General features: G+C 38.7%; 1 protein-coding gene and 2 long non-coding RNA genes across 3 annotated transcripts in view; 1 reads left to right on the top strand and 2 right to left on the bottom strand.

Annotated features, from left to right (window-relative positions):
- Positions 1-15,767: 15,767 nt before the first annotated feature.
- LOC111573529 (hormonally up-regulated neu tumor-associated kinase homolog) lies at positions 15,768-35,085 on the bottom strand. Its single transcript, XM_023277744.3, has 11 exons — positions 34,837-35,085; positions 32,048-32,170; positions 31,435-31,604; positions 28,993-29,048; positions 28,750-28,888; positions 28,527-28,654; positions 25,000-25,135; positions 23,424-23,601; positions 22,039-22,122; positions 17,907-18,198; positions 15,768-17,546 (listed from the first exon to the last, which is right to left on the bottom strand). The coding sequence occupies exons 1-11, from the start codon at positions 35,083-35,085 to the stop codon at positions 16,786-16,788; spliced, it is 2,316 nt and encodes a 771-aa protein (XP_023133512.1). The 3' UTR covers positions 15,768-16,785.
- LOC129350128 (uncharacterized) lies at positions 27,284-34,914 on the top strand. Its single transcript, XR_008603396.1, has 3 exons — positions 27,284-27,427; positions 34,141-34,242; positions 34,778-34,914. It is a non-coding gene; the product is annotated as an uncharacterized LOC129350128 (long non-coding RNA).
- A 25,189-nt stretch (positions 35,086-60,274) lies between the features above and the next one.
- LOC129350261 (uncharacterized) overlaps positions 60,275-70,026 on the bottom strand; it is a 10,265-nt gene continuing 513 nt past the window's right edge. The window contains exons 2-3 of the long non-coding RNA XR_008603605.1: positions 61,596-61,744; positions 60,275-61,279 (exon numbers count right to left, since the gene is read on the bottom strand). This is a non-coding gene — a long non-coding RNA (uncharacterized LOC129350261). The remainder of the gene's footprint in view (positions 61,280-61,595; positions 61,745-70,026) is intronic.

Here is a 70,026-nt window from a genome sequence, read left to right as displayed (position 1 = left end):
CAGACTTTAGAGCAGCAGAAACATTTGTCAGTAGTTTGAGCAGGAGAAGGTGAGCTTCAGAGTAGAAATGAGGAGAAGGAAACCTTCTTGACCCGTGTGGTGAGGTCCTGTACCAAGAGTCTGAGCAGGTTGTGAAGAGTCTGTAGTTCTTTGGTCTGAAAGCACAAGAAGAGTCGACTCATTAAAGGAGAAAACAGGAGATATTGTTGGTTCTTCTGTTGCTCTGCAGTTTCCAGTTTCCTTAGACTGAATGTCAAGTTTATATTTTAAATGATTTCCCATGTGAGCCCAAGAAGACTTCAATAAACTCCCTCCATCCCCTGGACACAACATATTTCATTACCATGTTAAATCTTTTTTTTAATGTTTTTGAGTTTTAATCATAGTTTTAGTGTAGTTTTTTTCCCTTTGCTTGTTTAGTTTTGTCATCTGTGTAAAAGGTGCTAAACAAATAAAGTTGAATTGATAAAGTGAATAATTGACTAACTCATGATTGTGACAACAGAAGTATTTTCTTTGTGATTTAAGGGTTTATTTTATTTTTAAGGTTGGGATTAAAATCTTGACAAAAAAAGATTAAAGAAATAAATTGCATTTAAAAAAGCAATTAAATCAAAGGAAAAAACATTTAATACAATAAAACTTTTAACAAGAAAATTAAACATTAAATACAATTAAATTATATTAAAGAGAAAATATTTAATTACATAATTAAATGGAAGATACAAAACATGCAATTATGAAATTAAATGTTTTTAAACAAAAATATTAAACATTAAAGATGAAATATTTCAGATCATTAAACATTTAAAAAAATACAATTAAACAAGACGAATATTAAACATTTTTTTTAAAAATACAAAACATTTAATTAATTATTAAACCTTTAAAAAGACAAAACATTTAATTAAAAAATTAAATGTTTAATTCGAAAATTAAAGACAATAAAACTTTAAATAGGAATTAAACAGAAAATACAATGAAGCATTTAAAAAGAAAATGAAACATTAAAAGGTGGTAAAACATTTAAAAAGAAAAACCTTAAAGATTTAATCAAAAAATTAAACATTGGGAAAGAAAAAGGAATTTTTCAAACAAGCCAATAAAACATTTGAAAAAACAACAATTAAACATTAAAAAGACAAAACATTTCAAAATCAAATCAGACATTAGAAAAGAATGAAAGGTGAGAAAAGAGCAAAACTAAACATTTAAGAAGAATCAAACTAAAGACAAAACATTTGAAAAGACACCAGTTAAACTTTAGAAGATCAAATTAAACAGAAGAGACAATAAAAGGATGAAAAAGCAACAACAGATAAAGGTCTTATAGCTTTTTCTAGTCTGAAATGAAAACATCAAGTTTTTTCTTCAAACATTTCCTCTTTCTATGTTCTTGGTTTAATTGTGGACAGATTTACTAAGAACTCATTTCAGAAAACTGCTTTCCAGATAAAGTCTACTAGTAGTTGAAGGCATTGATCAAACTAATGTTACCTTCTGATCTCCACAAACTTTACTGTTCAGTGAAGAAAATCAAAGTTTGTTGAGGATTTCTAAAAAACCCACAGGTGAAGGTCTGAGAAGAACTCAGATGGATGATCTAAATGTGAAATCAAGACTCATGGTCACAAGTTTTAAGGCTTCTGTTAACCAGAAGGTTCAAACTAACAGAGAAGTAGTGAGAAACTTTTAAAACTTCAGTCCTCAGAGTGTCTGAAGGTTCAAACTAACAGAGAAGTACTGAGAAACTTTTAAGATTTCAGTCCTTGGACTGTCTAAAGGTTCAAACTAACAGAGAACTACTCAGGAACTTAGAGGATTTCAGTCCTTGGACTGTCTGAAGGTTCAAACTAACAGAGAACTACTCAGGAACTTAGAGGATTTCAGTCCTTGGACTGTCTGAAGGTTCAAACTAACAGAGAACTACTCAGGAACTTAGAGGATTTCAGTCCTTAGACTGTCTGAAGGTTCAATCTAACAGAGATCTACTGTGGGACTTAGAAAATTTCAGCCCTCAGACTGTGTGAAAGCTCAGGTCCTGAGGACTCGGGAGGTGTGGAGGCTTTGGAAAGTCTTGGAACTGAGGGTTCCACCCTCCAGCACAGAGGCTGAAGTCCAACCTCCTGAGAAAAACGGTCGAGTCGAGAGCCGAGTTAAAAAAAAAACTCGAAAACGACAAAAAATAGATGATAAATGCGCAAAAAAAAGAAGAATTAGTATCTGAGCGAATAGCTCAGGGGATAAGAAGACGGACTACCAAGTGGTAGGTCGCAGGTTCGAGTCCCACCACCGGCCTTTTTCTTTCTTTGTCTTTGTCAGGATTTTCAAAAGTTTAAGAAGTGTCTGGTCTTGAACCAGCGACCTGCAGCTCCATAGGCAAATCCTTAACTCACTGAGCTACAGATCAGATACAAAGAAATAAATTCGTCGTCCCTTTGGCATCGTAGTTCCTGAAGTGACCACATGGGTGGAGCCAAGGCGGAGTCTGGGTGGAGTCAGGGCGGAGAGTAGGCGGGGAGGTGGGTGGCGGCCTCCCCCCTCTACTCCCCCGCCTCCCCCCACCGCCCACCACACCTTTCCCCGCCCGACGAGTTTTTCGAGTCTCCACGAGTTCTTCGAGTCTCCACAGGTTTTCCGGAGTTTCTTGAGTTTCCACCAGGTCGGAGGCAGAACAAGTTGTCATGAAGAGGTGTTGAAGTCGGCCAGGATGGACTGACTTTTTACAGCGACTAGAAGGAAGACCACTAGAAGAGCAGGTCTTCAACCACCATCCATAAAATCCATGGAGTTGCTCCAGAGAAATGAAGGGAGGTCAACTTTTATCAACCTCCATCCAGATGTTTAACTTCATATCTTTACTTGGACATTTTTAGCACCACAAACCTTTAGTATCACACTTTATTATCATTTATTAGGACTTTAATGGAATCCACCAGCAGATTTAGTTTTTGTTGACAAACTTTATTCTTGTTGTCGTGGGACTGCAGTATTTAAAACTGTTCCTTCTATTTGACCTCATGTTTATTAGTTTTAGTGGAGAAAGTTATTTTAATTTAAAAACCAAATAATAAATTGGGTTAGTCAAGAGCTTTAAATTTCTTACTTTGTCATATTTTCAGTATGACAAAAAAATATAAAAATAAAGTGTCTTGAGGCAATTTGACCTGTAACTGGCATTATATAAATAAAATAGAATTTATATTGTATGTATCTTGTAATGTTGGAGTAATTCAGCCATGTATGTTGGAAAACACATTTTCTTTGTCCATTAATCTGTTGATTGTTTTCTCCAGTAATTCATTTCTTGTTTTGGTTTATAAAATGTCAAACCCAAATATATTCAGTTTACTGTCATAAAAACCAAAAAGATTTACATTCATGATGCAGGAATCAGGCAGTTTTTCACTTTTTATCTTAGTTTAGTCAGAAAGATTGTTGATAATGTGTGAATTGTTGCAGCTTGTGAGCTGTAGAAGGTTTTAATCTTTGGGGCCGAGTGTCAAAAAACATTTAGAAACCAACATCAACAAAACACTGAACAAAGATTTGAACATCATTAAAGGGAAATCCAACTTTTGCATGACAATGTCTAATTAAAGGACATTAATTTCCAACGTAAATGTGTGATATTCATCCTCTGGAGCTTTCGCTTCACATCGTCTTCCACCTGGACTGGTTTGGTCGGGAGCATGTGCAACAAACATTTGAAAAACTGCACTTTAACATCAATGAATGACACTGAAGTTTAATCTCTACATAAATGAGAGTGAGTCTGGATGTGCTGCTCTGTCATTAACTCCTAAGTTTAGGGAAAGTTCAAACAAAAGAGGACAGTTCAGATAAGACTTGAGAATGAGCTTATTCTGAACAAACATCTCAGACTTTCTGAGCTTCAGCACCTCTAGCAAGATAATTTAACAACAAGCAACTCAAGAGATCCAGAAGTTGGAGAGAGTTAGCTTTAGCTGAGCCAAAGAACATGTGGGGCGCTAACCTAGCAAACATTTCAGACTTTTCTCTGTGAATTCTGAGAAATAATTTCCTATTTAATGACAGAGCTACACATCTTAACTCAGTCTCATTAAAACAGACTCTAATTCAGTGTCATCCATCCATATTAAAGTGCAGTTACCCAAAATGTTTGTTGCATGAGCTCCAACAAAACCTGTCCAGGTAGAAGGCCACTTTGACAAACAGGAAGTGGAAGATTCCAAGCAGATTTATAGAAGGGGGAACCGGACTGTACTAAGTGTGGTAGAGTATAGAGGGGTGTTTTGTGGGTTTTTAAGGCTGATAATGATTATTACTAAGACATTTGGAGTAGATATTCATTTGCAGTAAATGAAAGTATTTAAAATCTTGAGTTAAACTTAGAAGAACACAAACTCTAACAGAAAACTTTGTTGATACGTTTTTGTTTTGTTTAGATGTTAAGTTAAAGGAGTTTTATTTGTTACGTATAACCAATCAAATCACTCCAGAAGACAGAGCGACCACAGGTAGATAAAGGTTCAGAGCCAAATTAGCACCATTTTTAAATGTATTTATTACCGTAAATCAGTAAAAAATAAAATACTGATAATCAGTAAATCAGTCAGCCCACAATTACTACAATTCTACAATGTATGTCTCTTTCCTTTGACTTGTTATTTGTACAATATACGATGTATATGATGGCGTTTTTTCATACCAAAGGTTCTACTATGATGTTTTCTCAGAGACATACGATGCTACTCTGGTTGTTCTGGCTCTGGGCTGCTGCACTCCTCCTCTGTTGTTTTCTGGTTTGTACTCAGCTTCATGCCTTCGTCCATCCGGCCTCCGTTGACTCGTCCCGCCTGCCATCTCTGGAGCTGAAGCTGGATTGGAACAGACCAAAGTACAGTCCAATCACGATGCCAGCTGCCTCTCAAAAGGCTCCTTCATCTGGCAGGTGGCAGCACTTCTTCTGAGGGGAAGCTGAGCTGGCCCGGCAGAACTTTGGAGATGTGTTCCAGTGGTTGGTGGCTGTGTGGGGAGATAGAGAGGGACCTTTGAATTGTTCAGAAAGGAAAACAGGGAACCCATTGGTAGTTTTAGTTTAGGGTGCTACTGCGGTGTGTTTTTGGGTTTTAAGAGGTGAACAGGAAGAGTTTTTTTTCGTATTGATTATCTTTTACTTTGTTTCTGGTTGGAATGCCCATCAATGTCAACATGAAGTTCACTTTTAGTTCTGTTTATTTATTTTTATTTTACTAACACCCATTTGTTTTTAACCCCCTCACATGTTGTGTTGTTGTAAACTTACTCTTTCAAATAAATACTCACTTAACCCTCTGGAAACCAGCGTTTGGACTGTTTTTGTGTTGCTCCTCACCTACTGACAGCTGTGGACTAAAGGCTATACTGTGACGTTTTTAGAGCGACATGCTATACTATGATGTTTGTTGGGCGACACGCTATACGTAATCCCAATCATAAAATGGATTTGGAGGAAGAACATAGATGGTAATCTGGATATACATGATTTAGGCTTTATAACTACTATTGGTAGTATTGGTGGTAGTAATAGTAATGTGACTACTACTAGTAGTAGTAGTAGTACACTCTACTGCTGCTGATACTGGCACTGCTACTACAACTTGTAATACTATTACAAATGCTGATACTACTTCTATGACTCTAACAGCTGTTTATACTACTGCTGCTGCTTGTACTTTTAGTATTACTACTACTGCTTGTACAACTATACTACAGCTACTATTAATCGTCTGGTATTTGCTTGTCAAGCTGCTAGCTTGCCTTAGTATTTGCTAGTGGCTAACTAGTTAGCTCTCATAGACTGGAAGCTCTCAACAAGATTTCATAATGAAAAAAGAGCCAAAAACTATTCTTACCTATGAAAAGTCATTCCAAGTTTCCTTGTCTCAATCGTACGACGCAGTGTGTAACTGTATGCAGCACAGTGAGCCGGCATACTTGTTGTTTCCGTTTTCACACCGTCTACATCAACGGAATGCACTGAAACTTTGCCCCCACTAGCTTAGCCTCGCTGTAGCACGCAGCTCAAAGGGGCGTGTCCTATCTACTCATTCATATCTATGGGCGTGTCTTATCTACTCATTCATATCTATGACAACAACGATGGCTGTACATAAGGACGCCTGACGTTGATGAGCTGCGTAAATACCATTATATACAGTCTATGGTAAATACGTATGTGAATCGCATCATTGGCTGCAGCAGCCAGTCACCGGTCACTCACTGACTCACACTGAAAAATAGCACAGAATGAATTGTTACGTGTTTATTTTATTTACAATTTAGGTTGGATTTTTTTTTTTGTGCGCAGCGCAGATTTTCTGTGCGCGGAGACCGTGTCAGCAGTGCGCAATTGCGCACGCGCGCAGCTTAGAGGGAACAGTGAGTAACACCATCCATTTCATTCCATAACCACTGCTCCTGTAACCCCCGTGGCCTCCAGGTGACCAACACCGAGCAATTTTCCGTATCAGTGTCACAGCAGCAAATTAATATCAGTGTCACATTAACCTTCGTGTCGTCCTGTGGGTCAAAATTAACCCGTTTTAAAGTTTGTAAATGTGGGGGAAAAAAATTTTCACAGTGAAACTTCTGATGTCCACATTTTCAACATTTTTGGGAGAAAAAAGAAATGTTAAAAATGTTTCTTAAGAACATTCACAAAAAAATCAACCAAAATCCAGCGAAATTCGCTGGATTTTGGTAGATTTTTTTGCGAATGTTCTTAAAGAAAATATTAGAAGTTTTACTGATATATATATGTAATCAGTTTAGATATTTTTAGGAATTTTTTTGGAACATTTTTAGGAATTTTTTTGGAAGATTTTTACTCATTTTTTGAAAATATTTGCAAGAATTTGCCAAATTTGGGGATTATTATTTCATTTTTTTTTTAAATAAAACTTTTAAGGAATTATTGGAATTTTCTTCCTGAATTTTTTTTACAAATTTCCAGAAATTTGGGGGATTTTTTGCTGGATTTTTGGATATTTTCCCGACAAAGAAAAATTATTTTTTGGTGCCTGTAAATGAGGACAACAGAAGGGTTAACACATCACCATAAAACTCATCATTCTGATAGCAACACATGAATATCTTTATCAGGAGTTGTTTTTCTTCATGTATGGTAATCCAATCTGTTGTATGTGAAGGTTGACGTTGGGGGCAGCTGCAGATCTGTCCTTTAGTATCGGCTCTTAATCCTCCGTTTGTTCTTGATAAAAGCTCACACAAAGCATATCTCTCAGCAGTCATTAACTCAGGGATTGAGCTGCAGCACATTAAATGATGCCACCGAGGGTCATGCATCCACAATCTGCACAGAAACACACACTCAGAAACGATGGCTGCACAGCTTCAGAGGTGGCACTGCTGGTTGGTTCCACTGAAATATCTCAGAAATTACGGGATAGATTGCAGTGAAAATGTAGTATTATTGCAGTGACTTTGGTGATTCTTCAACATCAGATCACTGCTTTGATATGTACAATACTTTGGTATAAAATTAAATGCTAGCTAAACTAGCCTTGCTTCACTGGCAAATGTTAAAAAGCTAAAAAAAAATGGTGCATAGCTTAGCATCAGCATGTTAGCATTGAAATAATATGGACATTCTCAAAGCATCTACAACTAGACATGCCTTCAATGCAAGAATCAATTGATAAGTTGACAACAGTTAAATTATTTACCTAACTGGATGATTTGAGTCATTTTGGAGTCATTGGATTCCAGATTCTTGAAGTTTAAATGCACTATAATCACTCATAAGAAGAGGTCATGCCACTAAGAAAATCTGATTAACACAACTTTCTGCATCACTAAGACTGATCATTTAAGTTGCTGTGTGTATATTTTTGACCCTGCAGTTTGTCACATTTTCAAAAGACCTATAATAAATCTATGAAAGGAGCAAAATGTATGATTGTATTTTTGTTTATTTGATTTTGAGACAAAATTGCACGTGGTTTAATCATTCCATCACAGGATATATATGAGTTGTAGAAGTCAATGGAGACCAAGACTGCCATGAGATAAATGGTCTTTACAAACTGTACCTGAAATCTTAACAACTTTATGAATCTGTTTATAATAGTCAAAGGTGGATTGAAACTGCAAGACATGAAAGAAGTTTTTGGTGGATTCTGGAGTCGCCAAACGAACATTCCATTCTCACTTCATCCTATCTGTGATGTTGTTAAATTCACTGTTTAGGGCAAAACCCACAATCTTACTCGACTGGACTGACATCATATAGACTACTAGCCTCACAGACCTCCTGCAAGTAGAAGAAAGTAAAACAGAGATGATTTATGACCTGTTTAAATCTCATTGACTAGATAAAGACCGTTTATTCCGAGGCCTCTATAATAATTAACCAGCTTAACCCCAAAGTAACAAACCTCAGAGGAAACACTTGCTGGCAGACAAGTCCAGGCATGTTTGGTGTCTGAACACAACTGCCAGTGACCACAACCATCAATCTCCACAGCATCTTATCTAACAGGGTGTAACAGTTACTGAAACTTTAATGGAATTCACCTGCCTTAAGCCGCATTAGCAACTGTGAACTGGAGAGACGGACACAAGTTCAAGTAGAGGGAGAATATTAGGCCAGACGTAGATCAGAGGTGGGGATGCATCTCAGGACAGGCGATCACAGAGATAAACAACTACACTGAACCTATAGAATTATTTAAACTGAGGAAACAGTTACACACCTGTTACTGTCCAGCCTGACAGTAAAAGACCCAACCATACATCCATTCATTATCAGTACACCACTAAATCCTCATTAGGGTCGCGGGGGTGCATTCACACCTACAGACAATGTAAAGTTACCAGTTAACCTCAGCATGTTTTTGGAAGTACATGCAAACTCCATGCAGAAAGATCCCAGGAAAGCCGGATGCAAACCAGGGATCTTCTAGCTGTGAGGCCAAAGTGCTAACCACCAAGCCACTGTGCAGCCCAAGACCCAACCAGTGGAAGAAAATATCACGCTCATAAGTTCTCTGCAAATGGGCAATTACATGTGTAGGTTTTGTTAAAAAAAAAACAAAAAAAAAAGCATCTAAGTCCCAGCTGGAGTTTCATTAGTTTTTTTTTTTTACATTTTGATTAGAGAAACTGATTGTCTAAGAATATAACGCTCAAGAGCAATTCTGATGCAACTTTTGCCTTGAAACATCCCAATAAAGTCAGTGTGCAGGTGTTAATGTCTCACTTAACTCATTAAGACTTGATGAATGTATATGGTGTTTGTGTTTTGAGGGTGCATTTGGTCTTAATGGGTTAACATATAACTCACAGTCTTACCAATGAGTTAAAGAGTAAGTGTGGGAAGCTTTTCCCAGTGATGAAGCCAGACAGTGTTTATAATGGTGACCAGGCCGAGACCATTACTTACTGTACATCAAGATGACACAATGTCTCACTCTTATTATTTGCTAATACAGGAAAGGCTGCCATGACAACTCAGTATAATAAGATCTTTTTTTATGAAGCCCTCAAGTGGTCAAAAACCTGGACCGGTTCCAAAAGTCATGCTTTCTTAAATTCTTCTAATTCTGATGCAAATTCAATTGCACAGGGTAAGTACATGTAAGCCAGAAGTGTTTGTTGATGACAATAATTAGTTTTTGAATTGCTACAAGACCAGTGTGAACAGTTTGTGGTTGGTCAGAAGTTCTTAGGTGTCTGTGGATGTGAATGAGGGGTTGTGGCCGTAGGGAAATGGTTCTGTAAAGAAGTTCTGCCAGAAAAATACTAGTTACTGGATGTAAGCCAGTTCTATGTGTACATCTGTAGACCTCACATGAAAGTACTGGCCTCAGTCTGATCACCCCTATGAAGATACACATTTGGGACAAACCATGGCTTCACTATCAAAACAGGCAAAAACAAGTTTAATCTTCTTAAGAAGTCAAGCCAAAGCATCACACGAATCCATTCTTGGTTCGATTCGACGCAGTATTTCTTCCATTCCCTGTAGGACCTTTGGCAACTCTGAACCTCAACTCTACATGACCTGGAAAATACCTCTTTTGTTCTGAGAGAATGACACGGCTCTTACAGTATGACTCTACAGAAACAAACAAGGCCTTGACAATCCGCTGAAACCACAATGATAAAGTGACAGCATGTTTATGTTATGCAACCAGAGTTAAGGTCGAGTGCACGTCAAATCTCAATGCAATCAGAGCTGCGACGAAACAAATCTCAAGTTTTGTTCGAGCAAGTCTTAATCCGGCTTAAGAGGCAAACTGCATCAGTGATAAGTTATTTAAGCAGTCTGTCAAAGTCAACGTTAAGGACACATGCAATGTTTACTGTAGCTTATACGCAATGTTCCAGTAGCCATGGATGCATCTTTACTGTATGTACAGCGTGCATTATTAATGGATTTTCCATACCTTGTTTTACGTACATGACGTGTTCGGATTCAGTCTGACTAATCTCTTCTCAGTGGAGGAAGATGCTTCTGTAGCATCCGAAACAAACTTTATGCAGTGGTAATATGCACTTTATGTCCAAGTAGTACCCTGAAGGGAATCATTTCTGCATTTTTTTTAAAGAAAGGGAAGCCTTTACCTCACTTGGCAGGCTCACCGTTCCGTGCTATTCTTGTTTAGTGCGTTGCCATTGTGCAGTGTGAATGTGTGATACAGCATCAGAGCTTACTGGTTCATATCGGTGTTAAGTAGCCAGAGGAGTAACTGGAGTGGGGGGATGCATCCACCTCAGTGGGTTCAATCTGTCCTCGTCAGGCTCACGCACAACCTGCACCTCATCGACACACACACACACACACACACTCACAAAACAGAGTATCAGGTAACAGCCGGTGAATTATTTAGCAGCCGCGATGAGTGCCGCGAAGCAGCAACCAGATTCTTCTACATCTTTGCACCTGAATATTAATGATCCAGAGACCTTGACTTCAGGAAAAAAGAGCGACAATTATGAGGGAGAAGATACTTGAAAATTGGGAGAAAACAGAGCTGACTTTTTGTTTTGTTGGAATAAATTTGCATTGAAGCTAAACTGACACCCTTCACATTGACTTGAGTGAAGACTTGTGCAGTAAAAAGCTTAATGCATGACACAATAGTGGAGTAAAATATAGAGCTTAAAAGCTGTTGTGGAGCCATAAAGGTTCTAAAATGATATCATTATTTACATGCTAAATTTCACAACTATTTTGGTCCCCAGAACCACAGAACACTATTAAATATAACTGAAGAAGACTCAGTTCATCAGTTTGCCAAATAAAAAGCTGTGGTCAAATCAAGTCCAAATTCAACCGCCAAATACCAGTTATTTTTAACTCTTACTAGTGTTCTCATGTACATAGTTTTTTTGTTTTTTTTAAATTTTGTTATGCCTAAACAGTCAGTCTTTTTGAGTTGTGGCAATTTCTGATTAAATTATATTCAACAAACAAACTAAATTGAGTTGGGAGAAAATAGATTTACCTCTACAGTCAAAGGTGTTTTCAGATACTAGTCTTAACCAGCTGAAATTATCCAGGCATGTTAAGATTTAGTTAAAGATTTCAAATCCTGAACTTTTCAAGCCGATATTATTAACTCAACTTGAAATGAGTTTTAAATCAACTAATGCAGAAATATGAGTTGAAATCAGTCACAATATTTAGTTGCTGCAATTTAGTGTTGTTTTTGGCGGCCTGTTTTGATTTTAGTTTTAGTCTAGTCTTTGTGTCAAGCCGACATTTTAGTTTTTATTAGTTTTAGTCACGTTCATTCTCTTTTTCATCTAGTCAAGTTTTAGTCGACTAAGTCTGAGCATTTTAGTCTTATTTTAGTCAGAATAATCTATGACTATTTTCGTCTAGTTTTAGTCGACGAAAACTGATGACATTTTAGTCTAGTTTTAGTCAATGAAAATTATGTTTTACTCTCTTTTTAGTAATGCAATTTTATTTAACCCAGTCAATATAGTATAATTTCCTTGTATAGTATAGACAAAACCATTTTTTTCTTTTAGTCAAACCCATTTCACAAATTAAACATGGTTATCTTATTATTATATTATTGTTAACTTATAAACTCAAGAATATACTCACTCCAGACATGGAAGATGCTCTGGTCAACACATTTATTCTACCAACCAAATTGTAGGTACACACACATAAATTTAAATAAAATAAATAAATAAAACAGCATCACATGACTGGCAGAAAAAAAAATACATTCAAGTTTAACATAAAGAGAAATAAAGTGCATGAATGCAATTCACAACAATAACATAATAAAATGTGTGTGTCTGTCTTGCTTGTAAACTGAAACTGAAAAGAACACCACAACTGATGGCACTGACTGCATACAACAGCAGCAACTATGTCAACTGTAACCTCCTGAATGTCTTGTTTTAAAACTGGTTGCCACATACCAAAAAAATTCTGTGTGCTGTGGCCAGCTTTTGTTTGATCTTTTCTTTCTCTACATTTTGTCAATCAAGTTTAAAATTTTATGTCTTTTTGGCACTTTGAACTTTTTGTCCATTTTTGCCATCATGGCAATGAACTCCTCATCTTTAACAATTCATGCTGGAAGTTCTGTGCAGCCTATCCACTGTGCTATCCCCTCCTCTTTGGTCTGTTGCTCTGGGGAATTGTCACTGTACCTCCTTGTGGCAAAGAAATCCTGAGCACTAGTTGGCTTGTCCATCTTCTTGGGTGGGACTTGCTTCACTGATGCTCTATCTTGAATCTAGCACAGGAATAGATACAATGTCAGGACGGTGCAGCCTCTGGAACTGTTGTAAATATTAGGCAGCATAAATTCTTGCCATGATTTTTATCTTGGTAAATCAACCTTTGAGTGAGTAACTTGACCGTCCGCCAAAGAAAAAAAGTTACATAATCAAAACAAAAGTAGTCATAAACTAAGCAGGGAGGCATGTTAATGCAAATGCCATTTGTTTAAATGTATTCAATATGGTATTCAAAATCATGTTGTTGATGCCAAATTCAGTTCAATGTGATGGCTATGTGAATAACAAAACGCATTGACTAAATTAGCTCCCAGATAAAGCTAATAGATATATGTGTTGCTGTGGATACACAAGAATATAAAAGAATATAACAGTTCTCACAAACTATATTTAGCAGATATTTTGGAGAAACCCAGTTTACACTCTTATGTACACAAACAAATACACACGATAATCGCACACATGCTAGTCAAATCAAATCAAATCAAATCAAATCAAATCAAACTTTATTTATATAGCACTTTTCATACAGTTAAAAATGCAACGCAAAGTGCTTTACAACATTAAAAACATTAAAAACAAGAAAACCCGCCCGTCCCTCCCTCCCTCCCTCCCTCCATATATACATATATGCACACAACTGCAGGAGCACGCACACGTACACACGTCCACACACACATACATACACACACACACCCATACAGACACACACTCCCACCACTGATAGTAGGGAGACATGGCATGGCACTGTCTCACACACACACATGCTAGTCTCTCTCTCTGTCTCACACACACATGCTAGTCTCTCTGTCTCACACACACACATGCTAGTCTCTCTCTCTGTCTCACACACACACATGCTAGTCTCTGTCTCACACACACAAATGCTAGTCTCTCTCTGTCTCACACACACACACATGCTAGTCTCTCTCTCTGTCTCTCACACACGCTAGTCTCTCTCTCTGTCTCACACACACACATGCTAGTCTCTCTCTCTGGCTCACACACACACACATGCTAGTCTCTGTCTCACACACACACTGCTAGTCACACACGTTTGTCTCAGTCGTTTTCATCTCCAGTGGCTAACGTCTAACATTAAAGCTAACGTTAAAATGTGACATATTAACCACAGCCTCATGACTTTGCGTGAGCTTTCAAAAATAGAAAGTAACGTTAATGTCGTAACTTACCTCGATTTCACCATGGAAGCTCTTGAGATGCCTTTTTAAGTTTGTCGTGTTTTTCCCCGTTATTTTGTGGCCGCATTTCTCCCCGTCTTTTTCCACGACACATTCCGTTTTGTTTTCCACTTGTATGTAAACAAGGTATGTCCATATATCGCTTCTTCGTTTTCTCCCCAGCTGCCAGAAAGCTGGGGAACAGTGCCCGGCCATGATCCCACCGCAGATGCATCTAAATAATGCCGCGAGTGGAGATAGAGGAAGTGACGTCGCCTGCGTCAGCGCAGTGCGACGTCACTTCCTGGGGAACAGAAATACTGCAAAATAATAAACGCGACTAAACATTTAAATGTTATTTCGTCTCGTCTCGTTTTGGTCAACGAAAATGAAGAGACATTTCAGCAGAGTTTTTATTTTGTAAACCGAATTTCGTCTCGTTTTTATTCGTCAACAATATTGTATTATATATTTTATTATAGTTATCGTCACATAACCACCATTTACGTTTCGTCTCGTCTCGTTTTCGTCAAGTGATAAAGGTTCGTTGACGACGATATTTCGTCATAATTTTCGTTGACGAAAGCAACACTACTGCAATTATCAACATTATTATGTCAATGCAACATCAAAAATAATGCTTGCAACTGAAATGATTGAACTAAATCATAAATTAGAATTTTTATCGATCCATTTAATAAAGTACTGTAAATATATGTGTATTAGTTGGAGTTTTCTCTTTCAAAGGGGGCATTATTAGAGTATTTACAGTATTTGTGCATTTATTTACACACTTTGGTCTATTTTATCTGTCTTTTACCTCTTCATTTTATTATTATTGTCTCATTTTGCTTATTTCATGCCTCTGATGTATTTATAACAGTGCTTCTTCTGTTCCTCAGTCACCGTTTATTGAGTCCTTCGTTCATAACATAATCATTTATGAGGTGATTGGAGAAAGTTAGATATTTTTTCTCTTCCTTTGTACTGTAAAGCATTGTAGTTAACATCTATTTGTATAAAAATGGCTACATTAATAAAGTCTGACTGATTGATTGATTGATTGATTCATTGGCAGCCAAGCTAATGCTAACACATGTTTTATTCTCATATGGCGATGAAAAAATCTCAAAAACTAATCTCTGAGTATCAGAGATACACATAAGTTTATTACCTGCCTTAAAACGGCTTCGATGTAGCTTTACACATTTCTTTCTCCAGAGTTTATAGATTTCTGTCTCTCCACTGACTGCAGCTGGAGCACACCAGCTCACCTCTGCTAAAACAAGCAGCTGACAGGACAGGTTCCTTATGTTTGTTTCATATGACGCCCAGTAATTCTAAAGCTGTGTTTTTGTGACTGTCATTGGTATACTAGGACACATTTCAAGGTGGAAATGATCAGCCATGGTGTTGACTACTTATATCACTCATGAAGTCTTTTTTAGCACATAAAGAAAAAACTATATAAATATTTTAACACCTAAAAACCTAAAAAACTTGACTGTCAGAGGAGGTCAATAAAAATTATTTAACATGAAAACAATGAGCTTTAATGGTTGACAGGCAAATTTTGCTGCCTGAGTTTAGCACACAAATGAACACATTTCAATCAAAGACTGAGCTGTAACTTCACTTAATCACCACTATCTATGACTGACCAAATCAGTAGCCTTTAGCAGTGGCGCTCCCCTTCAGTAAAGCTACCTAATAGGCATGATATATTGACACACATGGGTCAAAATAAACCGCCCCCTTTTTCCCATTCATTTTCTGAACTGAACTTTGCAAAAAAAAAAAAAAAAAGCCATTTAAAAAACATCAAAGTAGAATTAATACTTGTTTTTACTTTAACTTTCAATGTTGGTACAAAAATGTATGAAAGAGCATTGAATACAAATGGAACCAAAGTCAGCGTGTGTTTTGCACTTCACATTGTGAGATGTTGAAATTCAAGGAGAAAATAGTTGATATGAGCTGAACCAAACTCCTGCTGCTGGAGACTGAATTTAATTTAAGAGCTGATATTCATCTGAGTTGAAGTTTTGGCACTGCAACTTCAGTTACTGTATGTTGCTTGTTTGGGGAGGAGTTCTGTTGGTGAGCAAAGCTTCTGCAGAAAAGTAGAAATAGATTGTCATAGCTTTAGTACTGTATCTTCTGTGGTTCCTATTTGCAGCTGTTCGTTAACCCTCGTGTCGTCCTGCAGGACAAACTGACCCGTTTTAAAGTTTGAAAATGTGAAAAAAAAAAGAAATTCACAGTGAAACTTCTGATGGCCACATTTTAAACATTTTTGGGAAATCTTTGAACATTTTTTGGTGGGAAAAAAAAGAAATGTTAAAAAAAAGTTTCTTAAGACCATTCAGAAAAAAATCAACCAAAATCCAGCGAAATTCGCTGGATTTTGGTAGATTTTTTTTCACAATGTTCTTCAAGAAAATATTAGAAGTTTTACTGATATATATGGAATCACGTTAGATATTTTTAGGATTTTTTTAGAAGATTATTCTTCATATTTTGAAAATATCTACAGGAATTTTCTTGCCAAATTTGGGGGATTTTTTAATAAAACTTTTGAGGGAAACTTTTAAGGAATTATTGAAGTTTTCTTCCTGAAAGTTTTGCAAATTTTCAGAAATTTGGGGAATTTTTTTGCTGAATTTTTGGATTGTTTTCAGACAAGGAAACAATATTTTTTGGTGCCCATAAATATGGACAACAGGAGGGTTAAAACACAGTTCTTAGGTGCTGTTTGTCCCAGTTTCGACCAACCCTGTGTTTCTTAAATGCTAATCTTCTTTACAAACTAACTTTCTAGCACCTTTCTCTGCCTCCCAGTGTGTCAGTAGTCCATGCTGTGCAGCTGATTCTTCCTGTCACTTTTCCCCTGCAGGGCTGCAGGAAGCAGCGGCAGGTTCAGGTCGGCGACCCGACGCTGCAGAGACGAACGGAGCTGGACTGAGTTCCTCTTGGCTCCGCTGATGCCTCCTCCTGCCCTCTCTGATCCTCCTCCTCCTCCTGCTGCAGACAGATCTTTCCTCTTCCCCCTCTCCTGCCTCAGGCTCTTGATGACCAGAGTGTGCTGTCTCTGCGGGGGGAAGGCAGGAGGTTTGGACCCGTTCACCAGGAGTCCCGGTGGTCCAGGTCGGGTCAGCCCCACCCAGGTCATCTTCCTGCCCCGTCCATCTTTTAGCCCCACGGTGCGTAAACGTGGGAGGGGGGCGGAGGGTGATGTCTGAGGCGTCTCTATGGTAGCCAGGTGGGCTCGGTCCGAGGTGTCGGCCTCCAGGAGCATCCTGGGAGAAACGCCGTTCTTCTCCGAGGAGTAGAACGTCTGCAGCTTCTCCAGACGCTCGTTGATGCTCAGGTGATGGGAGTCGTCCTGGTGGCGGCTGTCATGGAAACAGTCCGACCCCGGGTCCGCCGCCCCGTCCGACTGGGTCGTCCTGAGCAGGTGTGTGTGTCGGATCGGTCTGGACATGCTGGGTTCTCTGATTGGCTCGGCAGGCAAGGGGACTTGGCAAGGGGCGGAGTCACAGAGCTGAGAGGCGGAGCTTTTAGGAGGAGAAAGATGGACGAGCTCTCTGTCTCCGAACACTGACACTAGAAAACACAAACATACAGATGTAAAGTAAGATAAGACGAGATAAGATAAAGTTAAGATAAATTTTATATAAGATAAGAAATGACAAGAGGAGATAAAATACAATGAATTACATTAAGTAAAGCTAAGCTAAGCTGAGTTCAGTTCCGTTAAAATAAGATAAGCTGGGATAACATAATTAAGATAAAATTTTATAAATCCTGGAGTAAATTTTTGTGCCAGGTATTGTTCAGAAAATGACATAAGCAATGCAGTGCCTAAAAAAAGTATAAGATTACTTGAATAACATAAGTAAAGTCAAATAATAACTAATAACTAATAAATTGTAGATGCAGCATTTGGTTCTGTGTTTGTTCTACCTTCAGGAAACAGCGTCTCTCTGGCGTCCAACGTGATCTCCTCATCAGTAGCTCCATCCTCTGCAGACAGCGGGGCAGGAGAGTGTGAGGGAAGCCGAGGGGGTAAGGAGGGGGAGGCGGAGTGAGGAAGCTGGGGCAGGGAGGGAGACGGGGGACGGTTCTCGTCGTCCTCTCTGTGGTCCTTCCTGTGCAGGTCCTCGGTCCTCCTCCTGTTGCTCTGACAGTCGGTCGTCTGCTGGGCTCTCAGAGGTCTGCTGAACTGCTTTGAGCTTTTCTCGTTGGTCGGTTCGTTCTAAAGACAGGCAGTGATTCGTTGTCAGGAGACCCAGAGTGTTTTATATATTTGCACATTCACATCTGATTGGATTGTTTGCAGAAGCAGTGAGGATGCTTCGGAGCAAATAGCACAGTTTCAAACTGCAGTTTTGATTTGAAATCAATGAATTGTTCAAGCCAACTTCTGAGACATCAAAATAAATGACAAGTTAAAATGTTACAGATACTCTTTTCTGTCAAAGACCTATGGCCCATTCTCCATATGTCCCTTCAAAGATCAAGTGGTTGTACACTCATTGGGTTCGCTTTGTTCTTCATGAGAATTTGATGAGAATAGCTGGATTTAATTATCTAAGGTAGCTATGCATTCTTTTAGTTATACATAACAAGACTGGAAACCATGATTACCAACTCGATAAGTGGAGTAATGATAAAGTAAAATGTGCACAATTTCACAACAACAGAGCGTTTCTGTTCGAGAGCTATGAGGAGTAGCGAGGTGTAAATAAAAAAAGCCCTCCTACTACTAAAATGAGCCTAAAAGGATCATAGTTCAACAAGAAAACCAAACAAAACCCCTTTACAACTCCAAGATAATATCAAAATGAGGGACCATGTAAAATTGAAAAAGATAACAGAGTAAGAGAAATGGATTAAAAGAGTCAAATTTCAAAAGCAGAAAACAACAAAAAGTAACTGAGAAAATTTGTGTCCTTTTTAGATGTTCATCATCACAACTTCTGTGTCCACTGCATGGTTTTATCATATATTCCTCAATATTCAGAACAAGTAGCAGCACATCAACGACCTGGAAACAGATTAAAGAAAGCATTAATTATTCCTTAATAACCACTTGAACAATCAATGGCCTCTGTCCTTTTAAAGCGAATCAGAACAGAGCAAAAGTGCCAAAAACTGAAAGAGAACCACCAGCAGAATGTCATTCATCATCAAATTCACCTGATTTTAGAGGTTACAGAAGGGAGGACGTCTTCCTTGGAGCCACTAGCAGCACCTGATGCAGCAGTTTTGCCTTTACTTCAGCTAAATTAAGCTGTCTAGACATCCCTGCTGTTTGTGTCTTTGTGGTGTCATTTGTTTGTTTAGGTCAGAATTGTGGGCGAGCGGCGGTTGAAAATGTCATCACACTCCTGCCAGTGTCTGAGCACAGGGATTAGAAACAGGTGATGTGATCGATGAGAACACAGCGTCTGACCACTCATCTGGACAACATCGCCACTTGAAATGTTCTTTGTGTTATCAGTGCACCGATCATCACGGTTGGGCGGATTTCCAATTAAGCCGGTCATCTAATCTTGTTTACACAGAAAACTCCTGAGTGGGCTTGACTTCACAGATACGTCGCAGTGCCACCCAATCCAACAAGAGTGTCGAAGAACAAAGTAATCCAGGAGAATCATAAAGGATTTCCTGTAGCTAAAATGTTAATCCACATATGGAAAACCGGCCGCTGGGGTATGATACAGCAAATTAAACATATTTAATGAAGCGGTTAGATGTAAAGTATTATTTTCTGATAATATAGCAAACCAAAAATACATTTATCCTATTTAAATGCATCACCTGATACTTATTTCTCAAAAAACTGTTAGAACACATCAGACTGTTGTATTGATTTCGATGTTACTTCAATATGATGAACACAGGAACTGTAGTCTAATTAATTCTGGTATAGATTTGCCTTCTTGGCCTTGTAATTACTCTCTGGTGGACCAAATTGCTGAAAATACACCAAAAACTTTTTGTGGATGTTCTTAAAGAAAATATTAGAAGTTTTACTGATATATATGTAATCACTTTAGATATTTGTAGCATTTTTGGAAGATTTTTACTCATTTTTTGAAATTATTTACAATAATTTTCTTGCCACATTTGGGGGATTTTTTAAAAATAAACTTTTAAGCAAAACTTTTAAGGAATTATTGGAATTTTCTTTCTGAAGGTTTTGCAAATTTTCAGAAATTTGGGGAATTTTTTTTGCTGAATTTTGGGATTTTTTTCAGACGAGGAAACGATATGTTTTGGTGCCCGTAAATGAGGACAACAGGAGGGTTAAAATAGGAGGTGTCAGAAAAGTTACCACAGGGATAATTGTCTTGTGGCAGCCAAGCGTTCATAGCGACGTCGCTCTTTGATCCTTCGATGTCGGCTCTTCCTATCATTGTGAAGCAGAATTCACCAAGCGTTGGATTGTTCACCCACTAACAGGGAATGTGAGCTGGGTTTAGACCATCCCAGTAAAACAGGTTAGTTTCACCCTACTGATGATGTGCTGTTGCAGTAGTAATTCTCCGTTGTGTGACTGCCATTTTGAATAAAACAGAGCTGATCTGACTCATCCAGAGAAGAATAACAATCTGGTTTCAGTATGGATGGGTAATCAAAGCAGCTGTGAGCAGAAACCTGATGATGTGTCTCATTGTACCTGTTGTTTGATGTTTTAATATCGTCAGCTGGCGTTCAGAGGTGATGGTGCAAATATAAATGCCATTACAAATGGTGGCACAAAGAGAGGGCGGTCAGAAACGGCAACTACCATCTGCAAAGGCGTTTATAAGCGCCGGCTGGCCATATTAAAACACCGAACAGCAGGGAAGATGAGATGAGTAATGACTTCATCAGATCTCAAGCAGTACTTCTTGGAAGAAACAAACTGTTTCTTTGCACTGTGGTGTTCAGAAGAACTAAAGGGAGCCTCAGTGACAAAGCTGATGCTTAAACAGAGACATGGTTCTATTTGGTGACAACTGGTTGTTTGAGGGTTTGCAAGTTGAACCAACTCTAAAGGTACGTGTCCACTAGATTCATCAATTTCCCACATCCCATTCATTGTCTATGTGAAAAGTGCTGTGATGCATGCTGGTCTGGTTGCGGTGCGTTTAAAGCTGTGATACGGTGTGTCTCCCCTCATTTGCATAAAGTAGCCTCCACTTCTACTTTATGCAAATCCGATACGACGTGTGGAGGTCCAACGCATCACGAAACTTTCATCAAACATCTCAACTAGCCGTCTGTGAACTAAAACGAGGACAGATTCAGTAACTGCTCAGCTTATTTCTCATCTCAAATGCCTTCAGAAATACTTTTCACTGAACTGTTGTCGTAATAAAAGAGAAAGTTTGCGACTGAACCTTCATGTTGGTCCGGCTTGAAATTCAGGAGCAGACAGCTCTAGAGTCAATGCCTTTGTCCAATCTGGGGCAGGATAGTTGGAGAAGAAGGTCGGCAGCAGTTGAACACCAGCTACCGGCTTCAAGTACACGCCCACCAACTGGGACATTTTCAGATGCGGCACATTTACATGCAGGAAAAACACATCTAGAGGACATGTTGCATCATCCATCACTAGCAGAAGCCCAGAATTAGCTCTCAGCTTGCATTGGTACTCCAATGATTACAGTATTTAATTGGGGTTTCCTTTTCCTGATCTTATGAGCAGATCATGGCATCATCTAATCAATTGATATGTGCAGAAAGGTAAGTCCAGTTCTTAGTTTACATTCATTGTCACATGTATAAACAAGTCATAAAAAGAAGCGTCTGATATGCTACAAAATCAAAAATAGCATGATTTAACACTAATGCTGCTAGTCAGAGGTCATTAAGCCTTTGATAAAGACTTTGTCATGGTGCTCCCTTACTAGCTAAACTCTAGCAATACTCTCTGCCTGCCAACATAGAAGTGCATGCCTTATTTTATAACCTACAAAATTTGAAGTGTGTATTTTCTCTATCAGCAGATACTAACATTAAATGACTCAGATTGAATATGGAGCAAACAAAGAACTTGATTGGGACATCCCTCCAATCTGTTCTGTATTCATGCCTTACTTACCTGTTGCTGAGTGTTTGATTCAGTGTTACTCCTCTCTCTCCATGTATTCTTGCTGGGAAGACACCAGTCACTGCTTTCCAGCTTCTGCCAAATAAATCATTGTTAAAGTTCAGACATCAAAGTAGACTATACATGTATTATTTGTATTGTCACATTTTTATTTTTATTATTTTTTACAACTGTTAAACCGACCTATTTATGTATTACTGGCATTGGTGTTTCTAATGAACATTTCAGTGTGCACCATAAAAAAAGCTTAAAAAATGTTCAAAATCCGGCAGAAAGAGTGTCAAAAATATGGTAAAAAATTGTGTAATATTGTAATATTCAAAAATCATATAAACAGTGACAATAATGGCAAATATCTGTAAATTAATGGTGTAACAGTGTACTTTTACAGTTCAACATAAAAAGAACAAATTGCTGTTGAAACACATGGATATTATATATAATTTTGGCCTGTTTTTCCTTTTCTGTTGTACTGGTTATTTTCTGTAATCCAACAAAATAGGTAAGATCTGGATAAAAAAACAACCAGGGTTTCTGCAGAAATCAGCCAGTCCAATTTAATGCTCTTTAATGCCATTTTAATGCTAAACTGTAAAAATTTTAATGCCACGACAGTGAACTCAACAAATTACACGGGTTTGTGTTTGTGTAAAAGATGATTTTTATATGAAAACTGTCCCTACATTTCACTATTTCTGAATCCAGAAACCACCCCTGACCACCCACAGGCTGCAGTCATTCTCTGAAATCCACATTTTCTAGCCATTTTTACTGGAATTTGCATTTCCCCATTTCCCAGCTCTCCTCCACCTGGTCCAGCCTGTCGGTTACTTTAAAAACATGCAGTTTTTGGCAATTGTACCCAACCGGCTGGAACAATTATCGTAATGCTTTGGCATGTTTACGCAGATGCACATATCTGACGAATCGCAGTCTATAATTATATATTATTATTGTCAAATATTTTTCTTGAAAACTGCAGAAAGAATTTTTAATGCCACTGAGATTCAAATTTAATGATTTTTAATGCCATTTAAGGCCTTAATTTTTGCAAAATCAATTTAATGACTATTAATGCTTTTTAATGCCCTGCAGAAACCCTGACAACAAAAAAAAACATATTAACTTATGTAAAGATGCAAATTTTTTATATGAACATTCTCTACATTTGGCCTGTATTTTTATTGTGTTTTTCTTTTAGTAAAATATATATAAATTAACATCTTTATTTCTGTGATTTTACTGGGGTTTTTTTTGTGGTAATTTTAGAAAAAAGGAAAAATCTGTAAAATAAAAGTAAATGTCTACAGTTAAAAAGTACATTTTGTACAGTATCTACAGTCTAGCAGTGACTGCATGTGTGTGAAAGCATAAACCTTGCTGGCTTTGGCTCCTTTCGGGCTCCTGTTGAGCTTGTTGAGCAGCAGGTGGTAGGAGGCCATGATGGCGGACGGTCGGTTAGTGGTCAGCGTATGTATGACTTCTGACAGCGAGTAGCCCAGCGACTCCGTCATGTACGTCAGCACAGACGAGCTGAGATCCTCTGGACACAACCTGGACAACACCAAGTGAGATTGATGGGACATAAATAAAGTGTAAGTAAAGGAAAGCAGAGAGATCTAAAGGGTCAGTCAGGATCTGTTGGTGAGGGATGACTTGTAACTGAAGGATTCTGGTTGAAGGCAGATCAGAGCTTTAACAGCTCTTGCATCATTCATGTGGACTTCAGAAAGCATATTATTGCCAGGAGGAGACGTACATGATTGCATTTCCACACTGCGTAAAGTGATAAAAGCCTTTTAGTCGTGCTATAATACACAAAGCTGTTACGCTACAGACCACAGAAATTTTCATTTTCTTGGAAAACATGCAGTGATTTCCTTCCCAGTTCTTTTTGCCCACATTGTAATGTTTACTGCAGAACTTTCCCTGAGGAGTCTTTGTGTCCCTCTGTGCTCTCTTGGTGCAAATGCTTTATGCTACGAATACGGTGCAATAATTACTGAGGCGTATTACTGCCACACCAGAAAACAAAAACGGATGAGTTTGACATCATGACATGAAAAGATTATTGCTAAAACAAGATGTTTTTTATGTCATAACCAGACAACTTAGTTATTTTGACATGAAAACATTGGAACAAGAAACTTTCTTGTTTTCTCTGATAAAAAAAAAATCAAGCTTTTTTGCTTTATGAATATGTCCATATACTGTTTTTTATATGCTGGAAGACATATCATGAGTAAAATAAGCAGTCGACACCACGTCTGAGTATGAAAACAGATTCAGACTTCCAGGATTTCATATGTAACAACCCTAAGAAACCAAATCTGTCGGCTTGCAGGGCGGAGCTTTTGTATCATTTTAGTTTACAGTTCTAATGTATGTAAGGCTGAATTATAAAACAACCGGCTAATGTGTAGAGTAGAGTGTTTGAGCAGTTGTAGGGGAGCTGGTGTGCTCGAGCTGCCATCAGAGGAGACAGAGGCAGGAACTATGTAGACCTGCACATTCACACACAAGACCATGGCATGGAGTTAAGCCATTTTAAGGCATAAAATGATTACTATAATGGTGAAAAAAAAACCCGAAACATGCAACTTAATTACATGAAAATGACTTTTTGGGGATTCAATCAATGATTAGAGGGAAGATGGAATATTTATCTCATTATATCCCAAACATTTCACCTGAACTTTCCTCACTGTAGGATCAGTACAATAAAATTCATCTTGTCTTGTCTTGTCTGGTCTTATCTTATATTAGAAGATAAGTTTTCATTTATAATGCAATTTAGATTTGTAAGTTCTGACAACATGAGACTATCTAGTTATAACGATGTTTTTCCTATCTGTACATACACTTAGAGAATATATAACACCTAGAATGTATAAAAAGGTGACTAATTATGCAAAGACAGAATTTTAGATGTGCCAATGTGTCAATCCCGACCTGTTTTTATGACAGAGTGTGTGCAGTGGTTTCTTGGCGTGTCCCTCGTTGATCCATCTCTCCTCCATCGCCTCTCTGACACTCGGTCTCTTATCTGGATCCGGCTCCAGGAGAGACAACACGAATGACACGGCACCTGTAGCAATAAAGCAGACAAAGCAGTAGGTTTGGTTCATTTTAAGAACCTTAAATTCAGTGATTTCAGTATTTGGTTTGGTGTACAGATTTACTGACAGATCACAACAAAGTAAATTCTCCTCCTGGAAATTTATCTGTGTAGGTTGTGCATTCCTTCTTAAGTAAATATGAAGAAATCTGAATCAAAGCGTGATGAACTTTCTTTCTAAGTAAAACTTTGGCTTAATTATCCTAGAACATACTTACCAAATTGCACAAACGACCGTGCAGCATATTTTCGTTGATTGCCCAAATGGACCAAACTGAAAGAGCTGAGCAATTAAAAGTGTTACACAACTACCTCAGACTGATGTCACTCACTGTGACTCACTGAAACTTTATCAGAGACGACAGCAGGAGCAGGAGAAGCGGGAGAACCCTTCAGGAGAACCGATTCAGCCTGTCAGCCTGCGACACAGAGCTGCCCTCTGCAGCAGCCAAGCTGGGTTTGAGTTCAGATGGTGAATCCAGATAAGCGCTGCAGGCTGCAAGAGCAGATGGATTCGAACGGGACGGCTGCCGCATTCACAGACATATAAGCCAAGACTGGAACTTTTTCATTTACTACTATCGCTTCTCTTTGGTAACAGAGCCAGAGCAGCGTGTCTCAGTCGGTCAATGATAGAATCAAAACACACAATTTACTGATTTTATCCCAAAGAGTTCAAGTATTACTGGTCAGAAGGTATAAACAGCAAAAGTGACGTTGATTTTTAGAAACGCAGTAAAACAAATGCATCCATTCAGAGGCAGGATTAAGTCTAAGAGTTACCGAGGACGTCTCAGATGCCCGCCATGGCAGCGGTACAGCTGCACTAATCTGATCTTGTCACAGCTTCAGAGCATCAGCGCCGGGCCGGTTTTCCCCACAGTTACAGGAGCTATGTTTGTTTGTGGTGACATGGCGCCATGACAGAGTGTAATGGAGTGACTAAAATACAGCCGAGAGAATCAGACACACTGAGGTCACTGTGGACGAGGACAAGTGGAAGAAGTAATAAATCAGCGAGACTCGTATTCCTTATTTTTATTGTGTTGTGATGTTTGTGGTTAAGTACGTTTTCAGAATAGAAGAACTTTCATAACACAGTTTCATAACAATTTTATCCTGAAGACTATCCTTGATATTTGGTGCAAAATGAAAGCTTGCAGTTACATCAGCCTAAAGCATAATCTGACATACATTTGGGGATGTTTCTGTAGTTTCAAAATTTGCTTTCTCTTCATTTCTTGTGACTTGTAGCAAACATTTTTAGACTCAAACCACACAACCTCAACTTTAACTGTTCAGATGCTCAGTGGGGATTAAATAATTGAGCCCTGTCTAATAAAGTATCTTTGCCAAATTTTTGTCTTGTTTTCCAGCTCCTGTGCACAGTATGGGACTTGATGCAGGAAAAAAGTGTATTTTAAATCAAATTATAGCCTCATATAGCCAGATCTATCCCCACAGCAATGCATCAGCGCTGGAGAATGATCTTGATGCACCTCAGCATCATTCTGCTAAATTATTTGTTTGTGTTTCTTGATTTAGTATCAGAATGAATTGTTTTGGTGGAATATTTGCATAGGAGGTTAGCACTGGCACTACAATAGTCATGGCAGCAGTGGCTCAGGTGGTAGCGGGTTATCTCTCCAAAAAATACTGTTTCCTTGTCTGAAAAAAATCCAAAAATTCTGCAAAAAATTAACCAAATTTCTGAAAATTTGCAAAACCTTCTGGAAGAAAATTCCAATAATTTCTTAAGTTTCCCTTAGAAGTTTTTTTTTTTTTTTTTTTTAAAGCTCCCAAATTTGGCAAGAAAATATTTTCTAATCTTTTTGAAAATTTTTTTGTTCTCATGTTTATGTTTGTTGTCTGTTTTTCTTTACCCTCTCCCCAACAGTTGAGACAGACGACTCCTCTACCTCAACCTAGTTCTGCTGCAGGTTTCTTCCTGTTTAAAGGGAGCTTTTGTCTTTGCACTGTTGCCATCATGTTTTCTTGAAGGGAACTGCTGGCTTTGTTCAGTTTAAAAAAAAAAAAATTAACCAATGGCAAGCCTGTACTCACAGCCTATAAAAATGAAGCCCATTTAATTCACTGAAAGAACCAAGCAGGCATGAATTTCTGCAAAACTTTCCATTTTGAGCGAGCTGCTTGGAGGTTGTTGTTCATTTTGAAAATGTTAAGTTAAAAAGACCTGAAGAAAAGAGAGCGCTGCATGGAATGCACCAGAAATTGCTGACTTATATCCACAGTCTACATCCGGTGAGTCAGACTACCCAAACCTTGATATTTTCCTACATTTTACCAAATAGTTTTGGTGACTAAAGCAAACAGCAAGAGAAAATGAGACTTTAGTATAAACATAATGATCACACAGGGGACCGGTACATCCGTCACTCCAGCATTATAATGTGGACTCTGTTAAAGTTTAAACATTTCCTACTATGTCATACCTTTTAGTTTACTGGGAGAAATGAGTTTTCTACCAAAACATAATTGAGAAGCACTAAGAATGTAAGTATTGGAAGGGCTATAAATGAGTCACTATATAATTGAGGGACTTTTGAAGTCCATAGCATATATCTTGTAAATATTTTTATTAAAAGTTAAAAAAAAATAATGTTTTTGATGTTCATTATGATCATGTCTTTACAAATTCCATCATTATTCATAAAGGAAACAATCACTTATTAATAAAAAATGACTGGATATCACTAAAATGTCAACTAAATATAATAATAATAATAATAATAATAATAATAATAATAATAATAATAATAATAATAATAATAATAATAATAATAATAATAATAAAAAAATGAGTTTATTCAAAAATTGTTTTAAATTGTGTTGTTGTTATTAAGTTGAGATAATCATGACAGATATTTCTTTTTTGGCAATATATCAAATTTTATATAGAAAATAACAAATTGTATCTGTGTCCCAGAAATCACTTTCCACTAAGTTACCCATTACAAAAACACCTCTCAAGGAAGTGTGTTAATTCCAGATCACATGACCTGCTACACATGATGTCATTTCCTCCTGAAGAAAAGTCTGGCCAGACTCCAAGGCTTTCTGACTTATTTAATATAAAGTAGTGTGTGAGTCAAGTGTGGATTTGCTGCAATATCTTAAAAATAACTTTCAATATCAATTTTACTCAATTGTATATATAATATTTAGAAGAATCTTTCTGTAAAAATGCCATGTGGTGTTTGGTTATAGGCGGCCATGTTGATTTTAGGCCTGAAAACAGCAAAAATGTCAACTATGATACCTGTCAACTATGTTACAAAAAGTCCCGCAATTATATATTGACGCAAATAATGACAAAAACAATGAGTTTATATTTTGCTACCTTTGCTGACGTCGCTGGGGATGCTGCTGATCTCTCCGCTGACCATCTTCTGGTGCAGCTGTTTGATGTTAAAAGGCTCCACAGTGAAGGGGAGAGTTCCTGTCAGCATGGCAAACATGCTCACACCTCTGCAGGAACAGACAGAAAACATGAGGAAACTTTATCACCTTTACGTGATGCATACAAAAGAAAAGACTGAACACGCCGAGGCTTCATCACTTACACAGACCAGACGTCCACTTTGGGTCCGTACTTCCTGTGAGCCAGCAGTTCAGGGGCGGCGTAGGCTGGACTTCCACACTGGGTGCTGAGGAGCTCCAGAGATAAAGATTCAGCTTTCAGGGTGTTGCTCAGGCCAAAGTCTGTGTGAAATATGATCATTTTTACAGCAACGTCTTGTTATTGCATTTTCAGATGCACTAGATTGCTAAAACAAGACACTAGAGTGGAGAAAGCATGAACGTACCCACAATCTTTATGTTGTTGTGTTCATCCAGGAGGAAGTTTTCAATCTTTAAATCTCTACAAAAGAAAACAAAAAAGTAAGCTGTCAGGACAAAACGGAAGAATGAAGCTCATAAGTGTTTTCATGAGCTCTGACCTTAATCCTACAAGAATTTATGGAGCTATTTTTTCCCTACACATAAGCAATTTACTTCATGATGGTGGTTATTCAATTTAAGCACTCCTACGATGTGTGTCTGGCCTTACTAACTTTTAGTGTGTGTATGTTTGTGTATTTATAGATATCCAGATGAGATGGGACCAAATTGGACCCACAGAAGCAAAAAGAAAACCCCCAAAAGCTAAATTTGGGTTTGGGCAGAGCTCAAGCTTTAAAAACACATTTGAAAAAGAGGTTTTTTTTTTTGCCCAGATCGAATTCTAAGCGGTCATTTAAACCTAAAACCATGCACTGATTGTTATTTAACAGAATTACTATCTCTGCCTTCACCTGAAAAAGTTGCTTCACTCCCCTAACCGGACCCCAGCCCCTCCACCAACCACACTGCCTGCTCTGAAACTACTGAGCTAAATGAAAATCTGCGGTCGGGAGGGAGAGAGACCCTATAAAGTGTAGCCTGGGAATCCGCCATGTTCCTTTCATCTGCCTTCATCTAACCAACAGACACTGAGAAAAACCCAGAGAACCCAGCTCACCCAAGTTCAAAGAAGGGAGGAAAAAGAGCAAGAGAAAAGAGCGAGAGCAGACATTGTCATAAAGGAGAAAATGTATGCGGTAAACCTACTGAACGTGGGTGGCGGGAGGTGCGTTTAAGTGCAAATTTTCCATTTATTTCCAGTTTAATCATCTCTGTATGGGACTGTGGTGCCGAGTGCATGCATGTGTGCGAGCGTGGGCGTGTGCGACGAAGAGGTGCTGCTGAAGGGCCGAGAGCGACATCGTTGAGGGACTTCATTAGAGAGGAAGTCCATGATGTTGTGATGATGTGTGAATCATGGCGCCGGCGCAGGATGATGAGGTCATCGCCTGGTAATCACATTCCCACCTTCAGAGGAGCCAAAGTCTTAAACCAAAGCGCAGCGTATGTGTGTGTGTTGCTGCAGTGTGTAAGTGTGTGTATGTCTATGTGTGTCAGTACTAAAATGCTACTAAAATAACACTCTCATCTCCCACACTGCTCGGTGCCAGATGCAGCATTTCCTCCTCTGTAGGCTGTTAATGCCCTGCAAACTACTCTGTGTGTGCATGTGTGTGTAAATGAATCTACAACCCTAACAAATAGCTACTGTTAGCTTAGAGTGACATTTGAATTCTCTTTGCTCTTTAGTTTAACCAAAACTCCTATTGGGCCAATTGGCTCCGAATAAAAACCGACTTTCTCAGGCTCCGGATTGGTGAAATATTACACTGACTTAGCAAGAATGGCTTTGGTGAATCACGAACCAAAAAGACATCCAAAAGGACATCTATGATTTATTTGTTTATAAAGAAAATGTCAGTAATGTTTTAGCCACATTTCAATGACCATATTTCAGTTTGATTTTTGGTTATTTTAATGAATGAGTATGTGTTGCCTACATCTCAAGTTAAAACAAGAATAAGTGTGCAAGTTTTCTTGAACAAAAAAAAAAAAGCAAAGATAGTCACCTACACCAATCCACTTGTCCACCCTACTTGTGTAAATCGCATATATTGGATCATAACAGGCTTTCAAAGTGGTCCTGACACAGAATCCTGCTCATCTGTTCTGATTTAAGGTAAACAAAGCAACCAGTTTTTCAGCAGATGTTCTTTTAATTTGAATTGAAAAGATGTTCCACTGTTTTTCTTGCTTTGATCATCTAAAGCAATCTGAATTGCTTTTTTAAATCCAAAATGGCAAAACAAAAGCTGTTACATGCTGAAACCACGACTAGACTACTATAAGTAGCTTTGATGAGTAAAACATTTTTAAAAAAGGGTAGTTTTAGATCAGTTTTGCTAAGAGAGATAGAGCTTAATTTACAGAAAAACTGTGCATACAATTATTGTTTTTTTTTTTCAATCACTCAGTTGACTATGCAATTCAACCACTAGTCAAAAACAAAGAGGATCTGTGAACAATGATATGAAATAGAGAGAAAACAATCACACCTTTATATCTGACAAGTTGTAAATGGCAAATGTTTTCGAACTGATGATATATGATAAATGACTTGCTGTAATTTTTGCACAAACAACAGTGAAAAATGTACTGTTTCTGAATCATTCTGAAAGTACTTTTCTTATCTAACCTGAAAGAGTATCTGCACCTATGCACAGAGTTAACTGGGAAGAATGTAGAAGTAAGAGAAACAGAATCTATTGGCCATCAATCACCAGGAAGACCAGATAAAGAAAAGCAGCAGAGTGTAAAGTGTTTTTAACTAAGACGTACAGCAGTGCAGCGCATTGTGTACTGACCTGTGCACGATGCCGTGTTTGTGCAGATGATGGACAGCAGAGAGGATCTGTCGGCTGTAACGTCGGACCTCCCTCTCCTCCAGCCGCTTCCTCTCACAGATCCGGTCCATCAGGTCTCCTCCTGCACAGAGCTCCATGGCCATGTAGTAGCTGTTCTCCGTCTCCAGAGTCTGACACAAAGATTAACAAACAGCAGTGAATGCTCAGTTACCTTCACATTACACAGTACACTCACCACATCTGAGTGAATGTTATGCTGTAAGACTCCAACATTACTTTATTTGGACAGTATATGGGGGTCAATATATAATTGCAGGACTTTTTCTAATGTAGTTGACAGGTATCAAAGTTGACATTTTTGTTGTTTTCAGGCCTAAAATCAACATGGCCGCCTATAACCAAACACCACATGACATTTTTACAGAAAGATTCGTCTAAATATTATATATACAATTGAGTAAAATTGAAATTGAAAGTTATTCATAAAGATATTATAGTAAACCTGTTGACATGCCATAAATCCACACTTGACTCACACACTACTTTATATTAAATAACTCAGAAAGCCCATGGCTTTCTGATGTGTGAATATGAATATGTGTGTTTGTTTTACCTCCAGCAAAACTACAATATGAGGATGTCGGACCATCTGATGAATTCGAGGTTCTCTCTTCATGTTTTTCAACACGTACGAGTCCTGGCGAGCTTTCTTCTTGTCTATCACCTTAATGGCAACCTGAACACAAACACATATTTCAAGATTTTTTTTTATCTTACTTTATTAAAAGAAAATGAAATGAGCACCCTTTGCACTTGGATAAAATGTCTCTTGGTAAAAATGTGATAGTCAGCCAGTTCTACGTGTGAAATGAACACAGTTTTACACTGATGATAGATGTGACTTCAGAGCCTTATTCGAGGGAACTTCTGCATCGATAAGGAAGTAGAAAGTATTGTTCAACCACTTTCTTTGCCTTCACTCGTCTGGAGGTTTGAGCTCTCTGAGTGGAAGTTTAACTCCCAGTATAGAACCCAATACTAAACCTTCAAGTCCATTTAATGTTATTTTTTTAAATACAGAATAGAATAGAATAGAATAGAATAGTATAGGATAGAATATAATAAAGTAACGTGACCACTACCACAACATAAATAAATAAGAAATAAGGAAAATATATTTAGGTACAGAATGCACAATAAAGTGTAAAATATACTATGATTAAAAATGCACTCAAGTGAAAATGCACCCTAAAGTGTCAAATGCTAAATATAAAAATTTACAGTGAGTGAGGAAATTAAAGTCCTGTAAACAAAACAGGCTAAAAAACAGTCAAGGCCATAAAACTGCAGTTTACTGACGAAAGTCTCAGAAACAGATTCAGACTTTTGGAGTTTTGTTCGTAACAAATAAGGAAACTTTTCCATATCATGGGTGGAGAAATAAGACTTCATACATCTGCACGTTCATAAGGATGTAGGGCATTTTAAGGTAGGATAAAATTATTTTAGTGTAGTAAAAACTCCTAAATGTGTACACAAAGATGAGTTTTTAGGGGTTTAATCAGCAACTGGAGAGGGACTTTAATGTTTAAGTTAAGAAATTGTGGTATAAAACAAAGCCAGTGGTAGAAAAAATACATTTCTCATTCGCACCGTCAAATCACATGGTTGTCAGCTTTTATTACACTTAATTCTCTGACTTGTGGTCAGCGCTTGGTGGAAAACACTGGCAACTATTTGTGTTCTCACAATCAATTTCCCCACAAGATAATGATGATGGGGAGAAAAGGATATAGTCTGAAGTGGAAATAAAAACACCAAATGTTACATGTATTGAAACTGATGCAGCTTCAGTCCAGATGACTGCAGCTGGCATCACAGGATTCATGAAGACTCTGTCAGTGTGCCACCCCTCCGAGGCTCAGTTTACCGGAATATTCATTTCAGACGGCATGTGCAACCTTCTACACTCTAAATGTAATTCAAGTGACCAGTTCTCACCACTTGATTAAACGCAGAGCTGCAAGATAAACAAGTTTAACTTACTGATTTAGATAAACTTTTCAAGTTGCAAACATTATTTTTGTGGGTTGTATTCACACATTAATGATGCTAATTGCATCAAATTCATATTTTGTGTAATTTAAACTCAAATTTCTGCATTTGTTGAGTTAAAACTGAACTCAAGATGAAGTAACTTGAAATTCTTCATCCTAAGTTCAGGATTTCAAGTCCCCCCATCTACTTACTGAACACTGGAGCAATTCATTTTTTGTTTCAACATGTCAGCTTCAATATTTTGTAACAACTACACACATAAAACTTAAAATTCTCTTTTAAACAGGCAAATATAGAAATGCTACTTGGAGAGACTTAATTTTTTATGAGTAATCAACTTAAAAACCTGTGTTTATGCTACTAATCATTAGGCAAAAATGCCTTTGACTGTGGAGGAAAAGCTAATTTCCACAACTTAATGTGGTTTGTTGACTGAAAATAGATTCATTAGAAGCTGTCATAACTCAAAAAACAAATTCAAACCATAAATTTTTTTCACTGAGCCCAAGTATTTTTGCCTATTTTTTTGAAAATTTGCAATGAGAATAAAGAAATCCTATTCAACCATTATTATATAGAGTCTATATTATAAACACGTGCTATATTGTGACTCAAATCAAAATAAAAATGTAATTTTCTCATTTTCAGAGGCCTCCAGCAGTGACTGTTCGCTCATTGGCAGACTTCACCTCCACATATCATGAACCTGCAGAGGGTCAGAGGGGTCAAGTGGAACAAATACCCCCACAGGTGAGTTTATCCATCGCTATAGCAACCAGGTCAGGTACAGAGCCAGGGTCAGAGGCTCAGTGACCGGTGAAAGTTACATGAGAATACGCAACACATGCTCTGTTTCAAACATAATATAGTCGTAGTTCAGAGCTGCAGCACTGACCTTTTTTGTTCATGTTTGTCTGCATAACATACATTATATGTACAAAGTAATAGATTATAGCATAAATAAGAACATAGATCGTAGCTGCCATCTTCTGTTGATGTCTTTGCATCAGTTTGTAAGAATAAAATGTGCATATTGTGCAGAAACAGACCCACTTCAGCCCTCTTTCAGTCTGCTGAGCAAATGTTGTCCCCTAAACTGTCCTTAAGAGTCATAGTTATGAAATGAGCAGAAATAGACGGTCTGTCTGAGTTTTTATGTGCCTAACAAGAATAATAACAGGCCACTACCTTCTCCAGAACTCAAGTGGGTATAATTATCAGTTACAGGGCACAAGTTGTAACTGTGTAATCATAATCTTGTATGTGTGATCGTTCTCTGTGCCAGTGTGCCACCCTACGCAGTCCGAAGCTCTCAGCTCCCAAACCCGTGGAAAAAGCACCGACCTTTTCCCCCGTGCCGATGTGCAGCCCCTCCATCACTTTGGCGAACGAACCCTTGTTGATCATCTTCCCCACCAGGTAGGATCCCACCCGTTTGGAGTGGGGGAAGCTCCGCAGCAGCTCCCTGGGGACCTTCAGGGAGGGAAGAGGCAGCCGCTCCCTGCCCAGAGCTGGAGCTTCCCACTGGGACACTCCACGCTCTCCTTCTGCAACCATGTCCTCCAGAGAGGGCTTCACTGCAGCAGCTGGCATCCCCGACGAGACCCAGGCCCCATGAGGCCGCCGCTCGCACAATCAGACCCAACAACAGGACAGTCTTTGCAGAACACGCATAGCAACACAAAGTAACACAAAGAGCCAAGATCCAAATCCGTCTTATCCACTCTCAGGCGGGTATATCCTGCATTCCAGTCGCTCTTGTCTTCTTTTTTTAAAATCTTACTTCTTAACTACTACGAGTGTCTCACACTATCCCTCTGGCTTCTCCTGCTGTGTCTCTCTCTGCCGGTTAGTGGATGATTAACCGTTGTGTTCTTAGGTCAGCTCCCGTGATGAGGAGGACATTCTACACCGTAATCACCCCCCACCTCTCCTGACTGGAAGGTACACACAGGTACTCACAGTTACACAGTAACTACTCAAAACTGGCTTTACTTTACTGTTTCACCTTTGAAAGCTTATTTTCTGCTACTTTCCGTTCCAGTTTCTCATCAGAAAATGTGAGCGTTGCAGCTTTTTTTACTTTTCCCACTCACAGATGCTGAGAGCCTGGATGAAAAGTTAGCTAATCCACTCTTTGGGTGTAGGATTTGTTTTACAGTGCATGTTACAACCTGTTTTCCTTCAGGTATCCTTTAGATTTTTGGAAATTCCCAGATTTGTTTTCAACCTGGGACTCAGATAAGAACATTGATGCCAGTCTCGAGCGCTAAATCTGAGCTCATAGTTTTAAAAAACAGTGATATTGGTGGTAAAAATGAGATTCAACATGATAATTAGTGAACTTTAGAAGAGCTACCAGGCAAATCAGTCGAAATTACACTAGTTATTTCCCCCCTGCTTTCAGTTTTCGGCTTCACTTTCCAGCTGTGGACAGACATGAGAATGACATCAATCTCCTCGTCACAATTTAGCAACAAACCCAACAATAGATTGAAACAGGATTAAAACAGGAGTTTTAAGGTCCTCAACTGATGCTGACCGATGACATAAATACCGGCTAAATTGATCGGAGCCGTAGAGCCTCATGCCATGACAGTGATGGTCGATGAAACTCAGCGGTGAGGTTTGGAGCTGACAGTCAGCATTGAAGTACATCTGCTTTTTTCCCCTGCTACTGTGTGTATTAAAGTGCACGTGTGTGTGCACGTCAGGGTCAGATTGCACCGTGTTGCCGCTCGATTCTTCCTCACTCAGCTGATGAAAGGAGGGATAGAGGCTTATATCCACCATGTAACCCAATCCGCTCACACACCCTCAAACACACACACACTCCACCTTACACAACCTTTAACTGAGCGGCTGTAGTAACCAAGTGAGGCCTCTAGAGCTACCTTTGCTTTAAACATGTTGATACTGCATAATTCGATTTGGCGTTCAGACCAAACGTTCAACTACAGCAGCCACCGGAGTCTTTTGCACACTTAGGCGCCTTTAAACTTGCAATCAAAACACTTTGTCGACCATTTTCCTCCCAGTAGGCGGCCATGCCAGCCTTTCAAAACACTCTTTGAGATGCAATCAGCTACGCGGACCGACTAAGATCCAAACTGTCTGAGCCGTAGCGAAATAAAAGACACATAAATACACTGGTGTCAACAGTTTTAGCAGAATATTCCGAAATGAGCCACAAGACAGAGAGGCAGGCTGCTATTAGTGGTTTCACATCGGTAGAATTCAAAACGCTGTGCAAAGACTGACCTAAACCCTTTCAAGAAAATCATTAATTTTCCTACACGGTGCAAAATCTCATGTCTTAATCTTCATATATGCACTCATATGCCAGGAGTCCTACACTTCATAAAAGGGTCTTAAGGCCTTGGCGACAGGAGAAGGTGTTAACACACCCTCACTAATGCCGAGGAAGGGTGTCGAGCTGTATCTGGCTCTGAGGTGGACGAACACAGAGGAAGAAAGAAACAAACGAGACAGAGTGGCAGAAGTAAGAAGCGAATGAGAAAACAAAGAACCGGAAGTGAGCGAAAACGCTGAAAGACAGGATGAGTGAGAAGGAGAGAAACCGAGCTTCACTACTGCAAAACAAATGTGAATTAATAAGCCCTCGAGAGACTTTTTATATAACCTCAGCTCTGCCATGCTTAAATGTTTTGTAGCGGAGGCTTTTTCTGTGTGTGTGTGTGTGTGTGTGTGTTAATGTGTGTGTTTCCATGGTTCAGAAAAGGTCATTCTCACTGCCAGAGACCACAGTCTATTTGTGTGTGCGTTTTTATGGCCGCACACATATTTGTAAGCTAAAAGTACTGCGATGAGCTTTTCTTTTTGACATTATGTGACTATGCATCCACACACGTGCATGTATAAACTTCATTTACATGCTGTACAGTGTAATTATGAGTGTATACATAGTCCGCTGTGTGTGTGTGTGTGTGTGTGTGTGTGTGTGTGTGTGTGTGTGTGTGTGTGTGTGTGTGTGTGTGTGTGGCGTTGGTGCACAGGAATGCTGGCTTGCCTGTAGGACTTGGCGAGCTTCTCGGCGGTCACATTAAATGAGAAGAGAAACCCCCTTCTGCTTCCTGCCTGTAATAAATGGATCCCCAGCAACCATTAAGGCATATTTTAACACCAAATAACTCCCCGTAACCACACTAGAACAGACAGAGCCGACCCCCACCCTCTCACCATCTCTCTCTGGTTCCTATTCTTTCTCTTTCATTTCTTCTACTCTGTCACATTCGTGCAAAAAGGAGCTAAAGTTTAAAAATGAGATTCTTTTGGTACCACATCTTGATGCACTTCACAGTCGTAGTTCGTAGGCTGCAAGAGTGTTTCATAAAAGTTAGAATTCTTGATGGTTTCAGTCGATGAGCAGCAATGACTCTCTTCAAATGTTTAAATATGGACATGCAAACCAAGAGAAGTTATCAGTGAGTTTCAAAATTGGATGATTTTGTTGTATTTTGCTACAAAAATGATTGGATTCAAGTCACATGTTACACAATACCTACACTAATCAGCCACAATGGTCGGGTAAAGTGAATAACACTCATCGTCTTGCTACAATGCAATGTTCTGCTCAGGAACTTTGGGTCCTGGCGTTCATGTAGATGTTATTCTTTCATGTACCACACAACTAGACTTTGTTCTAGACCAACCACATCCCCTCAGTGCGACAACTAAAACTGTTCAGGAACAATTAGAGGAACTTGACAAAGAGCCAGAGGTGCCGATCCAGCCTCCAAACTCCCCAAATCCCAATCTGATCGAGCGTCCACAAGTCCGATCAATGAACTCCACACCTTGCAACTGCTAATATCCCAACGCCACACACCACAGGACAACCCCAGTTCAAACCCATCCTCAAATGCATTATGAAAGGAACGTAATTTTGTTTTTAAATAATCTGTGACCTGCCACATTGCAGGAAAGACGCCCAGTTTAAAGGAGCAACAAAGTCCACATTAGGAGGACAAAGGGGTTGTAGGTGGCAAACACCAGCATCCAGACGTTACCCAGGAGACCACAGTTTGTGTCCCTTGATGGATTTGTCCCAGAAATATTTTTTGTTTTGTTTTCTGTTGTTGTATGCTTTTGGTTTCCACTTGCTTTCTGGTTAGGTTCAGGCACAGAGACTTTGTGGTTGGGTTTAGGAACACCCTCTGTTAGACACTTTTTTATGTTTAAAGATTGGTTGAGGTTTGGCAACAAGATTGTTTGATTGGGTTTGGTAAAATATCATGCTTTGTTTAAAATGCGACCCTTTCAGTACATGTTTGATGCTTCGTCTCCATTTTCTGGGGTACCAGGGTGAGTAGTCGGGTCAGAGCTGTTTTAGTAACATAAAGGGAGGACCTACATAATATCATGCAGGTGGTGTTCATGCTGTGGCTGTTTGGCTTCTGTTTAACAACCTGATCACCACTGAAGATAAAAACTGTCTTGAGGAACAAGCCGACATTCTGATTGCAACTTAAGGACCACAAGGTAAATGTTAATGCAACATAGTTAAATGATTACAGAGCTTAATTAAAGAAAGAAAAGTGCAATATTCACTTTCTTTGTGGAGTCTGGAATCATGCAAACCATAAAATGATAAATATAAGAGATTGCTCATTAAAACATGAAAAACATAGAGCTAAATGAGTTATAAACCTGATTTATCGTATAAAATGTAGAGTAGTAGATTAACTATTTTAATCCACTCTCAATCCCACGACATCATATACGGACGTTATATCAAAACTGCCGGCACCTCAGACATGTGCAGTGCCTCACTTGCCAGTATTAGATACCAATATATGCTTTTTTTTTTTGTTGATTGTTTAAAAGAGCCTCAATCAGACACTGGAGGTGGTTTAAGCTGCATGACTTCCATCCAGGAGACTGAGGTTTGTTTTCCGTGTCACGCTGTTATTATTTTTAGTTTTATTTTCTAACACAAGTCTGGTTTTTAACTTGCTATTTGGTGCAGTTTAGGCACCAAAACTATTGGGTTAGTTTTAGGAAAAGATTCTGGTTTCACAGCATTAGCCACATGTTGCATAACAAGTGGATGGATGTGACGAACCAGAAGTCAGTCCAGATTCATAGAGTTAACAATCTTCATGGTCTTTCAATCTTTTTTCTGGTCTTTAGGCTGAAATACATGAAATATATCATGAAATATTTGGGCAACTGTTGCAAAAAATGGGTTGTTATATCCAGTGTTTTAATGTTTGGTTCCCATTTTAACATAATCAAGTGGGACTCGTTAACTGAGTTCTATAGAACAGATTTATTGTGTTCTATTACATGACTTTTAAATGCTTTAAGAGCATTTTGTGGCTTTCATAGGAACCACTGATCTAAAGACTAAGTTGATTTTATTTTACTTATGCATTTATAGTTTATTTGATAAGGAACCACTCTCCAATGCAAGTTTCATATCATATATTCCTACTAGATTTAAAAAAAAATGTCCTACAATATGTTTGTATCTTGCATATAATATTAAAGAGTCAGGAGAGTCAGTAGGATGCATTGTGTGTTGGTGTTTCCAGAGCTGCTGTCCCTGTCTGCCCTCCAGTGGACGGAACAGACTGATGCAGCATCACTGCTTTTACAAATTCAACTGCTCAAGGAAGGAATTTATTAGTAGATGAACACAGAAGAAGCCTTCGTCTGTCTCTTTCGCCAATCTTCCCGGTTTTCCTCTTTTTCTGTACCTATGAAAAACAGCTCTCTCCTGATCCAAGCTACAAACATTCCTTAAATTCAAGATAAAATGTTGAGGAAGAGTCTGAGAAAATAAAAGCTCTGCCGACTGTTGTCTCCCTGTGTTGCTTTACAAACTTTCACATTCTCTACCTGCATCTGTAACCCACAGCTGAGTTAAAACAAGTGTGCAACACTTTGTTTGGGGGAACTGTAGGAAATAATTAACTGAAGTGAACGATGCAGCTCAAGGGAAAGCGAGTCATCTCTCAAAATAAAACTCCTGCGACTAAGTAAATATTGTCGACTGCTGTTGTGTAACTGCATGCATGCATGGATTGGCAAGGGGGTGAAATAGAGGCAAAAACAGGTCACGAGGTCAGACAAGCAAACAAGAAGATGTGATTTCAGTCAGCATATATTAAAAAGAAAGTTGCTGATTGAATTTTCCAGGATGTTTGATGCTGTCACTGTCTAATCCTGGTCTAGTTTTGTCATTAGGTCAAAGGCTGGCGTCCGTCAGTCCTTGATGACTTCATAAGTGGCAGCGAACTCCTCCATGTGTCATCGTCTGTCAGTGACGCTCTGCCATCACTTCCACGTGTCATCATCAGTCAGTGCAGCGAGGCAGGCATAGCGTGTCATCAGTCAGCGCCTGCATGTTGCTGTGGTTTCAGACTCTCATGTTCTGTGGTCTGTGCTGCAGTGATGCTGATTAGAAATGTTCTCCATGGTTTCTAAACAGACAAACAGCGAGCGGCACTTTAATGCTTTAAGCCGTGTGTCTCCCACATCACATATTGTGACAGCAGACTGTACACCAAACCAGTGGTGACCACAGACGCATTTCAGTGAGATCGGGTTGCTTCAGCGCTGAATTCAACCAGAGAAATTGTGCTGAATTACGTCTCTAAACAGTTTGGGGAAGTATGTTTTGTGAAAACATCAAGTGCCAAGAAAAACTGAAATGAAGAAAGGCCAAAAAAAAATGAAATAACACTGGTTTAAGGCTGCCTGGTCTAGACAAAGACAGAGTGGAGATACTAAAGCATTTCAGTGTCAGACAATATTGTCTGCAACATCACTTTACCAACATTATAAATGCTAAAGAGCTGTGGTTTGAAATACTGAAGTCATGAATCTAAAATATTTTCTCCCCCAGCTGCCTAAAGAAAAGTTTCACTCGACACCAAAAAATTTTTGTTGCATGACATTTACTCATTTTACTGCTCAGTTGTACTTTTTTATGGGCATTTCGTGTCTCCATATGATGCTTTAATGTTGCTTTAAAGAACTCTTCACACTCTCAGGCAGCATTGTTCTCAAACTACCTAAACCCAGACCAAGTCATGACCAAGACAAGCCTGTATTGAGACAAGACTGAGACTTTGACCAGGACCAGACCAATGCGAGACAATATGACAAACTTAGAATCAAATAAAGTAAAATCACACCTCACCACTGCAACCTGTGCCCTGAAACATACAGTACATACAGAGATGTAGAGAATTTATTGCCCTGTGGTTGTTAACTTTTTCTCTACCTGCACAGGGACAACAGATATACATTAGCTGCTAGCTATCGCTGGTGCAAATGCTTTTAATTATGCACTGTCCCTGCAAATAGAAATAAACTAAACTTGTGTGTGAGGGTTTCAGAGGTTTTGGAAAGAGTTTTTGTACAAAGGTAGATTGCTAATTTTAGCTTCCTAGCTTTGTTAGCATCACACACATTGGGCTTATCTTTCTTTATTCTTCCATTCTAAGTGTTGATAAAAGCTTGACATGATCACAGTCATCTCAAAAGAACAAAACTGCAGAATTCACTGTGAATTTCCCTTCCAATGCTGTTTTGCAGATTAACTCTTTGTGGTTTAATTTTATTGCAGAAGATTTTGCTGACCTCCCAGACAGCCAGAGCTTCGTGTCCTGCCTCCTGCATTTGCTTTCTTTTAGTGAGTTTGAGCAGGAGTAGGGACGTTGACGGAAATGAACGCTAACAAATATTCTAAATTAGAAATGTGTCAAGCTATTAGACAGCTTTCTGTCAATCACAATCAAATCTTTCTGTTTACATTACAGTGTTCGATTCTTCAGCTTCCGTTGCGATTGCGTCAAAATACCGACAAATAGCAGTTGTTGGTCGTAGTAATATGAGCATGTTGGAAATAGAACAATGTAGATTTGCTATGTTAGCCTATACAGTGTTTTTTTGTTGCTGATGGCGACTTTAGAGAAAAGAAGACTGCTACTCAACAAGAAACAGCATTAAAAATGGTGGGTAACTTTAATCAATCAGGGTCCAGATCCTCATAGCAGTGTTTCCAGGCCACCAATCAGTGCCTACCCTGAAGCAAGTACAGTTTTCTCCCCCAAAAAGGTTTTATAGGGACAGTTCTTCTGGTCAAAACTTGCTCAAAGGTTCAGATCACCCTCAGAACAGCCCACAAGCTCCTGCAGTGGAAAACAGCCTATTGGAAGCATTCGAAGCATCAAGTTTTACATCCAATCACAGTAATGATGTTAACAAATAAATCAAACAATGCACAGGCAATTTAATGATATCCAGGGAGTTGTGGTCTTGACCATTTTTGAAATAGAATCCTCAGTCATTTCCCAAACAAGACTGAAACCTTCATCAAAAAGTGGCCTTAGGACCAAAGATCGCTCTTGAGTACTATACTACTACTGTCAGATATATAACTTTAGCGTTCTGAACACAATATCACATCATTAAAATGATTCAAATTTCATTTTATGCAGTTTTTTTTTTTTTAACCAAAAACTGTACAAAGCTGCAGCTACTGATTTCAATGACTATCGGTCAGGATTTTAAAAATGTGGTTTGCGCAACTCCTTTCAGATTGTTAAAATTCTCACGCTAATGTAACATTAACGCACATAGCTAAAGGTATCAACTGACTTAAACTGTCCAACTTATCAAACTCAATCTGCTGGTGTTGAGTTCTGGACAAAAAGTTGACTTTTTGTTTCAGATTTCACCGACTATAAAGTCCATTCGTGCTGCCTTGAGGCTAATGTTGCGCATCAAACGCACATATACACAACACATATCCATAAAAAATATCTTTCCCAGAGTCTCAATCCATCTCACCCTGCTAATCCCACACAATCCCAACCAAGCCTGAAATTGGAGTTTGTGTCACGGGTGGTTTAGAGGTTTTCTACTGTCAACAAAACACTGACGGGGAGAGAGAGGAGTCTGATCGAAACACAGAAAGAAAAGGGGATGAAAAAGAGCCCACCCCTTGGAGCTGAGAGGCTGAAAATGGAGCGTTGTAGCAGCAGAAAGTGCACTCCCACTGTTGCTAATGTGGACCGTGTGTGTGCGTGTGTGTGTCTGCGCCTGTGCCCAGATGTGCGTCGTTGTGCGGCTGTGCATGTGCGCGCAGATGTGTGTTGTGCTGCAGTCGCCTGCTGTGCTGCTCCCAAATTGAAATGTGAAAGAAACGTGTTGGAAGGTGATGACAAGAGTGAAGTGAACCAGTCGTTTCCTGAAGGCCCAGGCCAGATGTGTCGCACACAGAGCCTCAGAAATCTGCAGCACATTTCTGCTTAATAACCAGGATATTTAACCGGGAGGGGGGCAGGAACTGAGGGTGTGTGTTTTCGTGCATGTGTGCTTACCTGTGTGCACAAATATGTGTGTTATTTGTTTTTGCTTCGGGAAACGTGTGAGTGTGTGTGTGTGTGTGTGTGTGTGTGTGTGTGTGTGTGTGTTTTAATGCGGTTTATTACTTTAATTGGAGTTTTTTCAGACTGCAGCGCTGCAGAAAGTGAAGAAGGAGGAGCGAAAAGTGAAAGAAGCTCGACAGACTGATGGCCACACCTCCGATCAGCACTCAGGACACACACACACACGTAGAAATACACACACAACACACACACACTGGGTCTATTCCATACTGTACTCAGCTACTGACCACAATGCCCGCCACTTCCTCTAGGAGCGAGCCCTGGCGCCTAGAATAACAAAGAAAATATTCAGCTCCATACCGTCTGATGTCTTAATATTTCCAACCCTTCTGTTCTCATATACACATGATTCATGGATTATAACTTAGAAATACAATCAGATCCTTTTCCAGTGATCCTTCTGCCAGTTCAATAAAGCTTTTTCAGAAGTAGCTGTGGGAGGAAATAATGCAGGGGTGTTGCAGACTTTCTAAGGCCAGTGTGTGATGTGTTTTCACTGGGAGGACAGTAAATACACAGCAGGGCCTATTTATAATAGGATAAAACTGTATTGAACCTCATGTCTGTGCATAAATTACAGCGCTGGAGCCAGGAAGCAATTAGCGTAGCTTAGCATAAGGAAGCAGGAGAGGAAAAAGCTCTCCTGTCAGTCTTCAAATACATGAAAAAATATATGCGCCTCTGATTCTTATAACTGAAGATGGGTTGTTTAACATGCACACAAAGAGAAGGTTAAAAGGAAAAAATATTGTGGTTTCAAGGGGAATTATGGACTCTATTTCTTGGCGACCAAGAGTCTTGTCACCTTTAAGATGCCAAAAAGTCATAAAAATATTGTTGAAAGTGCATTTAATCAATTAGTGAGCAGTAGATGTGATTATTACTAGCTGTTAGCGCCTGTTTACAACCCTGCTAAGCTAGTTAGGCTAACGTAGTGTATATAAAAGATAATCTGTAAAGGGTTTGTAAAGTGAAGTCAATGAAAAAGTGACTAAAGCGTGCAGTCTTTCTAACAGCCAGCAGGGGGCGACTCCTCCGGTTGCAAAAAATGTGTAGAAGTCTATGGGAAATGAACCTACTTCTCACTTGAATCGCTGCCTCAGTAAAGATTTCCCTAAAAAGTTTATGGTATTAAAACGTTAGTTACAAGTCTCTTTCAATACAACATGGTGTTCATTTTGCTAAATATGGTCCCATGTAGAGCAGAATGATGTGGATTTCCAATGCAGAAACTCAGAGCAAGCATAAGGTTCCACAAACAATTACAACAAAGCCTTTTTTTTTAACCTTTCTGTTTGCTTAAGCTCTAACAGCTTGGAGTGCAAAGGCAAATCCAAGTGCATCAAAACAGCGACTTGGTTGTAGGAGACAGAGCAATGGCAGTTTGTTATGCTAGCCTGTATAGTAAATGTTTCATTGTTGATAGCAATGCTAGAGAAGTGTTGTCTCAGAGTTTAACAAATCCACATTTGTTTTCTCAGAGTTAAAAACAATAAGACTCAAGAAGTCCTAAATCGGAGTAGATACTTTTTGATCCTCAGAAAATGGCTTGGAAAACAGTCTGGAGATGATAAAGCAATGTACACTTTAAGGTGTGGTTATCTTTTGATTGATGTTGTCTTCAAGATTTGTCATTGGGTTTCAAAAGATCATGATGGAGACAGTCAAATTGCAAACTCGTGGCTTTTACCCTCCTGTTGTCTTCATTTACGGGCACCGAAAAAATTGTTTCCTTGTCTGAAAAAAATTCAGCAAAAAAATTCCCCAAATTTCTGAAAATTTGCAAAACCTTCAGGAAGAAAAAGTTCAAATAATTCCTTAAAAGTTTTATTTTCAAGAAAAAAAAATCTCCCAAATTTGGTAAGAAAATTCTTGTAAATATTTTCAAAAAATGAGTAAAAATCTTTCAAAAAAATCCTAAAAATATCTAAAGTGATTCCATATATATCAGTAAAACTTCTAATATTCTCTTAAGAACATTCACATAAAAATCAACCAAAATCCAGCGAATTTTACTGGATTTTGCTTGATTTTTATGTGAATGTTCTTAAGAAACATTTTTAACATTTTTTTCCACCAAAAAATGTTCAAAGATTTCCCAAAAATGTTAAAAATGTGGACATCAGAAGTTTCACTCTGAAAACAGAATTTTTTTCCCACATTTTCAAACTTTAAACCGGGTCAATTTTGACCCGCAGGACAACATGAGGGTTAAAAAAAAAAGTTCACAAACTAATGGACATGATGGCTTTATGTCCATCTGTTATATACTATCTATGGTGTTGGCACCATGTGAGTCCATCTTTACAGTTAACAGTTGAAAAGAAAGCAAGCATATCATCCATTTCCCAAAATACTGAACTACTGCTGTAAATATTATGATTTTGTCAAATTTGGTTTGTTTTGTCTCTTTCTTTTGACAATGAGATAAACACCGTTGATCTGTGCCTATGATATATTTGATTACTTTCTTTTTTAGACTGTAAACCTTCAAAATTTTGAGTTTCTTTTTCATCTGGTGCATGAGAAACTGAATTTCTTGGACAGTTCATACATTAAGTGGCCCTGTGATACTTGTATAGTTGCCTCTTCATCGCTTCTTCATCTCTGGCAAACCAAACTGGCTGATTTAAATTCATAATGACACCTGAAATACCAAATTTAGAACTCTAGAATGCTGTAAAACACATTTGGTAAGGGCTCGAAAGCTCCAAACATTCATTTGTATGTATAGGTCCTGGACTCTAGCTTCAGTTTAATAAGAAATCATGTGCACTCCAGCTCCCAGGTGTTAAAGATATCGGTGTGATTCTGTAGTTGAACCTGGAGCTGACGCTGAACCACAGCTAACTTGACCTGACAAACTGCAGCTAATTCTTCCAGAAACCTAACTGAATCTGCCAGCCATACTCGGGCCTCACATTCGGTCTGTCTGTGCCAGAACTCAGCCACGTGCACCGACATTCAGCCACGACAGTAAACAGGACGAACACAACTCGGCTTGGCTCTAGTCGTCGTGTAAATTTAGCGTTTTCTGACCCGGTTTCCACAATGAGCATCCGCGGCGGCAGCAGGACGGCGTGAAGGGCCGCATTGTGCATTCTGGAGGCGCAGTTTGTTTGGACAGGAGGAAGCTGCTGTTTACACAAAAGGTGTTGGAGCAGCACACGTTTTAAGTGCTTTGGCCTGATTGTGTATGTGTTCGTAATGAGAGAGTGTTTAGCTGCGTAAGCCCGTGTACGCGAACATAATCGCCCATGATATAGAACATTACGGCCGTTTCTTAATAGCTGCGTTTTAAGAACAGCCATTAATGCAGCTTGTAAAATATTCCCAACACCACGCCAACCGCTCACTTCAATTTCACCTCCCTCTCTCCACTCTCTTTCCCTCACCTCATTTGTGGGAGAATTTATTTAACTCGTTAAAAACAATTCTCTGAATATTCCCAGCTGAGTGACCAGGCTTCCGTTTTTTTTCTCTTCTTTTTTTTTCTTCTCGGTTTCTCTGGCTTTGTTTTTTTTCCTCTCTTCTCTTAAACTAACCTGTATAATGTTGTCAGAACTGCTTGAGAATGAAGTGCTAAGTGTTGCTTTTTATGGGGAGGAAACAGACTGGAACAGCGGGTGTGTGTTTTCTGATGCCTGCTAGACACACACACGTACACACACTCATACACACATCAATGTATACACTCCAACACACACACATTCACATTTAAATGAATATGTTATGAATTACAACCTGTTTGCTGATGAGATAGCCCCCAAGCTTTGAGCTGGAAGATCATTAGTGACGGCGTGTGTTGCATTTTTTGTGTATGTGTGTGTGTTTGTGTGTTTGCAGAGTAAGAGGTTTGACAATGTCATTAAGGCACCTTGGTGAAAATCTGTTCTCAATTGTTGTGGTGATTTCTGCTGTTTTAATTTGGACAGTAAAGGCGCTGGCAGCTCTACTCACCCTGATGTCGTGACCACTTAATATTAACTCCATTCCCACGCACACAAACTGCTGCACACTTTTATTTTTTAGAAGAAAAAAAAAAAGCTCGGCTCATAATTTGTTTTCCAAAATGGTGATGTGTCATGAGTGAGGAGTCTTTGTTTAAAGGGTGTGAATAATGTGCAGAAAATTACCGAGGCTCTTTTTCAGAGTGTTGTAAAGTTAAACCCGATACTCTGCTGCTTCTCTGCTTCTGACGACGGCTCTTTTAAACGCAACTGAACTGTTACCAGGAAGACATACATACAAGGACAATAAAGCAACAAAATGGAGGAACACAAGAAATTCTATCATCTGAAGAAAATCATTTTTAAAAACCCCATACCCTAAAATCCCATTTACAGCAGCAGATAAAAAGCTTTGGAATATTTACATTTATTTTCTTTCAGAAATTCATTTTGCAAGTTGTTGTTATCGCGTTCTGTCTTGCTTTCTTAGTATTTTATATTTATTATATTTTATTTGACATATTAATTCTGACAAGTTTGTATAACTTTTTCTGTTTTACCATTTTTCAGATATTTATTTTATTTTGTTCAACAAAATCACTTTACAAGATTTTATCCCATTCTATTAGGTGCTTTTAATCAGAATTTTGCATTCATTTTTAAAGTCATGCATTTTAATTTTATTTTAGATATTATTCTAAAGGTTTTTATCCTGTCCTGTCTTGCTTATTTTTAGTTTTTTGTATTTATATTATTTCATCTGATGATTTTTCTGTATTGTTTTCTGTCTTTTCTATATTTATTTAACTTTGTTTTATTCATATCCTGTCCTGTCTTGTGTGCGTGTGTTTCTTTTTTGCATTTTATACTTACTGTATTTTAGAAATATATCTTAGAGTTTTATCCTGTTCTGTCTTGCTTTTGGTGACATTCTGTTTCATTGCTTTCCAAATTGATTTTAACAAGTTTTTATCTTTCGTCTGTGCAGTTTTATAGCACATATTTTTTTGTGGTTATTTTCAGTCTTATAACAAAGCATTTAAAAATGCAATGAAAATGTGCTGTAGAAATAAACTCAATTTGATTTACAATTATAATATTTTTTTAAAAAAATATTTCATTGATTAAATTAGTCAAAAATTTAAAGGAAATGGAGCCCAGAAATGCAAGTCTACATGAAGATGTGAGCAGACTGCCACTTCAACAGATAAACAGCATGAATAGCATGAGTAACTTTTTTCATGTTGAATTTAATAAATATGAAAAAAATCTGACAATAAACAAGATTAATTTAAACATGATTGTGTAAACTGACATAATATTGCGTAAAATAATGGTGATAAAAGTAAAGTAAAACAAAGTTATCTTTAAAATGCTGACTGTTAGAGGTTTAATAACAGGTGCCACAGTATTTAAAATTTTATTAAACATTTTTGTTGTATGAATTATTAGCCCATAAATTAATGAAAGTTGTCATGTATTTTGCTCATGCTTTTCCTGCTCTCATATTTCCATCATTTCAAACTCACGTTCAGCCGGTCTCTATTCTTTTAGGGCTTGAATTCAATCCGAACATTTCCGACTCCCTCCTTCCCTCTGCTGTCCCAGCTGACAGCTGCTAGAAGCACCTCTGACTCTGCCTGAGGATGAGATCAGCTAAAACACGATTGGATGGAACTAAAACAACTCCTGAAGGAAAAACTCTGCGCTTGCATCAGAAAAAAGAAACAGAAAAGCGACTATCAGAGCAGAATTAGAAGAGAACAAACTGGGATTAATTAAATCCACTTCATATTAAATGCATCAAAGCTGCAGCAAGTTGATTATCATCTGTAGAAATGGACTTTTCCTTTACTTTCAGAAAAACTGATTTCCACTGTTTAAAAAAGTTGCTGGAATATTAGCAGGGCTGTGATGGTGGAGCGGCGAGGGGTCACAGGATTCAAACGGAAACCAGATGGATGCTGGGATGGCACCGAGCTCCTTCGCCTCAACCCACCAGAAATGGAATTACGGGCGATTATTCACACCCAGATCTCAGCTTGCACATCTGTGATATCTTTGTTTGGACTTGTGTAGGAAAATGTGTTTCTGCGTGTGTGTGAACATGACTAGGTGGGGTGTTGGCCGTTAAACGGGGCTAATAAAGTGCGTTCCCTTTCATTAGCGTGTGCTTAAATGAGTCTGCCTGCGTGCGCGTTTAGGTGTAGGTGAGTTTAACGGTGTTTTTGTTAACTAGGTAATATTGTAACGTGCACTTGAGCGTGAGTGTGTGTTCATTAAGCATGTGTTATGTTGTTAATAGCACACCTCGTTGGCCGGGCAGAATGAGGCTGTTAAACTGGTGTACAACTGTGCTTGTGTACTCGCATTTAACAAAGACAGGCCTATGTTTGTGAATGCAAGAGAAGTGTGTGCATGTTGGCCGGTGTTACTAATGTTGTGGGGACCTGAATCTGTGTTAACCATCACATTATGGGGACTTCTCTTCCCCAAAACAAGTCCCTATAATGGAACTCATTACATTATAAAGTGAAGACATATTTAAATGTTAGATTACGGTTAAAGAAGCAGAAGTTATGGTTAACGTTAGAGTAAGTATCCAGGAAATTAGAGTGAGCCAATGAAATGTCTGTGTGTCAACTCTGCTAAAGAAGCACCATCCTATTTTTGCTACCTTTTTGTTAATCCATGCAGAAATATGCTGCAAAATCTGGTTAGTGTGGCTGAAATTCATACAAAACCATATGGGCCTGTGCATCTTGATGGAGCTACAGGTTAAAGTAAAGCATAGAGAATACTAATGCCACAAAATAAGACAACATTTTGCATCAGGGAGGAGAAACACGAGTCCAAATCAGACCAAAATGAGTTAAATCTTTAATTCTTCTGTCCACTTAAATCCAGCACTCCGAGCTGTAAACACAACAGTGTCTGATTATCACCTTATAAAAATTGTTACGGCTAATATGCAACCAGAAAAAAAGGCTATTTGCACATCCAGCAAACACCGGGCAACATTAGCAGCTGATATAAAGTAAAGTCCACTTTCCATCTCTTCAGCTGCTAAATGCTAAATCATGTTTAGAGCACAGCAGATATATTGGTATCATCATATATGTTGTCCAATATGTACCAACATTACAACTGCTGCAATTTAAAAAAAAAAAATTTAACATGATGCAAAAAAGAGCAGAATGTGTTTGTACAGTAAATGTTTTGTGATTTACATTGCTGGAAAGCTAACTAACAATGAATGTATATCAGAACTGTTTACTACCTGGTATCACTGTTAGCAACAAAAATTCAGTATAATAGAAGTAAATCCTAGCTGGAAATCTACTGGTGGGCCATTAAAAAAACAAAAATTTGTGATTTTACATGGCTTTTTAGTGAGAACAGCCACCTGACACCAGTAAAAATTAGCCAAAACATTAAAGTTCCGACCATTAAACCAAAAACAACGAGCTAAAAGACACTAAAATGTGCTGTAAAACTGATTTAAACAGGAGAATTTTTCAGGAAATTCTCTGTGAATTTGTCATTACATGCAGCCTCTTTGCATTACACACAACCCTCCATCCAAACTATAACCAGAGCAGTTTTAACTTTGTCTGACATGTACCAGGGAGTCTGTGTTAGCAGGTATTTAGCAGGAGGGCGGGACTAGTCCCTACCTATCACCAGGAGTACAGATGATGTTGTGTTCACACAGCTGCTCAGATGTGGCCGTTTTAGCAGCTTCTACCTCCACACCTCGCAACGGGATGTACTTTATTACAGCATACACATGCATGTGCAACACACAGCAGCCCTTCCAGTCATGCCTGGCAACTTTGTAGTTTCTCACAGCTCGGTTCTGGGATCATTAAAAGTGAGGCTTTAAAAAAAATCAGACCTTGAGACCTGCTTAAATCACTCCCCACCTTTTAAACAAATAGGTGGGTGCAACAAAATACATGAGATTGAGCTGAAGCAACTCTATGCACCTTAACAGGTAACTTTAACAATGAGGGACACTTTTAAAAATGTAATTTGCTGCTTTTTATGAAAGAAAAAACTAATTCCATGTACTCAAGATCTAAGGTTTAAGCCTAAATTGAGTTGAAATGAAGATTGATTTAAAACTAAGACCAACAAGATCTCACCAAGTAGGACTTAACCACACAGAGCAACATGTCGCACGATTTTCTGAAAAAAAATTGGGGATTTTAATCAAGTTGAGCAGGTGCTATGGCCTCCTAAAAGCTTTCTACTACAGTGGAAATTATATTAGAATACAGAAAATCAAAACTGGCCACATACTGCCAGTTTGTCAGGAGCTCTTGGAATCATATGTGAGCGCACTGGGTATCCATTAGTGCAAACATAAAAATCCTCTCTTGTCTCTTGTCTTTGTCATTTTATGTCTTGTTCATATTATTTTGTGTCTTGTGTGTGTCATTTTGGTCTCGCTTGCGTTAGTTTTCGTCTTATTCTTTTGTCGTTTTGTTTCTCTCTTTTGTTGTTTTGTCTGTCAATTAGATTTTGTCTTTCTTCTGTGTCTTCATTGTGCCATTTTTTGGTTATGCTAACCTGCTGTTAAGATTCATCCTTGTTACTGGCTCTAAAAATAGCATCAGATTTGACAGTTTTCAACTGTATTTCAGAAAAACAGTATACTTCTGTGCCTTGAAATGTGTAAATACTGTATATTGAATTTTAATTTCAGTTTTATATACTAACCTCTATTGTTAATGTTGCTAACCTGCTTTTTTTTGTTATTTTATGTTGTTGTACACTTACACTTAAACTGCTGAACACTTAAATTTCCCTCGGGATTAATAAAGTATCTATCTATCTATCTATCTATCTATCTATCTATCTATCTATCTATCTATCTATCTATCTATCTATCTATCTATCTATCTATCTATCTATCTATCTATCTATCTATCTATACTACTGTTAGAATGTGGCTTTCTTTTTATGGTAATGTATTACAGTGAGTAAATCATTGCAAATTTTAGTAACAGAATTAAATAGTAAAACTCATACTACACTACAAAAAAAAAAAAACCTGGCGACCCCAGCTTCCAGTATTTTACTGTCATTTTACAATTTGCTAGACTGTCCAATATTTCTCTTGCCCAGTATCCCTAAATAGAACTTTCTGCTGTAAAATGCTGCATCTCACAGCTTCCATCCAATGCAAACACAGGTTGGGCCAGACCAGCGTTTGCATCCCATCACAACCCGACCCTGAATGTTTGCTTTTGTTTCTTTGTTTAGTTTTTACTGTAATCTCTCCCTAACCTCAACACTGCAGCAGCTATGCACAGATTTGGTAGAAAGGAAGAGTTTAAAATAGGCTCCAGGCTTTCACAGAATCGTCCAACATCTACATGATATTTTTATCGAAGAAGATAATAGATATCAGAGGGAAAAGATAAAGAGAGGAGAAAGATCACAGGGTAACGTCGTGCATCCAGGCGGGTTTTTTAGCAGGTGTGAAGTTTTTCATCAATACATCCCAGTTAGAGGTCGACTAACTAGACGCTCTTGGATGATCCAAGATCCAGACACAGAAATAGAGGCGATCTAGTCTTTGTGGTGGCATCAGATCGACTTTTTCTAACAAGAACTTCAGAACTTTAGAAACATTTAAGCTGAGCCTCGTTCTAATTCAATTTGCGTAAAGCTTGACACCATGACACCAGCTTTTTATTGTCTTGTGGCACTTATTTCTTATTGTTCTATTGTTTGATTTTATTCATATTTGCTGTTTAGTCACTGTGCTCTGTTAGCTTTTATGGTTTAATTGTGCAGCACTTTGGTTCAGCTCTTGTTGTGTTTAAATGTGCTTTACAGATAAATTTGACATTTTACAGCATGAAACACATTTCATGCACTTAGTGGTGAATATCCCAGAACCTTGCTACATCAAATCAACTTCACTAAATTTCTGCAATTACATGCTTTTTTCTTCTTGATGTTTTTCGCATGCAAATCTGCTGCACATAATAAACTACAGAAGGTTGTTGTGTATGCAGTGTTGCCCAATTCCAGTGCGGATTTGCAAACAAACATCATCAGAGTCCCTCTTTTTGAGGCCAAAGTCTCTCTTTTCAGATGTGTGCAGCATTAAAATGCTTGTGTGCGAAGTCTAAAAATCTCCAATCATGAGTCAAACTTTTACCATCTGTTAACGAAGGCGGATGGAGTTTGCCTTTAATTTAGTGCAACTTTTATGTCTCCCTTTAATGAGTCGTACACCATGTGTGCCCATGTCGTGTAAGCTCGGGTCTTTCCCGTGGTGCCTGCCTGCCCGTCTTCCAGTGCTAATGTGCTAATCTGCTGTTTAGTCCAACCAGATGGGTTTTTCTCCCCCTCTCCTCCTCTGACTCTTGGGGTAAGGATGGGGGAGGAGGGAGCAGAGGAAGTTACCTGCAGAGATCTCCCCTCATTAAAAATCCTAAATTACACAGCCCCACACTCCGCCTCTCCCCTGCCTGTCTCTCTTTCTGTTTTCCATCACCCCCTCTTTTCCAACCAAGAGCACTTTTATTAGGCAATGACAGGCGCAGAAACCAAAACTCTCCATCGCTATCTTCCCTCTTTCTCTGCTTTTTATGCAATTACTAGTTTGAATCCATCTCGAGCCGAATGCAGTCGTCATACTTTGGCATCCACATCACAGGCCTGTTGGCATATGTGCTGACTTCACATAAAACTAACACATTCCTCTGCATAGATGAGAATAAAACGAGAGCCAGAGATGAAAGCGAGTTAGATCTGAGAGTTAGATTGATATATATATATATATATATATATATATATATATATATATATATATATATATATATATATATATGTAGAAACACAATATGTAAAAAAACTGAGATGAAAAACACACGAGAGTCAATCGAGGGAGACCACACATACTCTGTCCTTCACATGCACATGCTAACAGCTCTATTGCCGGTGCCCTCTGAACGTCTATCAAGTTCAGACCATCATGCATGAGCGCATTCAACAAGAATAGGGAGGTGCAGGGCCAAAGGCAGGAAAAAAAAAAAACGACGGAGGGGAGAAAAGGAGGACACATGGGAGTGTTGGAGGGAGGCATGTAAAAACCTTCCTTGGAGGGCAAATAAGAGAAGACTGTTTAAAAGCCTGATTAAAATTCTTATGCTTTATTACTCTTGTCTTTAAGTGGGCTGTTGACAAAAACGAAGAAGAAAGCAGAAGGTAGAAGCAGAAGGCGAGAGGAGTCAAAGGCTGATTCTGAAGAGGCTTTTTAACAACGGAAACTCTGCTCGAAGAAAACTGTCGAGAAAAAGAAGGACAAGAGGGAGAAAGGAGCTGCTGAAAGTCTTCATATCAAATGTTGAACTCATGGAGAAACGTGACCAAGGTTAAGAGTTGCCATTTCGCTCACACACAGGCTCCATCTTTCATCACAAGACAATGATCTCTTTTCCTGGATTGTCTACACACTCACACTCAAAACCAAAACCGCCAGACTAAAAATGGGTCCTTGTCATAGTCTATTAGGAGTAAATTTGCTGTGTCCACAGAGTTGATTCTCCCTTTTCCCATTTCAGCCCCCTTTCACTGTGTTTTGATTGCTCACTGGATTTGGTCCTCTCACCACCTCGCAGTATTTAGGAGGATTTAGCTGCTGCCACCGGCCACATGGCAGCCTGATGGACAGATAGCATCCAATGTGTTTTCCAAATTAGCAAGTGAGTGGACCCCAGTCTGTCAAGATCTGTGCATTTCTCGTGTTTATCCTCCTCCTCCTCCTTTGCATCCTGCTGCTTCCTCTCAGACTCCTGTCCCTTGCATGTAGGGTACAGTAAATCACTCTAATCTTACAAATAGGTCAAGTCAAATTTAATTTCTACCATTTTCTAGAGCATCAAAATACACTACAAACTGAGAGCAGCTGATACACTAATTTTCCAGTCAGATACCGGTCAATTCCAACTCAAGGCTAAAACCAAATAGCTTAGTGAGGACCTCTGGTTGCACATTGTTGCTGCTCACATGATTGAAAAAGGCTCAGTGGCCACAATGCAGAGCAGAATCAAGAAGTACAAGGAGTTCCACAGTCTGACAAATTCCAAAAAGTGTGGTAAAGAAGACAAAAGTGACCTCTGCAAAGGCAAGAAGCATTCAAGTATCAACACCTAGAGAATCCTGATGAGTTTAAGCACTTCTGGTAGCAACATCTCCAGCAGACACTGACCAAGGTTGGTCTCCATGGAGACAAGTTAGGTACACAAACTCTCACCTGGACGAGGAAGAAAGCTTCTCATCAGTTCTATGGTTGGATGAGATTAAAATGCAGTTTGGACACAGGGACGTGGGTTTAGTTTGGTGAAAGAAAGGAGAAGCATTCCACCCCAAGAGCACCATCCTCATAGTCAAGCATGGTGGAGGGAATGTGATGCTCTGGTGCTTTTCAACCAGGCAGCATGACAGAAGATTCTGGAAGAAAACATCAGTCAGTCTGCAGCAACACTCATCCATGGGCAGCACTGGACCTTCTAACAAGACAATGATCTGAAATCTGGGTGACTCATTGACGCTGCCTGCAACATTTACCAAACAACGATCACCACTTGTCTTTTGAGATCTTTCACACGAACTTCAGATCTTCCAACAAAACAAAAACATTGTTATTGTCACTCATCTCCATCTCATGCAACAGTTGTGTTGCCGAGCAACCCACGGGGGAAAACATCCTGAGCTGGTTGCTGTTGCTGAGTTCTGGAGCCGAGTGCTTCATAAAGTTAAGGTTTCCAAACATTTTCAAATCCGGGTCCGTATAAAAGAAAAAAAAGTGCTTCGTGCCGCTTGGAAGGCTGATGAAAGCACATTAAAAGTCAGCAGAAAAGAAGCATGACCCATTTAAGGTTGTAAACTACAGTTAAGAGTCCAGGCTGTAAATCATAGGCTCCAGCTTCAAAAGAAAATCCTGCTCTGACACAAAAAGCATATATCAGCTGTCTGACTGCCTATCTGAGCACCGGTTTCTTCTAGTTTTTGTTGCAAAGGCTTGTGGAGAGACACCAAAGGCACGACTGGTCCTCTACATTTTTACAGGAGTCCTCAACCGTCCTCTGATTTATGAAATAATTACAGGATCTGTTTCCATGCAGCACCTCTGTCCACGCAGTTTGATAAATTCATTAATAAACCTGATGTAGTAGATGGAAGTAGAGGAGGACAGAAATGAAAAGAGAAAGAAAAACACAGTCTAGAGGGTAAAATATCATCAGGGTGTTAAGGACTGTGTTTGGCAGGTTTGTCAGTAATAAGATACTCAGATATTTCGCGGCTCCAGCATTTGTGTTGTACTTTTCCCCAGGCTGGTAAACACACATCCATCCATGCGCTGCCTGGTATAATAACCTGCTCTGCTCAGAGGCCATTATGAAAGGGAAACAAACTGTCACATACACTATTAACTGTTCCAGTGACCCCCAGTAATATGGGGGTGTTTTTAATAAAGCTGTAAATGCTGTTTACATAAGACACAGAGTCACAGGACCTGGACAGTGATACCCCCTGACAGTAATGCCTGCTGTTAATCCGTCTACGTATAACCAGAGGTCTTTATGTTGACTCAACGTGCAAGAAACCAGGCCTTCATAGCGTCACACAGTCAGGATGAATCTAGACCAAGAACGTCTCTTTCTGAGGCGCTTTGTGTCGGGGTTTATTTGCAGGAGATGCATGTGTGTCTGTGTTTGATACACCAGCACTGCTGAAGCTTTTTATTGCATCAGATGCACCTCCGTTTTGATTCACGCAGCTGAGAATGAATGCAGCTGCGCCTCATCGCTCCGGTGACAAGAAGAATAGATTTGTGAATAATAAACAGACGGCACAGAGCAGAGAGACAGATGGGTTCTATTCACCGTTATTAACATCCATCTATCATGTTCTGGAATCAGACTGAGCACAACAGCATTTCAATTTCATAAGTTAACGTATGTTTCAGAAATGCTTGGAGTTCAGCTGCAAAGTCATTGTGCATTCTGTACTATTTTTTATACATTTCAAGCTGTAAATAGTGTCATCTTGTATTGTAGCAAGTGGAAATAAAAACTACACATGGTGCACTTGTCATTTATTTACTGGGAAAAATGCAAAGTAGAAAGTCTGCACTAAAAATGTATAAAATATATAATAAAATGAAAAAATGGCAAAAATAGCTCTGCCAAAAAGAGTGCCACTTCTACAATCTCAATCCTGTCCTTGTGAAGCCTCTCACATACAACGATGGACTACATCTGAAATCTTCAAAATAGTTTGGACTGTTCGTCATTAGATGGGAGAGAATATATCCATGAGGTTTGGCATAAATTAAAGCTACAATACTGTTGTCAGATGCTAAATGCTCCACTGTTTGACCAGCTGATCACTAACTCTGCGTCTATGTGCAGCTATACGCAGAATAAAACTGGGTTTTCCTGAGTATTTTCCCTAAAAACAAACAGCATGTTGAGGTAGGTTGATGAAAAATGAAAACCAACATGTTAAAGGAAGCTAAAAAAATTGAAAAGCTTTGAAAAAGCTGCTCGACTTGATGACAATCCTCTATAATTACACATGACACCAGGAGACTCTCAATAATTTGCAACTGTTTGATCCACTGTCTGCATAATCATATTGATAATTGCAGCTTTAAGGTATTATTGGAAAAACTTATGCTGTGGAAAGTTGAACAGAATCATATTTCTAATAAAAGCTGTGTTGTTCACGTTTAATGTATGCATTTTGTGTTTCTTTTGTACGTTAATGTCTTAAAGAATTCATAATTTGTTCACTGATCAATGCAGAGCAGTTCTCATTTTGTTTACTCCTCCTACACAGGGAGGTCAAAGGTTCAGCATCAAGTGCAGGTCATCAGTTCTGGCTGGAGAAAAGGCTGATTTTACACTTTCCTCATACACAAGAACAGGATGGTCTGAACCGGTAGTGTCAAACATGCGGCCCGCGGCCCAAAACTGGCCCTCCAGAGGGTCCAATGAGGCCCTCAAAGTGTAAAAATTACAGAGAAGACATTAACTGCAGATTGTAAATTTGTAGAACTACCAGGAATTTGTCAGAGTTACAATGCTTTATAAGGAGGCAAAATGACACAGACAAGAGTTAGAAAAATACTAAAGCTCAAATTGGTGCTTAAAAAGGAGGACAAAATAAACTGAAGCCAGTATAAAGAGGCTGAAACATACTGGGAGTCAATACAACAGGACTAAAACCTACTGGGAGTCAATACAACAGGACTAAAACCTACTGGGAGTCAATACAACAGGACGAAAACCTACTGGGAGTCAATACAACAGGACTAAAACATACTGGGAGTCAATACAACAGGACTAAAACATACTGGGAGTCAATACAACAGGACTAAAACCTACTGGGAGTCAATACAACAGGACTAAAACATAGTGGGAGTCAATACAACAGGACTAAAACATACTGGGAGTCAATACAACAGGACTAAAACATACTGGGAGTCAGTACAACAGGACTAAAACATACTGGGAGTCAATACAACAGGACTAAAACATAGTGGGAGTCAATACAACAGGACTAAAACATAGTGGGAGTCAATACAACAGGAATAAAAAACATACTGGGAGTCAATACAACAGGACTAAAGCATACTGGGAGTCAATACAACAGGACTAAAACATACTGGGAGTCAATACAACAGGATTAAAACATACTAGGAGTCAATACAACAGGACTAAAACATACTGGGAGTCAATACAACAGGACTAAAACATACTGGGAGTCAATACAACAGGACCAAAACATAGTGGGAGTCAATACAACAGGAATAAAAAACATACTGGGAGTCAATACAACAGGACTAAAGCATACTGGGAGTCAATACAACAGGACTAAAACATACTGGGAGTCAATACAACAGGATTAAAACATACTAGGAGTCAATACAACAGGACTAAAACATAGTGGGAGTCAATACAACAGGACTAAAACATAGTGGGAGTCAGTTTAAATAGGCTCAAATATACTGCTAGCAAATAGAAAGAGGATAAAACATACCAGGAACCAGATTGTCAACACTGAAACACACTGGGAGCCAATATAAAGAGGCAGAAATAACCAGTAAATAGTAAGATTTTCAATGTTTTCTTTTTTACAGTGTGGTACATTAACAACACCTACACATCTGTGGTGTTTGCAGCTGTTCATGAGCACATTCACGAGGGAGTATAATCAAGGTTTAAGAGTGTAAAGGGAGGAACCTTTACCGAAGGGGAAGCTCCCTCTTAACTAGTCCTTTCACCACATCCACGCAGTAAAAGAAATAATCGAACCCATTATCTCACGTTTACTAAACTAGACAAACCGCAAACAAACAAGCATCACCTCGAGGTGGCGGCGTGATGTCAGCAGGCGTGGTCAGTCGTGTCCAGCTGCATCCTCAGCGCCTCATTAACACATGATGGGAGCCTCACAGGGACATGTGGTGGTGTTTGCTGTTCAGATGGTTAGTTCATGAGGAAGATAAAAGACTAAACGACAGCGAGTACAGTCAAAATGTGAAGTAATTAGAGGACGTCAGTGAAGGATTGCCAGAGTCTCAGCTGGGGTTTGGGTGGAATCAAGTCAACAAGTCTCAGTTTTCTGAAAATCTACGAATGATAAAGTGTTGCTCTGATTAATGATGGAGGGGAAAGAGCCGACACAAAGCTCAGTCTTACTTGCTGCGCTGTTCTCCTTAAAGCTGCGCTGGCGTGGAGCAGAGCAGGAATGTAATAATCATAATATTCCACTCTATAAACATCAGTCCAAACCATATTCCTAGTAAATTCTTCAGCTTTAATATCACTTTTCTGTCGGTACATGTGAACCATTTATTTGCCGCCTTCTCCAGTCCGCAATCTGTTCGAAGCAGTCAACATCTTCAGAGTTTATTTGGAGCCGCAATGACATGTGGCAGTTTTGTAGCGATGAAAAATGTCCCCCAAGACTTCAATATACATACGACGAAACCCTACAGTTGTGAATTCAGAAACTTTATGTAGATACACACTCCTGCATGTGTGTGTGTGACTATAATATGTTTGGACAGAGCAGGATGCCAGGCAGTGCCCGTTAAAGGCTCTAATGTGGCGGTGGTTTCATGGTGGTTGGCACCGATCAGCAGGAAGAGGGCAAAGAGAGGGGTATTTAAAAAAAACGAGAGGAAAGGAGGGAGCGGGAGAAAGAAAAAGAGCTATAGTTACACAGGCAACACCGCAGGCATCAAACGGTGCTGGACGTATGGATTCGTCCTCACTTCATCCCTCTCGTCTCTCTCCATCCTCTGGGTCAGTCGGTCCTGGGGCCATCACAGTGGACCTTCCCTCATTCTTTCATCTTCTTTTTTTTTTTACTCTGCAGAGAAGAGGGGCAATCAAAACAGTCATACTTCCCCCCCAACCAAACTCATCTTTTATTAATCAGACCTCAGCAGTGTGTCAAGGAGGGGAAGAGTGACGCACACGTGGGGTTTTAAAATTTAAAAAGAAAGAGAGCACAACATGCAACTGACCACTGACAAATGCCTAGGGGTGTTTCATATTTCCTCTGCTGCAAAACAGACCATTGCTAGAAAAAAACTGTTTGTGTCTGAGTATGTGTCAAAGAGAAAGACGGAGCAAGAGAGGAAAAAAGAATTAGAGAGACAGATGACTTGAAAGCACCACACGACCTCCTCCTCCTCCTCCTCTTCTGTCATTCATAAAGCCTCTCGCACTCTCTCTCCTCTTTTTCCTATGTCCTCGCAGTGCAGCGGATATTCTGGGTGGTGTTGTTCCAGGTGTGGAGTCCTCGAGGTCTCCATGCTGTGACCCTGTTATCCTGGGAAGAGGGAGAGTATTAGACGCATGCGGCGAGAGGAAGAGACTCTATATCAAAAACACATTTTCTCCCCAAGGCTGTATCACTGCAGCGACGCGGCCGCAAAACACCCAGACGACGTGCACGTGGATACGCACACCGTGTGAACGCACAACGGACTTTATCAATCATCAGTGCATGAGGCGGAGCGAGCAGTTGTAAAGAACTCAACAAGCATTTATCAAACCACGACAATAAAAGATAAAGAAAAAATACCTTGTTTCCTGGTGACGTAAAGGGTCAATATAGAATTGAGGGACTTTTGAAGTCCATGGGATAAATCTGACATACATTTTTATTAAAAGTAAAAAAAATAGTGTTTTTTACGTTCATTATGATCATGTTTCTACAAATTCCAGAATTATTTATTATGGAAACAGTCAGTTATTGATAAAAAATGACTGGATATCCCTAAAATGTCAACTAAATAACCGTCCCAATTTAATAACAACCACCTTCTAATTAGCTAAACAATAATAAAATGAGCTGATTCAAAAATAGTTTTGATTGTGTTCTTTTTATTAAGTTGAGATAATCATGACAGATATTTCTTTTTTGGCAATATATCAAATTTTATATGGAAAACAAATTGTATCACTTTCCACTAAGTTCCCCATTACAAAAACACCTCTCAAGGAAGTGTGTTAATTCCAGATCACATGACCTGCTCGATATGATGTCATTTCCTCCTGAAGAAAAGACTGGCCAGACTCCAAGGCTTTCTGACTTATTTAATATAAAGTAGTGTGTGAGTCAAGTGTGGATTTATGGCATGTCAGCAGGTTTACTACAATATCTTTAGAAATAACTTTCAATTTCAATTTTACTGAATTGTATATATAATATTTAGAAGAATCTTTGTGTAAAAATGCCATGTGGTGTTTGGTTATAGGCAGCCATGTTGATTTTAGGCCTGAAAACAGCAAAAATGTCAACTATGATACCTGTGAACTATGTTACAAAAAGTCCCATAATTATGTATTGACCCATTTGTACCTGTCTTATGCGAGTTTGATTTACTTCCAGTCTATTATTATTGACTATTATTGACTATTTTTCATTAGTTTTGTATTTAAAATGTATCTGATTACCTAAGAAACTGAGCTTTGTGAGTCTTGACTCCAATGTTGGCCCTGTGAGGTTCTGTCGAATGCACATCTAGGAAGTTTGATAAATATGGACACAAATCAACCATTTACCGTCATCCTGACAACTCGATGACGACTACAAAAACTTCCTATTATTGTTGAATTTGTGCATAAATGTGCATCACAATGATGCTTATGTACGTTCAACCCAAACACAGGTAACTCATGAAAATAATGACCACTTATTAACCTGACTAACCATTGACAAATGGCCTGTGGTGTTTCATTTTGAGCATAAACGGACATGAGGGACAGTTTTACATGTGTGTGTGCGTGTGTGTGTTATTGTGAATCAGTGTGTATGAAAAAGCTTTGATGTTATGCGTTTCATTCAGAATTTCTCTCCGCAGTTAAAACTGTGTCATTACGGCCAATTAGATCCTCAGAAAGACTTAAAGATAGCAACTGGCACCGTCGAAAAAGCACTTTTTTTTATAATAAGGTAATAAAATTGTGCATATACATATGCATGTTTTGTGTACACTTTAAAACAGACCTGCCTTAAATGCAGTAATAAAACAGCATTCCTTACATTTGTGCAAAATGCTAGTTAGTGCTGGGTTGGACGCTGCATGCAGGCGCAGGAGGAGAGGCAGGCTTACCGGACGCCTTCACCGCCAAATCTCAATTTTAACGACTTTGTTCTTTGATTAAAAAAAAAAAAAAAAAAAAAAAAAAGAAGCCTAAATGTTTCCAGTTGAGTCAGAGAAAGAGAAAAGAAATAAAACATCTAAGAGATGAAAATAACCGTTGTTCTGCAGTTTTAAGAGGCACGTGTGCTGGGGTTGGCCTGAGACGTTAGTTACGAGCTGCAGATGTTTGTATGGTTTTTTTATGATTGTTGTTATTTTCAAATTGCGGCATTTTCTGTGATGAGCTTTGCACTCGTTAGGAGAGCGTGTTTGCGTGTAGTCTATGCATGCAAGAGTGAAAAAGGAGCATCCAAAGAGTAAAAAAAAAAAAAAAAAAAAAAACATAAAAAGACTGGAGTACTTGTAGCTTAATTAACCATAGTTCTAATCTGTGTTCCTTTTAGCAGCTCATTATGCAGCCTGATCACAGGAAACTATATTACACACCATGACAGGCTCCTCACATGTGCACACACACATCTATTCGTTCCAGATCTAGCTGCCAGTCAACAATAGGGAGTCAACAAACCTTCTGCACACAAAACCCTATCCTCCTAATGATCTCATGCACACACACAGCATTCAGATGGAGTCTTCAGGGGTTATGAGAGGAGAAAATGTTTTCACCTCTTCTTCGCTGGATCAGGAAAACCATAAAAACAGCACCTGCTTGTTTTGCTTTCTCTCCCCTCCTGTCTTTGAAGGAGAGGAAAAAACAAAAAGACCCAGTGAGGTAATGAGATGAGTTGTTTCATTGCTGCATAACGGCATTAAAAAAACCAACTCTCATCCAAAGTTTCATAAAAACCTTGGAAAGGTAAAAGTTTGGGTCATGAAGCCACCCTGCCATCGACACCTCCACACGTGTAAATCATCCAGGTGATGAAACAAGCCGGTTACCTTGGCAACACTGCAAAAAGACAACCAGGTTTACAGAGTGTTCGATGCCAGCAAAGGAATACTTCACTTCCGCAAATTATGGCTGTGCTATGTAATTAATGGAGCTTAGATCAGCCCGATAAAACATGTATAACTGCGTCTCCTGCTGACTTTAGTAAATATGACTGGAGCCGATCCTGCAGAGCTGTTGACCCCTGTTGACCTGATTTAAGCTCAGAGTCAATTACGTACAGCGCTGTAACATAAAGCGCTCTACAGATAATCAGGCAGAACTTATTGCACCGTTAAACTCCCTCTTTTAACTCCACAAGAGTCAAACCCATGGCGTCCCGAGATGGTATAGCTGTTTCCTGTTCAAAAACAGAGCCGTAGCCGTGGGTAGTCGATCTGGCACGACCGTTCTGCTTTGATAAAACATTACATTTGGCTGTCTGGATGCCAAAAATGTGCTTAATTTGGGTAAATCGTCCACCGAAGCACCTTGAGATAGTTGGTTTTTCTCCGCTGCAGGAACTTGCGGGTTGTTTTAGGGCAGCCCAAACATTTGTGCGTGTTCCAACGGCCAGAAATGTCTCTGGACAACCTCTTTCAGGGCTGTTTTCTATAGGAAGAAAAAAAGGCTACTTCAGAGTTGGTACCTCTGAGTGGCCTTGAAAAAGCTGATGTGCAGTTTTAAAAGTTGACTGGCTAAACTTGGAGAAAACAAATGCTGATTTAAGGACAACAAGCTTCATTTTTCTGCCATCTCGGTGTTCTTGTCTAGTAGCAGTCTTCTATATTTAACATCAAATATTGCAGAGTCAAATCCTACATACATCTGAGAGTAGATACAACACAAGCAATGATCTAGTCGAGAGAAAACAACCTGGAGAAGAGCCATAAAACAAGTATTGGTTAACATAAGAAACCTCCATTGATCTATTTACTACATACTCATAGATTTGGAGCTCACTAACCACTATTTTTCGCTCTTTTAGTGCACTCAGTGTGGATGATGCAGTCAAACCTGTTGGATTTTACACCATGATGGGAACAGAAAGGCTAAAAAGGCTGATTAGGGGTTCGTTCCTGCAAAAATTTGCACCACCTCAAGCATGCCCTGAGTTTCTGCAATGGAAAGCCACCAAATAATTTCACTTCCTGTCACCATTTTTCAACACTAAAATAAACTCCATCAACAATAACATCCAAGAAACTACTGGCTACTTTGATTTAGCCCTGGAAAAAGTAATCATCTGGTCTCTCATAACATCAGTAAGCTCATTAGTTAGATTTCATGGTGTGGGTTAACATCACAGTCGTCAATTTACTTCCACCATGCAGGCCGATGATTTATCTAAAGTAGATCAAAAGATGCAGTTGAAGGATGTTCAATATGTCAGTTTTCAGATACTAAACATTGTTTAAGTTGTTTAATGTTTTGACTCATGCTATCACTGCTTCTCAACAGTCAGTTTGGATCAAATGTTTGTGTTCTGTTTGTGGACAGTCATTATAAGATCTTCACAATTCAACTTTGACTCATTGTTCAGACAAGTACAACAGGTGGTAATTTATTATGAGCTTTTTGAACAGGTTTTTGATTGTAGAATGGTATTTATAGTGTATATAGTTTGGAATTATAAAATGTGACTGTATATGTATGATTTGTGCATACAGCATAACTTATAGTAGTTTATATTTGTATTTTGTCACATCTTGTGTTTGACAAAACACACACGCATGACTTGAGTCATGTGGTTGCTTAGTAAATTTTAATACAACATCTGTTTTCATTGCGTGACACACCTGGTGAGGACTTTCTGATGGTTTATTCATGTGTTCAAAAAGGGTTTTTGTGTTGAGTGACCTGGATATTCTTTGGACTTTCATTAATAAGAAGTCAGACAGGTGTCATTTTTCATCTTTAATTCAATTCAAGTCAGTTTTATTTATATAGTGCCAATTACAATTCAGATTATCTCAAGATGCTCGTCTATAAACTTGCCCCTAAGTATGCCCTTCACAGACTTGATGTCCTTCATCACACAGCCATCCATCTTGCTACCAGTGGACCTTTCTCCACCCGCTATTGTGCCCTTTACAAACTGGTGGGTTGACCCTCTCTTTCACTGGCTTTTACTCATCAACAAAACCCTATCAGGGAAGACACTCAACACCTCTCCAACCTCCTACACCGATCCCATAGCAACTACTGCCTGAGGTCCAGTGATCTCATAACACTCTCTATCCCCAAGGTTCGCACCGTCTTTGGCCAGAATTCCTTTCGTTTTTGCTGCTGCAACTGATTGAAATTCCCTCCAAAAATCTCTGAAACTGTCACCTCTTCCATCACGTTAGAGGCACTCTAAAAAACAGAACCCAAATGGCCTGAACCCCCAGAGCAGCCCTAAGGCAACTGTGGCAAGAGAATTCGTGTCCCGGCCTTCCTGGGATCTTTCTGAATGGAGTTTGCATGTTCTCCCTGTGCATGTGTGAGTTTTCTCCGGGTACTCCGGCTTCCTCCCACAGTCCAAAAACATGCTGAGGTTAATTGGTAACTCTAATTTGTCTGTAGGTGTAAATGTGGGTGTGATTGTTTGTCTGTATATGTAGCCCTGTGATAGACTGGTGACCTGTCCAGGTGTCCCCTGCCTTCACCATGACTCAGCTGAGACAGACTCCAGCCCCCCGTGACCCTAATGAGGATTAAGCGATGTACAGATGATGGATGGATTTAAAATCTGACTGTTGAATTTTGCCACAAATTCAGCTTTCCTTTTAATCCACTCCAGATTTCACAGCTCTCTCTCCCTTCTACTAGGCTGTGATTTTTGCTTAATGAAAATAAGATGTTTCATTAAACCCACTGATTTGGTTTCATTTACAGATCGTGAGAGAATCGTACTAAAATGCATTTCTTCTTAAAATAACGAGGCTGTGTAGCGACGGGCTGCAGTGTGGCTGAGCTCAGCAGAGCGTTTCTGACCTGTGAATAAGACGATGAATCCAGCACCAGTCCAGCAGCTTCAGGCTGTAAGTCAGAGGAGCCTGACTCATCTGTCTCTCTCTGTTCCTGCCTGTCTGTGTGAATGAGGCCAGCTATTGCAGCCAGAGCAGGAGTTCAACTTGAATAACATCCGAGGCGCACAGAGGCCTGAATAAACGGCGTCAGGACCAGAACCGGCTCGTAAAAAGATTCAATAAATGTCATAGATCCATCATCTTCCATCAAGCGTGTCAGTAAATACCACGTTTTCAATGGAAGGTTAACTTTATGAAAGAGAGCAGGGGTCACTTCACTTGGATGACGAGTGGACTCGGGGCCAGCATAAGCAGGATTTACTCGCAGGGGCCCCGGTCATTCTCTGAGCAGATAGGCAACGAGTTCAAGTCATGGCTACAGCGGAGACAGACGGAGGATCCAGCAGATTTCAACAGGGATTCAGACCCCAGGACAAGTGTGATACGGGACTTCACTGTAAAAAATATTCAGTAGAAATACTACGAAAATATGCCAGCAAGGGTGCCAGAAGAAATATATTCAAAACTGCATAAACTGTGAAAATAATAGCAAATATTTGTAAAATAACTATTTTTCATGGTGATTTAAATACAGTTTAACAGTGCAATCAATAACATTAAGGTCACATGTTCTAAAATTACTATTTGTATATATTTCTATAGATTTTTTTAATAGCAAACATGTAACTTAATATCCATGCTTGTGTTGAATCTTCTCTCAGATGTATATTGCTTTGGATAAAAATGTCTGCTAAATGACTTCGTAGAATTGTTAATACCTTTTTCTACCACTACTTTTTACTAGATATTTACTGCAATTTAACAAAACTTGTAACATAACAGTTAAAAATACTATTTACTACTTTTCAATTCTTTTTATTCATATTTTTTCTTTAAACTAACTGAAGCATCTGTAAAATAATGGCATTTTTCTGATTTACATACAGCAAAACATTATTTTATGGTCACACACTGTACAAGAGCGAACTATCATTTTTAAAAGTATATTTATTTACAGTCAACATTAATTATTATTAAACCCCCATATGTGATATGAATAGCTGCCAAATCCTAACTGTTAAACCTGATGAAAGACAGCAAATTGTTCCTTATCGATTGCTGGTTCAAGAAGTCCATGGGATATATCTTGCATACATTTTTATAAAAAGTAAAAAAAACGAATGTTTTTGTGTTCACTAAGATCATGTCTTTACAAATTCCAGAGTTATTTATTACGGAAGCAATCACTTATTAATAAAAAAATGACTGGGTATCACTAAAATGTCAACTAAATAACTGTCCTAATTTAATAACAACCATCTTCTAATTAGCTAAACAATAATAAAATCAGCTGATTCAAAGATTATTTTGATTGTGTTCTGTTCATTAAGTTGAGATAATCATGATAGATATTTCTTTTTTGGCAATATATCAAATTTTATATGGAAAATAATAGATTGTATCTTTGTCTGAGAAATCACTTTCAACTAAGTTCCCCATTACAAAAACACCTCTCCAGGAAGTGTGTTAATTCCAGATCACATGACCTGCTCCACATGATGTCATTTCCTCCTGAAGAAAAGACTGACCAGACTCCAAGGCTTTCTGAGTTATTTAATATAAAGTAGTGTGTGAGTCAATTTCAATTTTACTCAGTTGTATATCTAATATTTAGAAGAATCTTTCTCTAAAAATGCCATGTGGTGTTTGGTTATAGGCGGCCATGTTGATTTTAGGCCTGAAAACAGCAAAAATGTCAACTATGATACCTGTCAACTATGTTACAAAAAGTCCACATTTATATATGTAGTTTGAGAACAATGCTGCCTGAGAGTGTGAAGAGTTCTTTAAAGCAACATTAAAGCATCATATGGAGACACGAAATGCCCATAAAAAAGTACAACTGAGCAGTAAAATGAATAAACGTCGTGACAAAAAGTTTTTTGGTGTCTAGTGAAACATTTCTTTGGGCTGCTGAGGTAACACTTCACTGTAAAAAACTTCGTAAAGTTTACGGTGAAAAACTGTCAAACCATGATGGTAAAAATCTGTAAAGTCTAAAACAGTTTCGTACAGTTTATATAACACTGAATCACCGTAAACAGGTTAATCAGGAGAAAAATGTGTTATTTAGATTTTTTTTTCTCTTGAAAAAAAAAAATTCCCGACTCCTAAACAGTTTTTAATGGAAAAATGCCATAATAGGGATAACAATACTGTGATTTTTGCATTTAATTCTCAAAAAGAATAGAGTTTTCCCAGTTAAAGGTACATGTTGTTGTGCTGCTAATTGTAATATATATATAATAAATTACACAAAGTTTATTTTATATGGTATTTTCATGTAGATTTTCAGATTTTTAAAGGTTAGAACTTTTTTTTTCACAGTAAAATATGGAATGAAGCAAGTTTTTCAACCATATCAACATCAATACATTCTTAGTTGTTGCTCGGCTCTAATTTTGCTTCCTTTGTTCTTTTTTTTTTTGCCCTTTAATATCTTATTTTCTAAATCTTTATTTAATGTCTACTGTTGCACAAAGAGAGAGTAACGAAATTT

This window comes from Amphiprion ocellaris, chromosome 12, assembly GCF_022539595.1.
Source record: "Amphiprion ocellaris isolate individual 3 ecotype Okinawa chromosome 12, ASM2253959v1, whole genome shotgun sequence".
NCBI lineage: Eukaryota > Metazoa > Chordata > Actinopteri > Pomacentridae > Amphiprion > Amphiprion ocellaris.
The sequence above is the reverse complement of the archived record's forward strand: the minus strand, read 5'-3'. Positions and strand labels throughout refer to the sequence as shown.

Coding starts and splice junctions, on each gene's coding strand:
- LOC111573529 (XM_023277744.3), bottom strand. CDS start 35,085: ATGCCAGCTGCTGCAGTGAAGCCCTCTCTGGAGGACATGGTTGCAGAA. Junction 29,049..31,434: donor AAACACGGCATCGTGCACAG/GTCAGTACACAA, acceptor TTTCTTTTGTAG/AGATTTAAAGATTGAAAACT. Junction 25,136..28,526: donor CCCCAGCGACGTCAGCAAAG/GTAGCAAAATAT, acceptor TTATTGCTACAG/GTGCCGTGTCATTCGTGTTG.